The 72,089-nt window shown below is 48.1% G+C and overlaps 1 protein-coding gene and 1 long non-coding RNA gene across 2 annotated transcripts; one reads left to right on the forward strand and one right to left on the reverse strand.

Moving 5' to 3' along the window:
• Window positions 1–24,218: 24,218 nt before the first annotated feature.
• Window positions 24,219–59,923, reverse strand: NOP10 (NOP10 ribonucleoprotein). The gene is made up of 3 exons (XM_069760775.1): window positions 59,808–59,923; window positions 28,595–28,689; window positions 24,219–24,542 (listed from the first exon to the last, which is right to left on the reverse strand). Exons 2-3 carry the CDS (start codon window positions 28,646–28,648, stop codon window positions 24,402–24,404), a joined length of 195 nt encoding a protein of 64 aa, XP_069616876.1. The 5' UTR covers window positions 28,649–28,689; window positions 59,808–59,923; the 3' UTR covers window positions 24,219–24,401.
• LOC138672614 (uncharacterized) lies at window positions 45,103–48,409 on the forward strand. Its single transcript, XR_011319755.1, has 2 exons — window positions 45,103–45,371; window positions 47,242–48,409. It is a non-coding gene; the product is annotated as an uncharacterized lncRNA (long non-coding RNA).
• Window positions 59,924–72,089: the final 12,166 nt, after the last annotated feature.

A 72,089-nucleotide genomic window follows, 5' to 3' on the forward strand; every position in this document is an offset into this window, starting at 1 on the left:
CTCGATCTCCACTGAAAGATCTTACTCTGGGCATGCTCAGAACGAGAAAATCAGGACTTAGTCCTAGAAGCGTCTGCTCGCCGTTGCCCAGCACTGGCTTCAATGGCAGAAGCAGGAAAAGCAGCAGTAACTCTTTGTACAGAGTGCGACTGAGCAAGATGCTGGGAATGACGTCTCCGCTGAGCAGGCTCCTCTGCGGCAGGAGAAGAATGGGAGACCGCAGCGGAGATGGCCCGAGATTCCCCCTGTGCAGAGGCGGGAACTCAACCCCTAACATGGCCCCCCCCCCCCCTCCTTGGGCCTCGCTACGCTCGAAGGCGGCAATGAGCTGCGGAGCCCGAATATGCTCAACAGGCTCCCAGGACCATAACCCTTCCAGTCCACCAAATAAAATTTTTTTGCCACGTACCACCTTGCACCCCAAAATAGCGTTCACCTCAAAATCGTCCGTAGACGAACCCGATGTCCCGGCAGATGACTCAGAAAACCGGGACATGTATACAGGCTTAAGGAGGGACACATGAAAGGTCTCGGTGATACCAAGGCGTGGAGGAAGGGCTAGACGGTAGACCACAGGATTAACCTGTTCGAGGACCTAAAAGGGACCCAAGTAGCGAGGTGCAAACTTAGTGGACTCTACACGCAGCCTAATGTTACGGGTGGAGAGCCACACTAAATCGCCAGAAGCAAAGGTCGGGGCAGGGCGCTGATGTGCATCGGCAGAGGATCTCATCCTCTCCTTGGAGGCCCAGATGGCATCCTGAGTGCGGTCCCAAATGTCTCGTGCCTCCATTGCCCAGTCTGCCACCCTGGAGTCAGCAGAAGACACAGGAACGGCACAGGAACCCGCGGATGCTGGCCATAATTAAGGAGGAAAGGAGTCTGACCGGTGGAGTCCGCTACAGCGTTGTTAAGGGCAAACTCTGCCCACGGTAACAAGGATGCCCAGTCATCCTGCCTGGCAGAAACAAAATGTCGTAAATAAGTGACCAGAGTCTGATTGGCTCTCTCAATCAACCCATTCGTCTCGGGATGATAAGCCGAGGAGAGATTTAACTCAATACTGAGTAGACGACAAAGCTCCCTCCAGAATCGAGATGCAAACTGGGGACCCCGGTCACTGACAATCTTGTCCGGCATACCGTGTAAGCGAAAGATATGCTTGATGAACAAGGCTACCAGAGCCCGTGCAGAAGGTAGCCGTGGAAGAGGCACCAAATGAACCATTTTGGAAAAATGGTCGGTGATCACCCAGATAATGGTGCAGCTACGAGACTTGGGTAAGCCCACCACAAAGTCCATCCCGACCATCTCCCAGGGCCTGTCCGCCACCAGGTAAAGGAATTGTAGTACACATATTACACACATAGGTCACATACAAACAAAATAAATACCAGTAACTAATAATAACAACGAGGTGTGATGTGCTATGTGTGTATATAAGGACCAAATTAACAGGGACAACTGTATAACAGGAATCCTACAAGACCACAGAAAGAACACAGTCAATATGTCCCATAAGGTATAAAATGTAAATCTTTATTAAATATCTATACATAAAAAACTATACCAGAACAAGTACATGCAATACAAATGGGGCTAGTCAAAACCAACCAAAAGTAGCACCACAATACACAAAAAGGGCTACATGGTGCCCCCCTTAGACAAAGACACACCCAGGATATTGCTAGTAATAAAAAAGTTTAGTAATACCAGATATAAATGGGAACACAAGCCAAGTGTGAATATCTTATAACGAACAATAGCAAGGAACAACAATGGACATACAGGTCCTTCTAAAAAAATTAGCATATAGTGTTAAATTTCATTATTTACCATAATGTAATGATTACAATTAAACTTTCATATATTATAGATTCATTATCCACCAACTGAAATTTGTCAGGTCTTTTATTGTTTTAATACTGATGATTTTGGCATACAACTCCTGATAACCCAAAAAACCTGTCTCAATAAATTAGCATATTTCACCCATCCAATCAAATAAAAGTGTTTTTTAATAACAAACAAAAAAACCAACAAATAATAATGTTCAGTTATGCACTCAATACTTGGTCGGGAATCCTTTGGCAGAAATGACTGCTTCAATGCGGCGTGGCATGGAGGCAATCAGCCTGTGACACTGCTGAGATGTTATGGAGGCCCAGGATGCTTCAATAGCGGCCTTAAGCTCATCCAGAGTGTTGGGTTTTGCGTCTCTCAACTTTCTTTTCACAATATCCCACAGATTCTCTATGGGGTTCAGGTCAGGAGAGTTGGCAGGCCAATTGAGCACAGTAATACCATGGTCAGTAAACCATTTACCAGTGGTTTTGGCACTGTGAGCAGGTGCCAGGTCGTGCTGAAAAATGAAATCTTCATCTCCATAAAGCATTTCAGCCGATGGAAGCATGAAGTGCTCCAAAATCTCCTGATAGCTAGCTGCATTGACCCTGCCCTTGATGAAACACAGTGGACCAACACCAGCAGCTGACATGGCACCCCACACCATCACTGACTGTGGGTACTTGACACTGGACTTCAGGCATTTTGGCATTTCCTTCTCCCCAGTCTTCCTCCAGACTCTGGCACCTTGATTTCCGAATGACATGCAAAATTTGCTTTCATCAGAAAAAAGTACTTGGGACCACTTAGCAACAGTCCAGTGCTGCTTCTCTGTAGCTCAAAAGTGGCTTTACCTGGGGAATGCGGCACCTGTAGCCCATTTCCTGCACACGCCTGTGCACGGTGGCTCTGGATGTTTCCACACCAGACTCAGTCCACTGCTTCCTCAGGTTCCCCAAGGTCTGGAATCGGTCCTTCTCCACAATCTTCCTCAGGGTCCGGTCTCCTCTTCTCGTTGTACAGCGTTTTCTGCCACATTGTTTCCTTCCAACAGACTTACCATTGAGGTGCCTTGATACAGCACTCTGGGAACAGCCTATTTGTTGAGAAATTTCTTTCTGGGTCTTACCCTCTTGCTTGAGGGTGTCAATGATGGCCTTCTTGACATCTGTCAGGTCGCTAGTCTTACCCATGATGGGGGTTTTGAGTAATGAACCAGGCAGGGAGTTTATAAAAGCCTCAGGTATCTTTTGCATGTGTTTAGAGTTAATTAGTTGATTCAGAAGATTAGGGTAATAGGTCGTTTAGAGAACCTTTTCTTGATATGCTAATTTATTGAGACAGGTTTTTTGGGTTATCAGGAGTTGTATGCCAAAATCATCAGTATTAAAACAATAAAAGACCTGACAAATTTCAGTTGGTGGATAATGAATCTATAATATATGAAAGTTTAATTGTAATCATTACATTATGGTAAATAATGAAATTTAACACTATATGCTAATTTTTTGAGAAGGACCTGTATATGACAATGAACTGCTAATGCAGATGGGCACAAACGCCCCATATGTCCACAGCTGTCCCCATATAAATATCCATCTACAAAAAAGACATGGCCATGTGTACTCCCAAAGATTACCTGGTAGTGTGACAGCAAGGGGAAAATGAGAGCCCACCCCACCCCACCCTGTCCGCCACCAGCAGAGGGTAAAGGAACCCAGCTGGCCGTTGCCGAGGGGACTTGTTCTTGGCGCAAGAAACACACGCCCGAACATAGTCTGCGACATCACGAGCCATATGCGGCCACCAGTATGTCCTCGCCAGTAACTCAGATGTCCTTTTGGAACCAAAATATCCACCCACCCTGGACGAGTGTGCCCAAGAGAGAACCTCCGGTCGCAAACTGGATGGTACAAAAGTCTTGCCCGGAGGCACAGACTCTAGCGAAACCGGGGCCACAGTTCTCTGGCTCTCGGTGGGGACAATAAGCCGAGGCTCCTCTTCCTCCTCCACAGATGACACAACGGAGCGAGAGAGAGCGTCGGCATGAATGTTCTTCTCCCCAGAAAGAAAATGGAGGGTGAAATGAAACCGGGAGAAGAACAAAGACCATCTGGCCTGGCGAGAATTTAACCGCTGGGCTGTCTGCAGGTACACCAAATTTTTATGATCTGTGAAGACTTGGAAGGGAAAACGAGCTCCCTCGAAGAGATGTCTCCACTCCGAGAAAGCCAGCTTCATGGCTAGCAACTCCCTGTCCCCGATGGAATAATTCCTCTCTGCTGGTGAGAAGGTCTTAGAGAAGAAGAAGCAAGGATGCTTCCGACCTTGAGCATCCTTTTGGAAGAGGACTGCTCCAGCACCAACAGATGAGGCATCCACCTCCATGATAAATGGCTTATCTACATCGGGGCGATGTAGGATGGGAGCGCTAGCGAAGTGAGACTTTATGGAGTTAATGGCCTTGGAGACCTCCTCAGACCACAATTTGGGATTTGCCCCCTTCTTGGTGAGGGCAACCAAGGGAGCTACCAATGTTGAGAAGTGCAGAATGAACTGGCGATAATAATTAATGAACCCCATAAAGCGCTGCACTGCTTTTAGAGAATGGGGTTCCTGCCAGTCCATCACAGCCTGTCGTTTGGCAGGATCCATAGCCAATCCCTGGGCGGAGATGATATAGCCCAGGAAAGGTAAGGACTCCTGCTCGAACATGCACTTCTCCAACTTGGCATAGAGGGAGTTTGCCCGTAGGAGGTCGAAGACTTTGCAAACATCTCTCCGGTGGGAGTCAATATCTGGAGAGTAGATGAGAATATCATCCAGATAGACTACGACCGAGGTGGAGAGCATATCCCGGAAGATGTCGTTCACAAAGTCTTGGAAAACAGCTGGGGAATTACAGAGCCCAAAGGGCATCACCAGATATTCATAGTGCCCATCCCTGGTGTTAAAAGCTTTCTTCCATTCGTCCCGCTCATGGATGCGAATCAGGTTGTAAGCACCCCACAGATCTAATTTAGTAAATAGGCTTCGGGGAGGAAGGTTATCGAAGAGCTCAGATATCAAGGGCAAAGGATACTTATTCTTAACGGTGATGGTGTTAAGACCCCTGTAGTCTATGCATGGACGCAGTTCCCCATTCTTCTTCTGCACGAAGAACCCAGCCCCAGCAGGTGACACTGACTTCCTGATGAACCCTCTTGCCAGATTCTCTTGAATGTACTGAGACATTGCCTCCGTCTCCGGGAGAGATAACGGATAGACTCGACCCCGGGGAGGCTCAGCACCAGGCAAGAGATCAATAGGACAGTCATAGGGGCGATGGGGCGGAAGGGTCTCCGCCGCCTTTTTGGAGAACACGTCTGCATAAGACCAATATTACTTGGGGAGAGAGGATAGATCTGCGGGTACCTCTGTAGTAGCAACCTGAATGCACTCCCTCTGACACCTACCCCCACAAGATTCACCCCATCCCAAAAGTCTGCCTGAGGACCACTCGATATGAGGAGAGTGGTACCGTAGCCAAGGTATCCCCAACAGGACCTCATCAATTCCCTCAGGAATGACGAGCAGAGATATAATCTCCTGATGGGATGGCGACATGGACAGAATAAAAGGGATGGTCTGGTGTGTTATCTGTGAGGGCAGTGTCGACCCATTCACCACTCGTACCGTTACTGGTTGAGCTAGCATAACCAGGGGTATTGCGTGACGTTGGGCGAAGGCAGAAGAGATAAAATTGCCCTCCGACCCAGAATCCACGCAGAGCTCTACCGAGTGGGAGGATGAGCCTATAATAATTGTCCCCTTAAAGGACAATTTGGAGGCAAAAGTCGCCGTGTCTAGTGTACTTCCACCTACTACCACTAGATGCTGACGTTTCCTCGACCGCTGGGAACATCTGGTGGCAAGATGTCCTGACTGCTGGCAAACATGACAGACCTTGAGTGCACAAGCAGTCCGGGACTTAGATCCCGCTCGTGACACTTCCATGGCCTCATGTGACTCAGGAACAAGGACCGGAGATTGCAGAGGTTTGGCGAAGGTAGGAGCCAGCCGAAACCTCTGCCTACACTGGGCTCGCTCTAACCTCCGCTCGTTAAAACGCCCCCCGAGGAAGCCCAACGCGAAACGCGCGTCGGGGCTGCTGGCGACACCCACTGGCACATGTATACGGGTAAGACTAACGGCGCACATTCCATCTATGCTAGCATTTAACCCTATATGTGATAGGCAGCATGTGGAGATTGGTAATCAGAATGGGTAAAGGTTACTATATACCCTGATACCATGCATGACATGTAGCACCTTATTGATATATGCTAGAGTACTGTTTACTTTTGGATATCCGTTTAGTATACCCCCTGTGTTACTACAGTAGTTGTGTCATCTGTATATGCACCACTTTCTGGACCTTGTATTGTTAGTCTGTATGTATTATATCTGTTTAATAAAATTGCTATATATTTTTTTATATTTGTGTATGGGACTTGTTACTCCTCGTTCTCTGTAGGATTAGAGCCTTATATAGCTGCAGCAAGTACAAGACCTTCCTAGAAGGACCAATGAGAGGCTTCCACAAAGCCAGAGCACCTACAGGACCTTCCTGAAAGGACCAATGGACTTAGCTGCAGTATCTGACCATGTGACCCTCGATCTCCACTGAGAGATCTTACTCTGGGCATGCTCAGAATGAGAAAAGCAGGACTTAGTCCTAGAAGCGTCTGCTCGCCGCTGCCCAGCACTGGCTTCAATGACAGAAGCAGGAAAAGCAGCAGTAACTCTTTGTACAGCGTGGGACTAAGCAAGACGCTGGGAATGACTTCTCCGCTGAGCAGGCTCCACTGCGGCAGGAGAAGAATGGGAGACCGCAGCGGAGATGGCCCGAGATTCCCCCTGTGCAGGGGTGGGAACTCGACCCCTAACAGGCAGGGGTTCAGTACACAAAGCACACTGTTTATGTTTAGTCTTTCCAGTCTTTTTTACCTATGAAATAATAGACATAAACTAGGCTACCATGAGCTTCGGTGAAGCTTTTAAATGAGCTCACCCGGATATAAAACCATATAAATACCGGCTGTAGGGTTGTTTGATTAGCCTGAGGTGCAGACCGGATTGATTTTCTATCTTTTCCTGATTTCTCAGCGGAATCACTCACTTTAGAGTGTCCACTACCTTTCCTTCTAGTGTCACCAACTGGTAATATTAACTCCTCCAGTGGGCACTCAGTATTATCCTCTTGGAATTACATGTTTGCGCACACTCCACCATCTCCAAATGATTTATATAGTGGAAGAACTTCATTCACCCCGCACAAAACACACCCCTTTCCTTTTTTCTTTTTTTGAATTACTTGATTTCAGCCGCGGCTGACAGAGACGCTCTGGGTCCCGCCGATCACTACAATGGCATCCAAGGAAGGAACTCCATCCCCCAACACCGCGCTCCCGGAAGTATAACTATCTACTTCCAGGATGCTGCCTCTACCGCGCATGCTCTTGCCACCACGCTGCTTCCCGGCGCTATGCGGCAGCGACTCTTACCGGACCTTTCAGGAGGTAAGTGCTGCTCCACGCTGAAAACGCCACCACATTCACTGCAGTTCCTGCAGGGAATCTCGTGACCGCACAGCAGACCGTCCAAACAGTGTCCCAGCAGGGAGACTGTTGACAACGTATGGGGTATCCATCCTTATGCAACCAGAGGAGGGGGGAGCCAGCAGGAACATTCCCCCGACCCTCTCACCCATACTGGAGCCCCTGCTGCTCAGCAGAGCTGTACAGGCGGTAATCCAGGCGGGTATTCCTTCACAATATCTTCAGAGAATCTTCTCTCTAGGTTCCCAGCTAGGAACAGGAAACTAACTGAGGAGCGGAGGGGTGCCCACTCCTTTTATCTCTCTGTAGGTTTCCTGTTCCTAGGGGCGGATCCCCTCTCTCAAGTGGGTGGTGTCATGGCGAATAGAAAAAGTAGGAATTAGTCCTACCAGTAATAGTGTTTCCAGGAGTCCATCATGACAGCACCACCAGGAGGTTGTCCTTCTTATCCTTGATAGGGACAGGAACACAGAAGAGGTTCAATAGCCCCTACCCACCTCCAACCCTCAGTGATTTTTTCAAGTACCACACCAGGATGGATGCAACTCTATTTTATTGAAATTCCTCTCTACACATGTTTACATCACATATCAGACAGGAACTCAAGGGAGGGATTATAAGGGGTGCTGTGATGATGGACTCCTGGAAACACTATTACCGGTAGGACTAATTCCTACTTTCCAGGACGTCCCTCCTGACAGCAGGAGAAATACAAAATAACTCCTATTTTTTAGGGCGGGATTACAGCTTGGAGGACCTTCCTCCCAAATGTAGCTTGTTGGTTTACTGTTATATCTAATTTATAATGCCTACAGAAGGTATTTGATCTCGACCACGTTGCAGCTTTGCATATTTGGTCCATAGAAGCCCCAGCACTTTCTGCCCATGAGGCTGAGATTGCTCTCAGCGACTGTGCCTTAAGGCTTTCTGGAGGGGTTCTTCCTGCCGAGATGTAGGCTGCCGTGATGGTAGACTTAATCCATCTAGCTAGAGTAGCTTTGGATTCTTTCTTCCCTTTATTTCTTCCGGCCATCTGGAAGAAGAAGTTGGAGTCCATTCTCCAATCATTTGTGATCTCTAGGTAGTGTAGAATTGTCCTTTTGACATCTAAAGCGTGAAGAGAACGCTCTTTGTCATTACTGTAGTTTTGGCAAAATGTGGGCAGAATAATTTCTTGACTTCTATGGAAGTCAGAGACTACTTTAGGGAGAAACCCGGGGCCTAATTTAAGGATGATACAATCATTCTGGACCTTTATGTATGGATCTTTAATGGATAAAGATTGGATCTCACCGATACGTCTCGCTGAAGTTATTGCCAACAGGAAGAGAGCTTTAAGGGTATGTGCACACGATGCAGATTTAGTGCAGTTCTGCAGCGTTTTTTTCTGCAGCAGAAACGCTGCAGAACTGCACTGTGAGTTACAATTCAATGAAAATCAATAGGAAAAAAAAAAGCTGTGCACATGGTGCAGAAAAATCCGTGCAGAAACGCTGCAGATTTCAAAGAAGTGCATGTCACTTCTTTTGTGCAGTTCTGCAGCGTTTCTGCACCCATAGGCTCCCATTTTGTGGGTCAAATCCGCATAAAAACTGCAGATGTAAAAACCATCTGCAGATTTTATGCGGATTTGGGTGTCAAAACCGCAGCAGACGGAAGTGACGTCAGTGATGTGGAGGAAGTGTGTGGGCGGAGTGTAGTGAAAATGGATGGGGATCGATGTGAAGCGCATGGTGGAAATGGTATGTAGTGTCTGTGTGTGTGTGTCGGTCTGTGTGTGTGTGTCGGTCTGTGTGTCTGTCTCTCTCTCTGTCAGTAGTGACTCATTGTCATTCGTCGGGTGGGACTACTTCTCCCATCGAAATGTGACGATGGGAGAGTTGTCCCATCGTCAGGCGACTGACTACAATGGGTTAAAAACACAAACACACATAAAACATACATTACATACAACATATAACATGTGCCCCCACCCCACCGATCCCCCCCAAGCCACCGATCTGTCCGGTACACTGCTCCGGCTCCCCTCCGTCCTGTGCTCCGCTCCCCCCGTGCTCTTGTCCGCTCACCCCCGTGCTCCAATCACCCCCCCGTGCTCTGATCCAACCCCCCTGCACTCCGATCCACCCCCCCGTGCCCGATCCACCCCCCCGCGCTCCGATCCACCCCCTCATGCTCCGATCCCCCCCGTGCTCCCCCCCCCACCCCATCATACTTATCGTTCCTCCCGGGGTCCGTCCGTCTTCTCCCTGGGCGCCGCCATCTTCCAAAATGGCGGGCGCATGCGCAGTGCGCCCGTCGAATCTGCCGGCCGGCAGATTCGTTCCAAAGTGCATTTTGATCACTGAGATAGGTTATATCTCAGTGATCAAAATAAAAAAAATAGTAAATGACCCCCCCCCCCCTTTGTCACCCCCATAGGTAGGGACAATAAAAAAATAAAGAATTTTTTTTTCCACTAAGGTTAGAATAGGGTTAGGGTTAGGGCTAGGGTTAGGGCTAGGGTTAGGGCTAGGGTTAGGGCTAGGGTTAGGGTTAAGGTTAGGGCTAGGGTTAGGGCTAGGGTTAGGGTTAGGGCTAGGGTTAGGGTTGGGAAATGACATCATGACATGGACAAAAAATTTTTTTTAACTTTATTAATTTAGCTTTAAAAAACGCTTACAAAACTGCATGAAAAAAACGCATAAAAAACGCACAAAAAACTGCACCAAAACTGCACTGAAAAAAACGCATAAAAAAAAGCATAAAAAACGCACAAAAAACGCACCTGCGGATTCTGCCAGGAGATGCAGATTTAGTGCAGATTTGGTGCAGAATTTTTCTTGGGGACAGGGATCTTTATTTTAAACACGAAAAAAAAAAAAAGGATTTTTCATATCTTCTCTGCAGCGAACGCTGCTGGAGAGAAGATATGAATGGCGGCTTCAGCACCAGATGCAGGGGACAGCGCTTATCTCTAGCGCTGTCTCCTGCACGCTCCGTGTGGTACCCAGTCGGCACACGGGTGGCACACGTGTGCCGCACGGATGGCCTACGTGAGCTCACGGACACACGGACATGGATAACTCCAGTACCGATTTTTCCGGTACCGGAATTATCTGGACGTGTGGGACAGGCCGTAGTCACCGGGAATGGTTTTCAATTCACAGGTGTGCCCTGTCAGGTTTAATAAGTGGGATTTCTTGCCTTATAAATGGGGTTGGGAGCATCAGTTGTGTTGTGCAGAAGTCAGGTGGATACACAGCTGATATTCTAACAGTCTATTCAGTAGGACTTTGTATTATGGTAAGAAAATACTCAAGCTACTTACCAGGTAGCGGTGTTTTTCAGGAGCCCATGACAGCACTAACGAGAGAGTGGATCTGCCCTTCAGGGACATTAAACCTACAGAGATAAAAGGGTGGCACCTCTCTCCCGCATCAGTTAGATTACAGAGCATGAGAGGACCTCCTTGGTTAGTAGCACATAAATAATTTACACATTTCACCCTGTGACTAAACTTTAGAAAATTTATATACATAAGTGGTGATAAGCCATATCAGTAGAAGGGGAGGGAATATAGGAGTGCTGTCATGGGCTCCTGAAAAAGACCGCTACCTGGTAAGTAGCTTGAGTATTTATTCAGTCGCCATGACAGCACTAACGAGAGAATTACAGGGAAAAGAGTATTAGGGAAGGACTACTGCTTCGAGCACCCTTTTACCAAACGTGAGATCGTTGGAGCCACCCAGATCTAATCTATAATTTTTAAAGAAAGTAGATGGAGATGACCATGTGGCCGCCTTACATATATCCTCAATCGACACCTCCGATCTCTCTGCCCAGGAAGTCGCCATGGCTCGAGTGGAATGAGCTCTTATGCCTTCCGGGATTTCTAGGCACCTGCTGAATAAGCCAAAGAAATCGCATCCCTAATCCATCTACCTAAGGTGTTTTTGGACACTCTAAACCCTTTCCTGACTCCGTGAAAGGATATGAATAAAGAACTATCTTTTTTCCAGGGTTCTGTTAGAGTTATATATCTAAGCAGACATCTTTTGACATCTAATGAATGGAGTTTGAGTTCTTTTTGATTTTTAGGATTAGGACAAAAAGTGGGGAGATTTATGTCCTGAAGTCTGTGGAACTTTGATGCTACCTTCGGAAGATAAAGGGGATCAGTTCTTAATACTACCCTATCTTCTCTAAACTGAATGTATGGAGGCTGTCTAGAGAGAGCCTGTAAGTCACTAACTCTCCTTGCAGATGTGAGAGTGACCAAAAGAGCTGTTTTTAAGGACAGGACTTTTATAGAAGCAGATTCTATAGGCTCAAAGGGGGCTTCAGTCAAAGCTGTAAGTACCAGGTTCAAGTCCTACGGGGCTAGTCTTTTCTTAACAGTGGGTCTTGATCTAGCCGCTGCTTTGATAAATCTAGCAATCCAATAATTGTTAGCTAAATTACAATTGTACAAAGCCCCCAAAGCTGACACATGAACTCTAAGGGTGCTTGTAGCTAGACCCATCTCTAGACCTCTCTGCAGGAACTCCAGAATCTTAGTAATACTGATTTTTTGACCCATGTCTGATCCTGAAACAGCCATGAATTTTTTCCAGACTCTAACATAAATATTTGTCGTGGAAACCTTCCTGCTTTTTACTAAAGTATTAATAAGACCTTGTGATAAACCCCTTTCCTTTAGTAATGATCCTTCAAATCCCACGCCATCAGATGTAAATTGGATACTCGTGGATGGAGAAGTGGACCCTGTGAGAGGAGGTCTGGTAGTTCTGGGAGAATCCAAGGCTGAGAAATGGACATTTTCCTCAGCCATGGAAACCACGGCCTTCTGGGCCAGAACGGCACTATCAGGATTACTCGAGCTCTGTCCTCCTGAAACTTCCTCAGAACAATCGGGATCAAGTTCAACGGGGGAAAGGCATAGGCCATATTGAAGTGCCATGGAATCAGGAGGGCATCCACCACGTACAGACTGTCTCTGGGGTTTAGGGAGCAAAACCGGTGACACTTTTTGTTCTCTCTGCTGACGAAGAGGTCTATATCTGGGCACCCCCAGAGAAGTATGATCTGGTCGAAGATGGTCTGATTGAGAACCCAATCTCCTTGTCCGAGTTTTCTGCACTTAGGTAATCGGCCATGATTTTGTGTTTTCCCTTTATATGAAGCGATGTGAGTGACAATAGATGAGTTTCGGCTATCTGTAAGATATGACCCGCCACTTCCATTAAAGATCTGGATCGGGTTCCCCCCTGATGGTTAATGTAAGCTACAGTTACCTGATTGTCTGAGAATAGCCTGACATGATGGCCCTGTAAGGACATAAGGAAATGACTCAGAGCTCGTTCTACTGCCAATAACTCTCTAAGGTTAGAGGACAAGCTTTGTACAGAATGTGACCAAACTCCCTGGACCCACATATCCCCCATATGTGCTCCCCATCCTCTGGGGCTAGCATCTGTGGTCACCACTCGAGATATATGGTTTATCCAGGGAACACCTGTACGCAGGTTTGGTGTGTGTAACCACCAACGTAAGGACTGAATAGAGACATCTGACAAGGAAAAGGTACTGTCCAGGTGGCCTTCTAACAGACGAGTATTGCACAATACATCGCACTGTAGGACTCTGGTGTGGTACTGGGCCCAAAGAACCGCAGGAATACACGACGTGAGTGAGCCTAACAGTGACATCGCTCCTCTTAATGTTACCGATGGATTATTAACAACCTTGAGTATTTGCCGCTGAATTTTTTCTACCTTTGTATCTGGTAGACAGCATTCCTGCAACCTTGAGTCCAATATGAGATCCAGGAATTCTTGAACCTCTAGAGGTTGTACCTGAGATCATCCAACCCAGCCTTTGTAAGGCTGCAATTACTTTATCTAGTTGGGCCAAGCAGTGTGATTTTGAGTTCCCAATTATCAATAGGTCATCCAGATAAGGAACTACTAGAATATCCTGTTCATGAAGATGTGTCATGACCTCCACCATTATCTTTGTGAACACACGAGGAGCAACTGCAACACCAAAGGGGAGTGCCCTGTATTGGAAGTGTTTAACCGTCCCACCTAGTAAGGCTACGTTCACATTAGCGTTCTGCTAATGTGCATCGCTGTTGCGTCGGCGACGCAGCGGCGACAAAGCGGCGACGCGCCCCTATGTTTAACATAGGGGACGCGTGCGTTTTTTTGGTTGCGTTTTTCGACACGTGCGTCGTTTCCGACGCTAGCGTCGGACGCAAGAAAATGCAACAAGTTGCATTTTTCGTGCGTCCGATTTTCGTCAAAACGACGCACGCGTCGCAAAACGCAGCGTTTTTGCGCGCGTTTTGCGCGCGTTTTTTGTGCGTCGTGCGTTGCGTCGCCGACGCACCGGCGCGCAACGCTAATGTGAACGTAGCCTAAGATTGCTACCCTTAAATATCGCTGGTGGTCTGCGTGTATAGGGACATGATAATAGGTGTCTTTAAGATCTAAGACGACCATAAAACACTTGCCAAACAGTAACTTTATTGCTGTTTTGACAGACTCCATTTTAAATGATTGGACCCATAAGAATTTATTCAGGCCCTTAAGGTTGATGATGGTGCGAAACGAATTGTCTGGCTTTTTAATCAAGAAGAGGGGGGAATAAAGCCCCTTACCCCTTTGTGCTTCAGGAACTTCTACCAATACGCCCTTTTGCTGGAGTTCCTGGACCTCAGACTCTAATGCCAGTTGTTCTGCAGGTGAAGAACGAACAGGTGTTACCAGAAATTTGTCATTAGGAATGTTCTGAAAATCAAACTTCAGTCCAGATTTAATAATCTTCAGGACCCATGGGCTATTGGAAATATTAAGCCAAGCCGGATAGAAGGCCAAAAGCCTGCCTCCCACCCGGTCTGGCAGTCATTGTGGCTTTCTGTTGTCCCGAAAGGAGTTAAACATGTAGCCTCTACCTTTCTTCCTATTTGCGTCATATCTGGGCTTCTCTCTATTCGACCTTGTGTGGTCAAACCACCTTCTGTTAGTGCCCCGTCTGTAGGTGGGTCTTCCTAGGTAGGGGAATCGTTTTTTACTGTCCCCTGCTTTTTCTAATAACTCATCCAAAACTGGACCGAATAGGTGCGCCCCTTCACATGGAATGCTGCACAACTTTGATCAGGCCTGCATGTCCCCCTGCCAACATTTCAGCCAGATGGCTCTACGGGCTGAATTAGAAAGTGCCGTCGATCTGGCTGCCAACTTCACCAAATCTGCCGATGCATCAGCCAGATAAGCTGCAGCCCCCTGAATCATAGGAAGGGAGGATAATAACTAATTTCTCGGGGTCTTATTTTTAATCTGATCCTCCAGGCTGTCCAGCCACACCATCATAGAGCGTGTTGTACAGGTGGCTGCAATTGATGGTCTGAGAGCCCCTGCTGATGTTTCCCAGGCTCCGTTAAGAAACACATCGGCTTTCCTGTCTAGCGGGTCCTTTAAAGTTCCCAAATCCTCAAACGGTAGTGAGGATTTCTTGGAAGCCTTAGCCACGGCTGCATCCAGTTTTGGGGCTTTATCCCATGTCGCAGATGCTGTCTCCTCAAACGGATACTTCCTCTTAAATGATGGAGGTAGAGAACCTTTCCTTTCAGGCTTTCTCCACTCTCGTGTAATGAGGGAACTTACTTTGTCTACTACAGGAAAGCATCTGCGGGATTTACGGTCTAGACCTTTAAACATGACCTCCTGCATAGATTTTTCTGACGGGGTTTCCTCAATTCCTATAGTGTTATTCACTGCTTTGACGAGGCGGTCTATCCGGTCAAAGGAAAAACATGAATGACCGTTCTCAGTCTCTGAGGAAGATGATGATGTATGAGAAACCTCCGACTTCAGCTCCCCTGAATCACTGTCCTCAGATGAATTTGGGGATCTAGGTTCTATTTCTCTAGACCCTCTAATTCGAGATAGGGATTTTTCTGAACCCCTGATCTCTTGCCTGACGATCTGCCTTAGGCTGGTAGCGAAATCTGGCGTCTCCTCTGCTATTAACCGCTGAATAATTTCTTTATGTAGTCATCTGGAAGAGGAATTCCACATTCCGCACATTCTTTGTGTTTAGATTTAGAGGACCGCTTTTTTCCCTGATGAATATGGAGAGAGGGAATATAAGGGGAGACACCCATCACTAAGTGAACTTTCTCGACGATCACTTACCCCTATAGTAACCGAGTGGTACCGTAGATTGCGAGGGGACCCTCTCAGCCGTTGTAACGACCTTACGGCTTGAGGATTTTCCGGCTTTAGAACTTTGATTAGTTCTATCACCTCCAGGACGACTACTGCCACTAGATCGCCGCTGGGTGCTCACTGTTTGGGGCTTCTCCAAGGATTGACATTGCTGCTCTGACTGCAACGGTTCCTGCTCCTGAGAGTCCATTATAACATGGATAGGAAGCCTGTGGTAGCTCAAACCGAATCTTTAAGTAGCTGGTCCCTTTAGGTACCTCCCCCGGATGGGGGTCAGCAGGCCAATCCTGGTGATTTGCCTAGTACGCAGTACATGGGAGGCCCCTCCCCCACAAGACCCCACCGCCGTCGGCACCAACTCCGCCCACCGAACCAAGCGCCGCTCCCTTATCCCAACTATCCGGCCCCCTGCGATAGAAACCGCTCATTGCCTGGTTTCCGGCGTTATTCTAAAGGGCGCCGCCATATTTTCCGGCGCGACTTCACTGCGCACGCGCTGCGCGTCATCCGGCATCGCCTGCTGACGCTCCAGGCCCCGCCCCTTCTCACGTGTCACTTCCGATGCGCCCCGCTGCTCCCTGAACGCCGAACACGCCGCTTGCCACAGATATTCAGCCCCCGGCCAGAGGGAAACGCCAACGCGTAGTCCCGGAAGATAGGGCCTCCCATATAGTACTCACCCGTACCTGCGGCGATAGGACACCGAGAAAACAGCGCTCCCCCTGAAGACTGCTTCTGCTCTGCTGCTGCCTACACCCACAGCCCTCTTTGGTGCGGCACCTCCAGAACTTCAACCAGCACCGAGGAAGGGGAACTCCCACCTCCTGGTTCGGTGTGTCGGATCTGGGTCCAAATCTTCTTTCTTCACTTTCTTCCAAAGGTATGTCTGCAGGGTCCCCTGTCAGGGACAGGAAACCAACTGATGCGGGAGAGAGGTGCCGCCTTTTTATCTCTGTAGGTTTCCTGTCCCTAAAGGGCGGATCCCCTCTCTCGTTAGTGCTGTCATGGCGACTGAATAAAAGGCAGCTAAATAAAGAAAAAACGAGTGGCCATCATTACTTTAAGAAATGAAGGTCAGTCAGTCCGAAAAATTGGGCAAACTTTGAAAGTGTTCCCAAGTGCAGTGGCAAAAACCATCAAGCGCTACAAAGAAACTGGCTCACATTGAGGACCGCCCCAGGAAAGGAAGACCAAGAGTCACCTCTGCTTCGGAGGATAAGTTTATCCGAGTCACCAGCCTCAGAAATCGCAGGTTAACAGCAGCTCAGATTAGAGACCAGGTCAATGTCACACAGAGTTCTAGCAGCAGACACATCTCTACAACAACTGTTAGGCCGGCGTCACACTTGCGAGTTTTACGGATGTAAGAGCGCAGAAACTACGTCCGTAAAACTCGCAAAAAATACGGCACAATTATTCTCTATGCCCCTGCTCCTATCTGCCGTATTAAACTGATCCGTATTATATGGCTTTCTACGGCCGTAGAAAATCGCAGCATGCTGCGTTTGTCACCGTATTGCGCAAATAAAACGTCAATGAAAGTCTATAGAAGCCCCAAAAATACGGATTACACACGGACCAGCAGTGTGACTTGCGAGGAATACGCAGCGCTGTTAGAGAGAAAAGCCGGTAATTCAATTACCGGCTTTTGCTTTCTCCTTCCTAAACCCGACATGATATGAGACCTGGTTTACATACAGTAAACCATCTCATATCACCATTTTTTTTGCATATTCCACACTACTAATGTTAGTAGTGTGTATATGCAAAATTTGGCCGTTCTAGCTAGTAAAATAAGGGGTTAAATGGCGGAAAAAATTGGCGTGGGCTCCCGCACAATTTTCTCCGCCAGAGTGGTAAAGCCAGTGACTGAGGGCAGATATTAATAGCCTGGAGAGGGTCCATGGTTATTGCCCCCCCCCCCCCCCCCCCCCCGGCTAAAAACACCTGCCCCCAGCCACCCCAGAAAAGGCACATCTGGAAGATGCGCCTATTCTGGCACTTGGCCACTCTCTTCCCATTCCCGTGTAGCGGTGGGATATGGGGTAATGAAGGGTTAATGCCACCTTGCTATTGTAAGGTGACATTAAGCCGAATTAATAATGGAGAGGCGTCAATTATGACACCTATCCATTATTAATCCAATACTAGTAAAGGGTTAAAAAAAACACACACACACATTATTAAAAATTAATTTATTGAAAAAAATCACAAAGGCTGTTGTATTAATTTATTCTACTCTCAATCCACTCACTGAAGACCCTCGATCTGTAAATTAAAAAAAATAAATAAACCAACAATATTATTATTATTATTTATTGTTATAGCGCCATTTATTCCATGGCGCTTTACATGTGAGGAGGGGTATACATAATGAAAACAAGTACAATAATCTTAAACAATACAAGTCATAACTGGTACAGGAGGAATGAGGACCCTGCCCGCGAGGGCTCACAATCTATACATACCTTCCGAGGATCTGGCACGTCCAACGATGTAGATCCATCTGAAGGGGTTAAAATATTTTGCAGACACGAGCTCCGCTAATGCAGGCTGCTCATTTCTGCAAAACCCCGGAGAATGAAGCTAAATATAGGTCAATGATCTATATTTAGCATCATTTGCGGTGAGGCGCCCTCTGGTGGCTGTTCCTAGATCGTGGGAACTTTCCTAGAAAGCTCCCTTGCTCGAGATCATAAGAGGGCGCCCTCTGCTGGTTGTCCTCATATGAACTCGAGCAAGGGAGCTTCCTAGGAAAGTTCCCACGATCTAGGAACAGCCAGCAGAGAGCGCCTCACCGCAAATGAAGCTAAATATAGATCATTGACCTATATTTAGCTTCATTCTCCGGGGTTTTGCAGAAATGAGCAGCCTGCATTAGCGGAGCTCGTGTCTGCAAAATATTTTAACCCCTTCAGATGGATCTACATCGTTGGACGTGCCAGATCCTCGGAAGGTATGTATATTGTTGGTTTATTTATTTTTTTTAATTTACAGATCGAGGGTCTTCAGTGAGTGGATTGAGAGTAGAATAAATTAATACAACAGCCTTTGTGATTTTTTCAATAAATACATTTTTAATAATGTGTGTGTGTTTTTTTTTAACCCTTTACTAGTATTGGATTAATAATGGATAGGTGTCATAATTGACGCCTCTCCATTATTAATCTGGCTTAATGTCACCTTACAATAGCAAGGTGGCATTAACCCTTCATTACCCCATATCCCACCGCTACACGGGAATGGGAAGAGAGTGGCCAAGTGCCAGAATAGGCGCATCTTCCAGATGTGCCTTTTCTGGGGTGGCTGGGGGCAGGTGTTTTTAGCTAGGGGGGGGCCAATAACCATGGACCCTCTCCAGGCTATTAATATCTGCCCTCAGTCACTGGCTTTACTACTCTGGCTGAGAAAATTGTGCGGGAGCCCACGCCAATTTTTTTCCGCCATTTAACCCTTTAATTTAATAGCTAGAACAGCCAAATTTTGCATAGACAAACTACTGACATTAGTAGTGTGGAATATGCAAAAAAAAGGGGGATATGAGATGGTTTACTGTATGTAAACCAGGTCTCATATGTCGGGTTTAGGAATGAGAAAGCAAAAGCCGGCAATTGAATTACCGGCTTTCTGCTATCTCGCGCTGTATGAAGTAATAATATATATACATATATGTGTCTCCCTGACTAATATATATATATATATATATATATATATATATACATACATACATACACACACACACTAGATTGTGGCCCGATTCTAACGCATCGGGTATTCTAGAATATGCATGTCCCCGTAGTATATGGACAATAATGATTCCAGAATTCGCGGCAGACTGTGCCCGTTGCTGATTGGTCGAGGCAACCTTTATGACATCATCCTCGCCATGGCAACCATTATGACATCTACGTCGATACTGTGCCCGTCGCTGAATCAGAAATGTGAGATGTCTACGTCCTTTATGACATCATCGTCACTGTGCCCGTTGCTGATTGGTCGAGGCCTGGCGGCCTCGACCAATCAGAGACGCGGGATTTCCAGGACAGACAGAAAGACAGACAGACAGACGGAAAAACCCTTAGACAATTATATATATATATATAGACTAGACTGTGGCCCGATTCTAACGCATCGGGTATTCTAGAATATGCATGTCCCTGTAATATATGGACAATGATGATTCCAGAATTCGCGGCAGACTGTGTCCGTCGCTGATTGATCGAGGCAACCTTTATGACATCATCGTCGCCATGGCAACCATTATGACATCATCGTCGCTGTGCCCGTTGCTGATTGGTCGAGGCCTGGCGGCCTCGACCAATCAGAGACGCGGGATTTCCAGGACAGACAGACAGAAAGACAGACGGAAAAACCCTTAGACAATTTATATATATATATATATATATATATATATATATATATATATATATATATATATATAAATAAAAGAGAGAGAGAGAAACAGTATATATGTTTTTTTTTTTAACACATGGATCCCTTGTATAGCCGTATGTCGGTTTTGCAAGCCTGCGATAAAAACACGCATTACGGCTGCCATACGGATTACATACGGAGGATGCCATGCGCAAAAAACGGTGACACACCCTGCCTATGGAGGAGCTACGGACCACTATTTTCGGGACTTTTCAGCGTATTACGGCCGTAATATACGGACCGTATTTTCATACGCTGTGTGTGACGCCGGCCTTAAGAGGAGACTTTGTGCAACAGGCCTTCATGGTAACATAGCTGCTAGGAAACCACTGCTAAGGACAGGCAACAAGCAGAAGAGACTTGTTTGGGCTAAAGAACACAAGGAATGGACATTAGACCAGTGGAAATCTGTGCTTTGGTCTGAGGAGTCCAAATTTGAGATCTTTGGTTCCAACCACCGTGCCTTTGTGCGATGCAGAAAAGGTGAACGGATGGACTCTACATGCCTGGTTCCAACCGTGAAGCATGGAGGAGGAGGTGTGATGGTGTGGGGGTGCTTTGCTGGAGACACTGTTGGGGATGCTTTGCTGGAGACACTGTTGGGGATTTATTCAAAATTGAAGAAAATAAGTAAACCAAGCGCACTACCATAATATGAATATTAGAGTACGGGGTGCAAGCGAGTGGTAAAACTAAACGACAAACAAGAGATCAGCACCACTCCAATTATGCACACCACATACATGAATATAAGTAACAATAAAACATATACAGAAAAAAAGAGGTCTTTATTGGCACACCACACAATTTAAAACATACTTAAACAGCAAAGAACATCTTGTCCATATCCAGTGTTTGTACATATTAACACCTATACATATGAAGTATCTACTATATCATTGTCTAAGGGTCACTTCAGTCTGTCACGGATATTCATTGGTCGCGGCCTCTGTCTGTCATGGAAATCGAAGTCGCAAAACAGCCACAACCAATCAGCGACGGGCACAGACTGGAAGAAAATGGCCACTCCTTACTCCCCGCAGTCAGCTCCCACATACTCCCCTCCAGTCACCGCTCACACAGGGTTAATGCCAGCGGTAACGGACCGCGTTATGCTGCGGGTAACGCACTCCGTAACCGCTGCTATTAACCTTGCGTGTCCCCAACTTTTTACTATTGATGCTGCCTATGCGGCATCAATAGTAAAAAAAATGTAATGTTAAAAATAATTAAAAAAACAAAAAAAAAAAACCCTGCTACTCTCATCCTCCGTAGTCCGCCGCGCCAACCGCCATCTTCTGTTCCCGGCGATGCATTGCGAAATTACCCAGAAGACTTAGCGGTCTCTCGAGACCGCTAGGTCATCTTGGTAATTTCGCAATGCATCCTGGGAACAGAAGATGGCGGCAGCCACGCGCGTATCGCTGGAGCTTCGGTGGATCCCAGGGGGTGAGTATATAACTATTTTTAATTTTTTTAACAGGGATATGGTGCACACACTGCTGTATACTACATGGGCTGTGTTAGATACCGCGTGGCTGCTATATACTACATAGGCAGTATTATATACTGCGCGGGCTGTGCTATATATTACGTGGCCACTTATATACTGCGTGGGCAGTGTTATATACTACGTGGCTGCTATATACTGCGTAGGCAGTGCTATATATTATGTGGCCAGTGTTATATACTGCGTGGGCTGTGTTAACGCATCGGGTATTCTACAATATGTATGTATATAGCAGCCACATAGTATATAGCACAGGCCACGTAGTATTTGTCTGCTATATAGTACATGGCTCCTATATACTACGTGGCCTGTGCTATATACTATGTGGCTGCTATATACATAAATACATATTCTAGAATACCCGATGCGTTAGAATCGAGCCACCATCTAGTAATATATAATGCCTCAAAACCCACCTCTATACCTACTGGCTCATGAGGCTAGCAACAGCATGCTCAATAGCCTACCTAAATGGCAACATAACTCTTATATAGATCCCCAAAAAACAAAAAATGGCAAGAGGTGAATCATATAGCAAATAAGAGCATTAAGAGTCCCAGGAGACCATAAGGCTGAATTACCTAAAGTGCAAAATGCACAAACCAGGAGGACCCCAGGCAAAGAAGCGAAATGGACCAGGGCTAATGCAGCCCTGGTCCAATTCGCTTCTTTGCCTGGGGTCCTCCTGGTTTGTGCATTTTGCACTTTAGGTAATTCAGCCTTTACCCCTTGCCATTTTTATGCTTTTTTGGGATCTATATAAGAGTTATGTTGCCATTAAGGTAGACTGAGCATGCTGTTGCTAGCCCCATGAGCCAGTAGGTATAGAGGTGGGTTTTCAGGCATTATATACTGTATTATACTTCATATGTATAGGTGTTAAAATGTACAAACACTGGATATGGACAAGGTGTTCTTTGCCGTTTTTAAATATGTTTTAAATTGTGTGGTGTGCCAATAAAGACCTCTTTTTTCTATATATGGTTTATTGTTACTTATATATTCATGTATGTGGTGTGCATAATTGGAGTGGTGCTGTTCTCTTGTTTGTTTGTCTAAATTGAAGGCATACTGAACCAGCATGGTTACCACAGCATCTTGCAGCGGCATGCTATTCCATCCGGTTTGCGTTTAGTTGGACCATCATTTATTTTTCAAACAGGACAATGACCCCAAATACACCTCCAGGCTGTGTAAGGGCTATTTGACCAAGAAGGAGAGTGATGGGGTGCTACGCCAGATGACCTGGCCTCCACAATCACCAGACCTGAACCCAATCGAGATGGTTTGGGGTGAGCTGGACCGCAAAGTGAAGGCAAAAAGGCCAACAAGTGCTAAGCATCTCTGGGAACTCCTTCATGGATTTATGTATTTTTACAGCAATTAAGGAATTTGCTCTTCAGACCTTCTGGGGTCATCACAACACAGAACCAGACCCATTCAGAGGACCATAAAACATTAAGACTTACTTATCTATGAACTGTTCCAATATCTATGTTTATCCCTCGCACATGATAATTCTGCTTCAAGTCACTTGTCTTATCTATTGCCTTCTTTCTCTGTGCTGTGTTGTGTATAAATATGTGATTCTTCAGATTTTGCATTAGTCTTTGCCTGATGAAGAGACCTGAGTAGTCTCGAAAGCTTGCAATTTGTTACCTTTTAATGGCTAACTGAAAAAAATGGTATCAACCACTGAGGACACTCACATTTAAATATTTTTATATTTCTTGGGTGTGTCACATTCTTCGGTTTTGTTGTATATTGGACTCCCATAATATATATTGCTCTTCTGTTGGGTTATAAAAACTTGCAATACATCATAGGTGGCTGGTTTCCTATGAAAGGAGGGCAGTGCTTGAAAGATCTGCGCAGGTAGCTGAATTTAGACAGTTTCAGTGCTCAACCAAATGTTACTAAGGCAAAGATGCTTCTGCTTGCACCAGAGTGCGCTGTTCAGGAAGTGGTGCAACCATGATGCTGGTTGGACTGTCAATCATCAGGTGGCTAGAGAGAAGAGTGCTACGGACACACTGTTAAGGAATCCCATTTAAAGAGAAACTGTCACTAGGACCATCAATATTTAAGGAGTTCTCAGAGAATGAGAAAATGATGTCCCTGACATTATACATACTGCAGTCCTTCCTACTGAAGTCAGCACAGGCTGGAAACTGAAAACAGCTCCCAAGACCTGCATCTCAAACAGTCTTTGACTGGCCCACAGAGGAATCCTCCGGTGGGCCCCATGTAAGAGAGGGCCACCACTCTTATATGAGCAGTTCTTGGCAGAATATACTTGAATCACTATGTACAGAGTATAGGAGACATCTTATTCATTTAACAATCTACCAGCCCATTGTTATATAAATTTGTGATAGAGGATAGTTTCACATTTGCATGTAACTGAATTGGTCCTGTTGATAATGGTTGGGTTTGGCCAACATAAGTCTAATATATGTGGGAGGGGGCTTAAGAGTTCGGGTCTTGGCAAGTGACTAGCGTGAACGTGCAATTGTACCCACAACACAGGCCATGAAAGGCCAAAAGAGGTCCTAAAATTTAAAAAATCATGGTAATTTCTGACCGCACAGAACTAAAGCACAAAGACGCACAAGCTAATATCTGAAAACCTATATCTTTATTTTATACAAAACTCACAATCCCAGGATGAAAGTCAATGTCCTAAAGAACTGAACGCGATGAATAAACAAAGCTTCTGCATGCCGATTTCCAGCAGCCATTCCTCTAGAGTCTAGATGGTCTGTATGCCACAAAAACATGCATCCATTCCCAATGGTCTCACAAAACAGGTCTTGGCTGCTGAGTTAGCAATAGGCCAAATCGCTTCTTAATGGAGACGCGGTGCCGGGAGTACTTGTCATCTGGAGAGAAGCGAGCAGGATGAGCCGAAGAGGTCGGCTGTCCACTAGGAGATACATTCTGCAACACAAAGGAAAAATATACATTAAATTTAGTTAAACTGTACAGTAGTGCAACCATAAAGGTCTCTATGAGGTGGAGAATTGCGAAAAGTAATGTTACTTCCTATTTAGATAGTAGACTAGAATTCAGAATAGTATGTGCACTGCATATAATGTTGTAAAACGTTGATGCTTTAACCCCTTAATGACCACCAATACGTCTTTTTACTGACCTGAGAAATAAGGGATATAAGGGAACAGCATCCCCACACAGGTGACAATCCAGCAGCTGTCTGCTGTACACTACAGCTGACAACTTGCTGCATTAGCCACGATCAGTGTTGGCACCGTCCATATCTGTTTCAACCCTTAGAGGTTGCTGTCAATAGTGACTACATCATAAATGGTTAAAGTGTGGGGCTTCCTCTTTAACCCCATCAGTACCCAGAGATCATGGCCAAACAACCGCCTTAAGTTAGCGACATTTAGGTGGTAAAAATACACTTTTTCATTCCCATCATGTCACTTTGTATTAATTCCTGAAGGGTAAATATAAACTACCTGACAGCAGTTTTCAATATGTCAGGGGGTGCAGTTTTTAAAATCATATCACTTTTGGAGGTTTTCCAATATATAGGACCCCTAAAGTCAGTTCAAACATGGATAGGTCCCTAAAAAGATACATTTCGTAAGTTTCCATGAAAAAAAATGAAAGATTGCTGCTACATTTTTAACCCTTTAGTAACAGAGCCAATTTGGTACTTAATGACCAAGCCAATTTTTACAATTCTGAACACTATCAAATTATGAGGTTTTAACTCTGGAACGCTTGAACGGATCCCGGTGATTGAGTGTTTTTTCGTGACATATTGTACTTCATGTTAGTGGTAAAATTTCTTCAATATAACTTGCGTTTATTCATGACAAAAATTTTGCAATTTTCAAACTCAATTTTTGTGCCCTTAAATCAGAGTCATGTCACACAAGATAGTTAATAAATAACATTTCCCACATGTCTACTTTACATCAGCACAATTTTGGAAACATTTTTTGTTAGGGCGTTATAAGAGATCAAATTTGACCAGCGATTTCTCATTTTTTCAACAAAATTTACAACATTTTTTTTTTTTTTTTTAGGGACCACATCACATTTGAAGTGAGTTTGGGGGTCAATATAACAGAAAATACCCAAAAGTGACACCATTCTAAAAACTGCAAGGTGCACAAAACCACATTCAAGAAGTTTATTAACCCTTCAGGTGCTTCACGACAATTAAAGCAACATGGAAGGAAAAAATGAACTTTTTACTTTTTCCACAAAAAAATTACTTTGGAACCAATTTTTTTCACAAGGTTATCAGGAGAAAATGGACCACAAAATTTGTTGTGCAATTTCTCCTGAGTTTGCCTGAGACCCCCTGATGTACCTAAACAGTGGAACCTCCCAATTCTAACTCCAACCCCATACCCTAACCATAAAGCTAAGCCACTAACCCCAGCCCCATCCTTAATGGAATTTTTTTTTTTTATTTCCATTTTTACTTAACTAAGGGGGTTATAAAGGGGGGTTTGACTTACTATTTTTTTTTTTTTTTTTTGATCACTGTGATAGACCCCTATCACAGTGTTCAAAATGAGCTAATAGGAAAAACTTCCTATTGTTGCTGGGTGCCAGTTGGCAGATCTCGGCGGGTGCACTGAGCATGCGCCCGCAATTTTTTCCCGGAAGAAGACACCAGAGGTATCAAGGAGGGGATCGAGGGACCCCATTTCTCTCTCCTCTGATATGCGATCACATCAGAGGAGAAATTAAATGGGAAATCAAACTTTTTTTTGTGGTCGCCGTTATAACAGTAATAACGGCGATTGCAACACTGACCCGAATAATTTTTCTGGGGTCTCTGCTACCCCCAGTAGCGAAGACCCCGGAGAAATTCCGACGCTGGGGGGCGCTATCCACTTATTTCTCAGTGCCGTTAAAAAGAGGCGCTGAGGCATAAGATCCCTTAACTGCCACCGTTAAAAGGCGTATCGGCAGTCGCTGAGGGGTTAAACCTCCTAAAATGCTAACAAAATAAAACATGTTACAAATGGTGCTGATGTAAAGCAGACATGAGGGAAATGTTATTTATTAATGTTTTGGTATGACTATCTGGATTGAAGGGAAAATCAAAGTTTGAAAATTTCTCATTTCTTTACATTTGTCAAATTTCCGATTTTTTTTTTTCAACAAACAAAAAGCATATCAAACTAAATTTACCATTATCATAAAGCATAATGTGCCACGAAAAAAAAAACCAAATCTCAAAGTCACTGGGATTTGAAGAAGCGTTCCCGAGATATTACCACATAAAGTGACACTGGTCAGATTTTAAAAATGTGGCCCGGTCACTAAAGGTTACGGGGAAAAAGAAACTATCTGTAGACCAACCATTAGCACGTGTGTTCTGAAGATGAATGTGCTGTAGTGCGCCTACCAGTTTGCGGCATAATTAATTTTAACTACTCCTCAATTAGGCGAGAGAATAGCAGATAATGTGCCACATTGTGTCCTGCAATTCTTACTGCGCATGCGCGGCCGGAACTCCGCCCCCTCCTCCCTGGGACTTTACAATGGGCAGAGTACACGTTGAGACACGTACCGACGGAAATGTTAAAGAAGCCTCACTGCAGTGCACACACCAAGGTGCTGTACACAGCATTACACTATACTGCACGAGTTAAAGGGGTGTCCGATCTAAATATACAAGTCTGCAGTCACTAACTGCTGACTTCTGAACCCCTCAGCGCAGGCACTGTGGGGAGTCACTGGTTTCTGAGTCAGGATGGGCGAGTGACTGCAGACTTATCTTAGTCTAGACAACGCTTTGCAAAAAAGAAAAAAAAAAAAAAAGAGCATGAACCGCACATTCCAAAATCATATGTTGATCTAAAGCCGCTAGGCAAAAATTTATATAACTGAATATGAGGTTTTCAGTTTAACATTCTGATCAGACGGTATGAAGCCCACTGCCAGATACGGCAAACCTCGTAGTGGGTCCTACCGCCCGAGCGGAGCCGTACGGTGCCCACCGCCACAGCGGCAATGCACCAGCAGGGCAGACGGCCTGTTGCCCCACAGCACCATGCTGCAAGACTAAGTCCCCATGACTCCAGACCACGCCGCCCCACCAGCACAAAGCCACAGCAACAATGGCCGCCACACAGCACGTTGTTGTTGTTGGTGCTGTGTGGCGGCCATTGTTGCTGTGACTTTGTGCTGGTGGGGCAGCGCGCTCTGGAGTCATGGAGACTCAGTCTTGCAGCATGGGTGGTGTGGGGCAACAAGCCGTCTGCCCTGCTGGTGCATTGCCGCTGTGGCGGTGGGCACCGTACGGCTACGCTCGGGCGGTAGGACCCACTATGAGGTTTGGCGTATCTGGCAGTGGGCTTCATACCGTCAGATCAGAATGTTAAACTGAAAACCTCATATTCAGTTATATAAATTTTTGCCTAGCGGCTTTAGATCAACGTATGATTTTGGGATGTGCAGTTCATGCTCTTTGTTTTTTCTTTTTTGCAAAACTTAGTCTAGACAACCCTTTTATAAAGATATATTCACACCTAGCACCACAATGCAGCATCACTATAGGTTTACTGATGAAGCAATACAGGACCTGTTTGCCATGGACAACACCATCTCTATGCGGCAGGATCCATGGCAACCATGCCAGTCTGCTATTACCAGGGATGGCAGCTGCTGACTGGCCACATTATAACATGCACATGGAAAGCAGGTGTGATTTCTCCTAAAAACAGCACAACAACCTGACTACAGCACGTGTGTGATATTACAGCTCCACAACATCCCGGCCACACGGGCAACCAATCAGGTGACAGGTTACAAATTAGAAAAGGCATCTGAAAATGAAACGCTAGATTGTGATTGGCTGTCATGGACAGGCACTATTGCCTCACTTCACAAGCTTTCTATTTCTCCCCGCCACAAGTGTGCTCATACACAGGGCGTGCTGGCCTTCCCCTGCTGCAGAACGAAGGCCTCTATGCAGTGTGATAATGGTCCCTCCTCACCTTCATGGTGTACACCCGCTCTCCCTGCTCGTTCAGGTAATACTGCAGGAACATGTCTGCACGTACAGTCCAGCGTCCACACACCACGCTCCTCGCGCTCTTGTGGGTAAATGCTAGAGTGTATGGGCTCCTTCCAGGTGTGACGTCATTTCCGGGGGCGTGTCCTATCGGGAGGGGCGTGTTTTCAGTCACATCATGAAGGCGGCAAAGCAAAGCAGCATGATTCTAGGGTTGTGGCTAAATCCAAGTCGGCTAAAGGACCCGGTCCCTCTGCCGACTTGGATTTAGCCGGCTCAGTATAGAGAAAGCTAAATCCCAGTCGGCTATAGGCCCAGGTCCTTCTGTGCACTGGGATTTAGCTTTCTCACACTGAGTCGGCTATTTCCAAGTCGGCAGAGGGACCGGGTCCTTTAGTGACTTGGTTTTATCCTGCTCTATATAAGAATGCTAAATCCTAGTGCACAGAAGGCCCCTTATTGTATATAGATATAGATGAATCCTGTCATGTGATTTTTTTGAGCCGCAGACTAAATATGACATCTGATCACACATTTATTTATATGTGACAATTACACGCAAGAATTTTCCCCTTAATCCCAGTGTGTACAATATTCTGCGCCAATCTCATCTGCGTCCCGTTTTATTTTCTGGTGATCATTTTTGTAGATCACACGACCACATATTTTTTTCCATGCATGCACCTAGGAGTGTTTTAACCTTCGGGCGATTTTCTGTTTTTTAACGTTTTTTTTCCTTCCCATAACTTATTTTTCCATCCACATCGCCGTTGAGATCTTTTTTATTTTGGCGGGACGTTATTATTGATACCATTTTGGCGCGGATACCATGTTTTGATCACCTCTTATTTCATTTTATTGCAATGTTGCAGCGACAAAAAAAACGTAATTATGGCGCTTCGAGTTTACTTCTCGTTATGCCGTTTACCAATCAGATTATTTTATATTTTCATTGGTCAGACCTTTCTGAACACATCAATTCCCAATTTATTTATTTTTTTTTAATGGAGCAAAAGCGATATTTTTTTTTCCTTATATTTTTATGATATATGACGTAACTTGTAGATCACACAACCACAGATTTTTTTCCATGCATGCACCTAGGAGTGATTTAACTCTCCGGCGATTTTCATTTTTTTAATATTTTTTTTCCTGCCCATAACTTATTTTTCCATCCACATCGCCTTTGGGATTTTTTTTTATTTTGGCGGGACGTTCTTATTGATACCATTTTGGCACGAATACCATGTTTTGATCACCTCTTATTTTATTGCAATGTTGCGGCAACCAAAAAAAAGTCATTATGGCGTTTCGAGTTTTTTTCTCTTTGTGCCGTTTACTGATCAGATTATTTTACATTTTGATTGGTCAGACCTTTCTGAACACATCAATTCCAAATTTCCAATTTTTTTTTTTTTTTTTAAATGAAGCAAAAGTGATATTTTTAAAAAAAATATTTTTATTATATATGATGCAACTACATCATGCGTTGTGAAGGGGTCAATTCTATAACTATTGGCCAAATGGACCAGGTCCTTCTGCCGACTTGGATTTAGCCTGCTCTCTGTGAGAAAGCTAAATCCCGGTCGGCTAAAGGACCAGGTCCCTGTGAGTGTTTTAATACTAGATCTAGCAGACTGAAGGACCAGGTCCCTGTGAGTGTTTTAACACTAGATCTAGCAGGCTAAGGGACCAGGTCCTTCTGCCAACTTGGATTTAGCCTGCTCTCTGTGAGAAAGCTAAATCCCAGTTGGCTAAAGGACCAGGTCCCTGTGAGTGTTTTAATACTAGATCTAGTAGGTTAAAGGACCAGGTCCTTCTGCCAACTTGAATTTAGCCTGCTCTCTGTGAGAAAGCTAAATCCCGGTCGGCTAAAGGACCAGGTCCCTGTGAGTGTTTTAATACTAGATCTAGTAGGTTAAAGGACCAGGTCCTTCTGCCAACTTGAATTTAGCCTGCTCTCTGTGAGAAAGCTAAATCCCGGTCGGCTAAAGGACCAGGTCCCTGTGAGTGTGTGAGTGTTTTAATACTAGACCTAGCAGGCTAAAGGACCAGGTCCTTCTTTCAACTTGGATTTATCCTGGTCTCTGTGAGAAAACTAAATCCCAGTTGGCTAAAGGACCAGGTGCCTGTGAGTGTTTTAATATTATAGGAGGCTAAAGGACCAGGTCCTTCTGCCAGCTTGAATTTAGCCTGCTCTCTGTGAGAAAGCTAAATCCCATTCGGCTAAGGCCTCTTTTTCACTTCCTTTTCTTGCAATCCGTCGCAATCCGTCATTTTGGGCAAAAACGGATCCTGCAAATGTTCTCGCAGGATGCGTTTTTTTTACCATAAACTTGTATTAGCGACGGATCGCCACACGTCGCGTCCATCGTGCTACGGATCCGTCGTGTTTTGGCGGACCGTCGTCACAAAAAAATGTTCAACGTAACGTGTTTTTGTACATCGCGTCCGCCATTTTCGACCGCGCATGCGCGGCCGAAACTCCGCCCCCTCCTCCCCAGACTGCAGAATGGGCAGCGGATGCGTCGAAAAACTGCATCTGCTGCCCACGTCGTGCAAAACTTTCACAACGTCTGTCGGTACGTCGGCGCGACGCATTGCGATGAAAGATGATCTACTAGATCTAGCAGGCTAAAGGACCAGGTCCTTCTGCCAACTTGAATTTAGCCTGCTCACTGTGAGAAAGCTAAATCCAAGTGGGATAAAGGACCAGGTCCCTTGAAGTGGTTTAATACCAGACTTAGGCTAGGGTCACATTGCGTTATGTGACCGCGATTAACGGACTATGTTACACCGCGGCATAACGCGGTGTAACGTAGTCCGTTAACGCCACCATAGCCTGTAATGGCGAACGCATCGCTAGCGCACGCCCACATTGGGCGTGCGCTAGCGATGTGCCGTCATTTGAGTGATGGACCGCGAACACTGCTTGCAGCGTTCGCGGTCCGTTCCTCGCTAGCGCAGATCGGGGATCTGCGCTAGCGGGATCGGCTAATGCGATCCCTTTTGGGACATTGTGTTAGCGCAGTCCATAGCGCTATGCGCTAAACGGACTGCCCTAACGCAATGTGACCCTAGCCTTAGTAAGCTAAAACACCAGGTCCTTCTGCCCACTTAGATTTAGCTTGCTGTGTGTAACAAATTCTAGTGGGCAACGCAGTCCAACAGTGATTCACCATCTGATGCACTGTAATGATTCCACTGGTTCACTGTCGGACTTCCGTACTGTAGTGCTCCTGTGTCACGCAGGGGCCAGTCTGGCAATCCAACCTACTACAATGTTTCCGCCTGGTTATGCATATTGCCGGTCACTGTGCTCCTTGAGTTCACCTCAAGTGACAGTTGACAGCTCAGAGGGTTCTGTGATAACCGCAAACTGTAATCTCCAGTGACCTCACAGGTGGTGGCTTCCATGCCACCCTTAGGCCGGGGTCACACTCGGCGTAAGACAATACGGTCCGTAATTTACGGCCGTAATACGCAGAAAAGTCCCCAAAATAGTGGTCCGTATCTCCTCCGTAGGTAGGGTGTGTCAGCGTATTTTGCGCATGGCATCCTCCGTATGTAATCCGTATGGCATCCGTACTGCGAGATTTTCTCGCAGGCTTGCAAAACCGACCTACGGACATACAATGGATCCATGTGCTCAAAAAATCGTAACAACATATATACTGTCTATCTATCTATCTATCTATCTATATATATATATATGTCAGTAGACACATATATGTATATATATTAATATTTCATCCAGCGCGAGATAGCAAAAGCCGGCAATTGAATTATCGGCTTTAAAGCTATCTCCTTCCTAAGCCCGACATGATATGAGACATGGTTTACATACAATGAATGAACAAAACGCACCAACCCATTTCCTCAGGTTACCAATGGGCCACATTCCAAGCTCAATATAAACATATTGACCATAAGGTAATAAACCCTAGTCACGAAGTGTATACTTTAAGACAAAATCTTTATTTAACATACATAAAACAACATATAAATATTAAAACAGTGCCTCACAATCAGATGAAATACTACACCAAGGTGAACAGCGAACATCACAGGTATATAATCTTAAGTGTATTTTATAGTTACCTAGAAATCATCGGATAGATATTTCCTATTTCATATCTCCGCCAGAGTAGTAAAGCCAGTGACTGAGGGCAGATAGTCCATGGTTATTGGCCCCCTCCCTGGCTAAAAACATCTGCCCCCAGAAAAGGCACATCTGGAAGATGCGCCTATTCTGGCACTTGGCAACTCTCTTCCCATTCCCGTGTAGCAGTGGGATATGGGGTAATGAAGGGTTAATGTCACCTTGCTATTGTAAGGTGACATTAAGCCAGATTAATAATGGAGAGGCGTCAATTATGACACCTATCCATTATTAATCCAATTGTATGAAATGGTTAAAAACACACACACACATTATTACAAAGTCTTTTAATGAAATACAAACATAGGTTGTTGGAATATTTTATTATCCTGGTAATCCACCTGAAGACCCTCGCTCTGTAACAAAGGAAAAATAAAAAAACAACAATATCTCATACCTTCCGATGATCTGTCACGTCCCACGATGTAAATCCATCTGAAGGGGTTAAAATATTTTACAGGCAGGAGCTCTGCTATAATGCAGCTGTGCTCCTGCCTGTAAAACCCCAGCGAATGAATGGAAAGTAGGTCAATGACCTGTAGTTACCTTCATTCGCGGTGATGCGCCCTCTGCTGGTTGTCCTCATATGACCTCGAGGCTGGGAGAATATTCTGAAAAGTTCCCACGCTCGAGGTCATATGAGGACAACCAGCAGAAGTGTCTATCAGCCATAAGCCGGCGTCACACTCAGCGTAAGACAATACGGTCCGTATATTATGGCCGTAATACGCTGAAAAGTCCACAAAATAGTGGTCCATAGCTCCTCCGTAGGCAGGGTGTTTCAGCGTTTTTTGCGCATGCATCCTCCGTATGTAATCCGTATGGCATCTGTACTGCGTGTTTTCCTCGCAGGCTTGCAAAACCGACATACGGCTATACAAGGGATCCATGTTTAAAAAAAAACAAAAAACATATATACTGTCTATATATGTCTATATATATATATATATATATATATATATATATGTCAGTAGACACATACAGTATATGTATATATATTAATATTTCATACAGCGCGAGATAGCTTTAAAGCCGGTAATTCAATTACCGGCTTTTGCGATCTCCTTCCTAAACCCGACATGATATGAGACATGGTTTACATACAGTAAACCATCTCATATCCCAATTTTTTTGCATATTCCACACTACTGTTAGTAGTGTGTATATGCAAAATTTGGCCGTTCTAGCTATTAAATTAAAGGGTTAAATGGCGGAAAAAATTGGCGTGGGCTCCCGCGCAATTTTCTCCGCCAGAGTAGTAAAGCCAGTGACTGAGGGCAGACATTAATAGCCTGGAGAGGGTCCATGGTTATTGGCCCCCCCTGGCTAAAAACATCTGCCCCCAGCCACCCCAGAAAAGGCACATCTGGAAGATGTGCCTATTCTGGCACTTGGCCACTTTCTTCCCATTCCCGTGTAGTGGTGGGATATGGGGTAATGAAGGGTTAATGCCACCTTGCTATTGAAAGGTGACATTAAGCCAAATTAATAATGGAGAGGCATCAATTATGACACCTATCCATTATTAATCCAATACTAGTAAAGGGTTAAAAAAAACACACACATTATTAAAAATTATTTTATTGAAATAAAAACAAAGGTTGTTGTAATAATTTATTCTACGCTCAATCCTTCTGAAGACCCTCGCTCTGTAACAAAGTAAAAATAATAAACCAACAATATACATACCTTCCGAAGATCTGTAAGGTCCCACGATGTAAATCCATCTGAAAGCTCCCTGGCTCGAGTTCATATGAGGGCGCCCTCTGCTGGTTGTCCTCATATGAACTTGAGCCTGGGAGCTTTCTAGGAAAGTTCCCACGCTCCAGGAACAGCCAGCAGAGGGCGCCTCACCGCGAATGAAGGTAAATATAGGTCATTGACCTACTTTACCTTCATTCCCCGGGGTTTTGCAGGCAGGAGCAGCACTGCATTAGCAGAGCTCCTGACTGAAAAATGTTTTAACCCCTTCAGATGGATTTACATTGTGGGATGTTACAGATCTTCGGAAGGTATGTATATTGTTGGTTTATTATTTTTACTTTGTTACAGAGCGAGGGTCTTCAGATGGATTGAGCGTAGAATAAATTATTACAACAACCTTTGTTTTTATTTCAATAAAATAATTTTTAATAATGTGTTTTTTTTAACCCTTTACTAGTATTGGATTAATAATGGATAGGTGTCATAATTGACGCCTCTCCATTATTAATTTGGCTTAATGTCACCTTACAATAGCAAGGTGACATTAACCTTTCATTACCCCATATCCCACCGCTACACGGGAATGGGAAGAGAGTGGCCAAGTGCCAGAATAGGCGCATCTTCCAGATGTGCCTTTTCTGGGGTGGCTGGGGGCAGATGTTTTTAGCTGGGGGGGGGGCAATAACCATGGTCCCTCTCCAGGCTATTAATATCTGCCCTCAGTCACTGGCTTTCCCACTCTGGCGGAGAAAATTGCGTGGGGGCCCACGACAATTTTTTCCGCGATTTTACCCTTTAATTTAATAGATAGAGCCCCCAAATTTTACACCAATTTTACACTTCTTACATTACTAAAGAGGAATATGTAATAAAAGAAGAGATATGAGATGGTTTACTGTATGTAACCATGTCTCATATCATGTCGGGTTGGGGAAGGAGATAGGAAAAGCCGGCAATTGAATTACCGGCTTTTCTGCTATCTAGCGCTGCATGAAATATATATATATATTAATATATGTGTCTCACTGACATATATATATATATCCCTATACTATGTATAGACATTTATTTTAGCTATTCTATTCTAACCTGTCAGTGTGATTTAACTGTACACCGCACTGAATTGCCGGCTTTTCTATAGAACACCGCTGCGTCTTTCTCGCAAGACACACTGTTGGTCCGTGTGTAATCCGTATTTTTCTCGCCCCCATAGACTTTCATTGGCGATTTTTTTTTTTTTGCGCAATACGCTGACAAACACAGCATGCTGCGATTTTCTACGGCCGTAAAAGACCGTATAATACGGATCTATAAAATACAGCAGATAGGAGCTGGGCCATAGAGAATCATTGTACCGTGTGCAATCCGTATTTTCTACACCTCTCATACATCCGTAAAACTCGCTAGTGTGACGCCGGCCTAACTCTCGACTCTGCCCTGTCCATCAAACCGCACGTCCAAACTCTTGCCACCTCCAACTCAAACATATTGCCAGAATCCGTCCCTTCCTCTGCCCTCAATCTACTAAAACGCTTGCGCACGCCCTCATCATCTCTCGCCTCGACTACTGCAACACCCTCATCTGTGGCCTCCCTGCTAACTCTCTTGCACCACTCCAGTCTGTCCTCAACGCTGCTGCCCGGCTAATCCACCTCTCTCCTCCCCTCTGCAAATCCCTCCACTGGCTCCCAATTCCCCAACGAATCCAGTTCAAACTACTAACACTGACCTACAAAGCCATCCACAACCTGTCCCCTCCCTATATCTCTGCACTATTCTCCCAATATCTTCCCTCACGTAATCTTCGATCCTCCCAAGACCTCCTACTCTCCTCCACACTTATTCATTCCTCACACAACCGCCTCCAAGATTTCTCCCCAATATCCCCCATCCTCTGGAATTCAACACCTCAACACGTCTGATTAGCCACTAGTGCCACCACCCTCGGATCCTTCAGACAGAACCTGAAAACCCATCTCTTCAGGAAAGCCTACAGCCTGCAATAACCATTCTGCCGCCTCCCCACCACCAGAGCTGCTGCACCCCCGACCTTCTGTCTCTTACCCATTATCCCATAGAACATAAATCCACAAGGACAGGGTCCTCTCCCCTCTGTACCCGTCTGTCATTGTAAATTTGTTCACTGTAAATGATATCTATAACCCTGTATGTAATCCCTTTCTCATGTACAGCACCATGGAATTAATGATGCTATATAAATAATAATTAATTCCAGGCGGCCCAGAGGCAAAGACAAACTGTCCTCTGTGGGAGGTGTATGGTCTATGTCCTCCCTGCTATGCTCCAGTGATGCCCGTGAGCTACTTTGAGTGCCACCCTGTTGTGTTCACGACATGGTGAAGTGTTGTTTCACAGAACTACTCACCCGTGCGTGCTGCAGCTGAAACTCCAGTATTGCTTCTGCTCGCACAGCCTCTACAGCGTATGCAACTTTTGAGTTCCACCTTGTTGATATGTCGCATATGAGGCGCTGATCGAGAAGGTAGAAGTGAAGCTACAGCGCAGACCGTCGAGCAGCTGCAGGGTGTGAACGCCATAATCGTGCACAGACGACCTCTCACATATGGGTAATTTTTAAGAAAGATTTGCACCACTAAACTTGACACATGTGCCAGGCAAGGGATGTGGTCAAACCAGCTAGGCCTAGGAGGTGCTACCAGATTTCGCCCGTTATTGCACACCACCAGGCCTGGATTTAGGTCCAGCAGCACCAACCACTCATCAGTCTCGTTTATTCCTTGTCCACAGCTCTTGAGAAGTATGGAACTTGTCCCCCAAAATGATGAGTTTGAGAACAGCCTACTGTCTTTTCCCCCTGGCTGTGTTGAAGTTGCAGGTGCTAGTCTTACTGCTAGGTGATGGAGTAAGCGGAGTAGGCCACATGGGCAGAGCAATGTCCAACAATAGATGTAGGACATGCGCTAGAACGCCTTCCTCCTCTGTCCCAGCTGCCACATTTACCCAGTGTGCAGATAGGGAGATGTAACGTCCCTGCCCATACTTACTGGTCCACGTATCGGTAGTTATCTGGACCTTGCCACTGATGGCGTTGCACAGTGCACACCTGATTTTGGTTGCAACATGTGTGTGCTGGGCAGGGATGGCCAACTTGAAACATTAGTGGTGGATGGGAACCACGTACTTAGCAACAGCCACCACCATCATTTATTTAAAATGTTTTTTCTCTATCAGCTGGAATGGCAGTGTTTCAAAGGCCAGGAATTGGTAAACGCTGTTATTCAGGACCAGGGCCTGTGGGCGGGTAGAGGGGTATTTCCTCTTTCTCTATGGGGTTTGGGTGATGGAGAGATGAACACTTCAATGGGACAGGGTGGAGATGCTTGGTGACACTGCTGGTGGTGCTGTCACATCCTGTCTTTGCGGGTAGGCTGTTGTTCGTGAGCTGGATGAAGAGGTCAAGACCGCAGCAGAAGAGGGAGCAGGAGGAAAGCTCACATCTGTCATGTTAATTTTTAAGGTGTCTACTCTACTGCTGCTCGTACTTAGAACTCAGATGCAGGTGGTGCTCAGGTTAAGAAAATGTTAAAAAAAAAAAAAAAAAAAAAAAAAAAATCAGAAGAGACTGCTTCATGACTTTGGGCTGATACTGCTTGGCCGATTTGCAAAGGGGTGAGGACGGTGGTAGAAAGATGCCCACGGTCCTCAGGTGAAAACTGCGCTTTCAGCAGTGGACCCAGTGGAAGGAACTAGAGGCGCTCTCAGCCATCATAGATGAGGAGGGTGAGGTTTTATTGTCCTGTGATTTAGGTCTGATCCAGGGTTGTGAAGTCTCCAGGAGGTCTGAGGGAAACATTCCTTAATTGATGGAGCAAGACAAATACATGCGACACATTCATTCCAGCTGTGTCACAGGTCATCAGAATTTTGTAAACCATTAGTACAAAAAAATAAAAAAGTATGTAACTATTGCCTAACATTCCAGAGATACATTATTCCTCTGGAAAATATGTCACAGCCTGTCCCATCAGTGGTGGCAGCAGCACCCTCAGAGGAAGCCAGCTTATGTCTTTTACAGAATAAACAATTATGGATTTTAAAAAAACACCCAAGTGCGGGTCCGGTCAACTGGTGAGGACATCCCTACAGATAGTTTCCCCAATAACCTGCAATGTGTAAACTCAGCCTGATACAGATCCAACTCCTTACTCTCCACTAATGTCACCCCGCGCTTAAGAATTATAGAAATGAAAATTCAACTCATAGCTGTCAAACAATTTTATTACAAGTCAAATAGTTAGAAATAAAAGATATATAAATATATGCATAAATACAAATGAATAAGTTGTGTTTTAGAAATCAAAACAATAAATTAAACATTAAAAGACAGATTAATGATAAAAAAGCAAAACACATTTTGTACCAAAGTCCCCTGTGCTTTAGCTGCAAAAATGGTATTGTGGTGCTTAAAGGGAACCTGTCACCCCCAAAATCAAGCGTGAGCTAAGCCCACCAGCATCAGGGGCTTATCTACAGCATTCTGTAATGCATTCTGTAATGCTGTAGATAAGCCCCCGATGTATCCTGAACAAATGAGAAAAAGAGGTTATATCATACTCACCCAGGGACAGCACGGTCCTGTCCAATGGGCATCGCAGTCCGGTCCAGCACCTCCTATCTTCATCAAATGACGTCCTCTTCTTGTCTTCTCACTGCGGCTCCAGCACAAAGTACTGCAGTGCGCAGGCCTCTGACATTTCCCGGCGCCTGCGCACTGCAGCGTGAAGACAAGAAGAGAACGTCATCCTAACAAGATGTGAGGCCCCGGACCGCGACGCCCATCAGATCGGACTGCCTGCGTGAGTATATTATAACCTCTTTTTCTCATCTTTTAGGATACATCGGGGGCTTATCTACAGCAACAGGATTACAGAATGCTGTAGATAAGCCCCTGATGCTGGTTGGCTTAGCTCAACTTGAATTTTGGGGGGGGGCGGAGGGGAGGCGGAGCGACCCGACCGGGGGGGGGGGGGGGGGGGCGGAGGGGAGGCGGAGCGACCCGACCCGGGGGGCGGAGGGGAGGCGGAGCGACCCGACCCGGGGGTCGGGGAGGCGGGGGGCGGAGGGGAGGCGGAGCGACCCGACCCGGGGGGCGGAGGGGAGGCGGAGCGACCCGACCCGGGGGTCGGGGAGGCGGGGGGCGGAGGGGAGGCGGAGCGACCCGACCCGGGGGTCGGGGAGGCGGGGGGCGGAGGGGAGGCGGAGCGACCCGACCCGGGGGTCGGGGAGGCGGGGGGCGGAGGGGAGGCGGAGCGACCCGACCCGGGGGGCGGAGGGGAGGCGGAGCGACCCGACCCGGGGGTCGGGGAGGCGGGGGGCGGAGGGGAGGCGGAGCGACCCGACCCGGGGGTCGGGGAGGCGGGGGGCGGAGGGGAGGCGGAGCGACCCGACCCGGGGGTCGGGGAGGCGGGGGGCGGAGGGGAGGCGGAGCGACCCGACCCGGGGGTCGGGGAGGCGGGGGGCGGAGGGGAGGCGGAGCGACCCGACCCGGGGGTCGGGGAGGCGGGGGGCGGAGGGGAGGCGGAGCGACCCGACCCGGGGGTCGGGGAGGCGGGGGGCGGAGGGGAGGCGGAGCGACCCGACCCGGGGGTCGGGGAGGCGGGGGGCGGAGGGGAGGCGGAGCGACCCGACCCGGGGGTCGGGGAGGCGGGGGGCGGAGGGGAGGCGGAGCGACCCGACCCGGGGGTCGGGGAGGCGGGGGGCGGAGGGGAGGCGGAGCGACCCGACCCGGGGGTCGGGGAGGCGGGGGGCGGAGGGGAGGCGGAGCGACCCGACCCGGGGGTCGGGGAGGCGGGGGGCGGAGGGGAGGCGGAGCGACCCGACCCGGGGGTCGGGGAGGCGGGGGGCGGAGGGGAGGCGGAGCGACCCGACCCGGGGGTCGGGGAGGCGGGGGGCGGAGGGGAGGCGGAGCGACCCGACCCGGGGGTCGGGGAGGCGGGGGGCGGAGGGGAGGCGGAGCGACCCGACCCGGGGGTCGGGGAGGCGGGGGGCGGAGGGGAGGCGGAGCGACCCGACCCGGGGGTCGGGGAGGCGGGGGGCGGAGGGGAGGCGGAGCGACCCGGGGGCCGGGGAGGCGGAGCGACCCGGGGGCCGGGGAGGCGGAGCGACCCGGGGGCCGGGGAGGCGGAGCGACCCGGGGGCCGGGGAGGCGGAGCGACCCGGGGGCCGGGGAGGCGGGGGGCGGAGGGGAGGCGGAGCGACCCGACCCGGGGGTCGGGGAGGCGGGGGGCGGAGGGGAGGCGGAGCGACCCGACCCGGGGGTCGGGGAGGCGGGGGGCGGAGGGGAGGCGGAGCGACCCGGGGGCCGGGGAGGCGGAGCGACCCGGGGGCCGGGGAGGCGGAGCGACCCGGGGGCCGGGGAGGCGGAGCGACCCGGGGGCCGGGGAGGCGGAGCGACCCGGGGGCCGGGGAGGCGGAGCGACCCGGGGGCCGGGGAGGCGGAGCGACCCGGGGGCCGGGGAGGCGGAGCGACCCGGGGGCCGGGGAGGCGGAGCGACCCGGGGGCCGGGGAGGCGGAGCGACCCGGGGGCCGGGGAGGCGGAGCGACCCGGGGGCCGGGGAGGCGGAGCGACCCGGGGGCCGGGGAGGCGGAGCGACCCGGGGGCCGGGGAGGCGGAGCGACCCGGGGGCCGGGGAGGCGGAGCGACCCGGGGGCCGGGGAGGCGGAGCGACCCGGGGGCCGGGGAGGCGGAGCGACCCGGGGGCCGGGGAGGCGGAGCGACCCGGGGGCCGGGGAGGCGGAGCGACCCGGGGGCCGGGGAGGCGGAGCGACCCGGGGGCCGGGGAGGCGGAGCGACCCGGGGGCCGGGGAGGCGGAGCGACCCGGGGGCCGGGGAGGCGGAGCGACCCGGGGGCCGGGGAGGCGGAGCGACCCGGGGGCCGGGGAGGCGGAGCGACCCGGGGGCCGGGGAGGCGGAGCGACCCGGGGGCCGGGGAGGCGGAGCGACCCGGGGGCCGGGGAGGCGGAGCGACCCGGGGGCCGGGGAGGCGGAGCGACCCGGGGGCCGGGGAGGCGGAGCGACCCGGGGGCCGGGGAGGCGGAGCGACCCGGGGGCCGGGGAGGCGGAGCGACCCGGGGGCCGGGGAGGCGGAGCGACCCGGGGGCCGGGGAGGCGGAGCGACCCGACCCGGGGGCCGGGGAGGCGGAGCGACCCGACCCGGGGGCCGGGGAGGCGGAGCGACCCGACCCGGGGGCCGGGGAGGCGGAGCGACCCGACCCGGGGGCCGGGGAGGCGGAGCGACCCGACCCGGGGAGGCGGAGCGACCCGACCCGGGGAGGCGGAGCGACCCGACCCGGGGAGGCGGAGCGACCCGACCCGGGGAGGCGGAGCGACCCGACCCGGGGAGGCGGAGCGACCCGACCCGGGGAGGCGGAGCGACCCGACCCGGGGAGGCGGAGCGACCCGACCCGGGGAGGCGGAGCGACCCGACCCGGGGAGGCGGAGCGACCCGACCCGGGGAGGCGGAGCGACCCGACCCGGGGAGGCGGAGCGACCCGACCCGGGGAGGCGGAGCGACCCGACCCGGGGAGGCGGAGCGACCCGACCCGGGGAGGCGGAGCGACCCGACCCGGGGAGGCGGAGCGACCCGACCCGGGGAGGCGGAGCGACCCGACCCGGGGAGGCGGAGCGACCCGACCCGGGGAGGCGGAGCGACCCGACCCGGGGAGGCGGAGCGACCCGACCCGGGGAGGCGGAGCGACCCGACCCGGGGAGGCGGAGCGACCCGACCCGGGGAGGCGGAGCGACCCGACCCGGGGAGGCGGAGCGACCCGACCCGGGGAGGCGGAGCGACCCGACCCGGGGAGGCGGAGCGACCCGACCCGGGGAGGCGGAGCGACCCGACCCGGGGAGGCGGAGCGACCCGACCCGGGGAGGCGGAGCGACCCGACCCGGGGAGGCGGAGCGACCCGACCCGGGGAGGCGGAGCGACCCGACCCGGGGAGGCGGAGCGACCCGACCCGGGGAGGCGGAGCGACCCGACCCGGGGAGGCGGAGCGACCCGACCCGGGGAGGCGGAGCGACCCGACCCGGGGAGGCGGAGCGACCCGACCCGGGGAGGCGGAGCGACCCGACCCGGGGAGGCGGAGCGACCCGACCCGGGGAGGCGGAGCGACCCGACCCGGGGAGGCGGAGCGACCCGACCCGGGGAGGCGGAGCGACCCGACCCGGGGAGGCGGAGCGACCCGACCCGGGGAGGCGGAGCGACCCGACCCGGGGAGGCGGAGCGACCCGACCCGGGGAGGCGGAGCGACCCGACCCGGGGAGGCGGAGCGACCCGACCCGGGGGCCGGGGAGGCGGAGGGACATTTTGCTTTCTTGGGGGTTTTTTGTAGGAAATATACTCATCTATCTGACATTATCAGACACCCACAGTGCCATCACTTTGGGTCCTCGCATGGATTGTGGGGGCAGAAGCATTCCACTTGGTGAAGAGAAGTCCAGTGATGAAATGACATCTGCAGGGAGGTCACTGCTCTGGAGGACACAGGATGGGGAAAAGCCACAATACCTAGAATAAAACAGAAAAAATCATGCAGAAAACTCAAGTAGTGGCTGACACCAGTGGCCACCAGGCTAATACTGAACAGAATAGTGTGCGAGGAGAGAATAAAGCCCGGGATCTGGAGACATTATCACGCAGTTTTGCTCCCAGAGGTCATAGGTCAGTCATCATCCTGACGTCATGTGCTCCCAATAATATTAATGAGAAAGTTTTATGTTAAAAAAAAAAAAAAAAAAAAAACACACTACAGGACCGACTCACCATCAGGCAGAGATTCTCATGTTAAGTAATATCAATCCCTCAGATCTCCATCATCATTCATCCCGTCCCCTGTTCCCCCCTCACAGGTAGCACTATACTTCCCTACACACCCCCCACCGCAAGTGACATCACACACTGACCTGCACAGTATGTGACAACAGCCCCCCACACCATGCAGACCCATGCAAATAACATCAGCCCCAGTCAGCAGGTAGACCCCCCTGCACACAGATCCCCCACGCATGCAACATGACCCCCTTCCCAACAGAGACTCCAGCACACAGCCTCTCTTTCCCAGAGACCCCCAGCACGCTGCCCCCCTTCCCAACAGACACCCAGCCCCGCTCGCAAGGAACATGACCCCCTTCCAACAGAGACCCCCAGCATGCAGTCTCCCTTCCCCAGGCAGGCCCCTCCAGCACGCAGTCCCAGGCAAGCAACGTCACCCCCTTCCCCAGGCAGGCCCCTCCAGCACGCAGTCCCAGGCAAGCAATGTCACCCCCTTCCCCAGGCAGGCCCCTCCAGCGTGCAGTCCCATGCAAGCATCACCCCTGTCCCCAGGCAGGCCCCTCCAGCGTGCAGTCCTATGCAAGCATCACCCCTGTCCCCAGGCAGGCCCCTCCAGCGTGCAGTCCTATGCAAACATCACCCCCTTCTCCCCAGGCAGACCCCCTCCAGCATGCACATGCAGCCCCATGCAAGCAACATCACTCACTTCCCCCAAGGCAGACCCCCTCCAGTATGCACATGCAGCCCCATGCAAACATCACCACCCCTTCTCCCCAGGCAGACCCCCCTCCAGCATGCACATGCAGCCCCATGAAAGCATCACCCCCTTCTCTCCAGGCAGACCCCCCTCCACTATACACATGCAGCCCCATTCAAGCAACATTACCCCCTTCTCCCCAGGCAGACCCCCGTCCAGCATGCACATGCAGTCCCATGCACATGCAGCCCCACGCAAGCATCACCCCCTTTCTCCCCAGGCAGACCCCCCGTCCTGCATTCACATGCAGCCCCATGCAAACATCACCCCCTTCTCCCCAGGCAGACCCCCTCCAGCATGCACATGCAGCCCCATGCAAGCCCCCTCAAGCATGCACATGCAGCCCCACGCAAGCATCACCCCTTTCTCCCCAGGCAGACCCCCCCGTCCTGCATTCACATGCAGCCCCATGCAAACATCACCCCCTTCTCCCCAGGCAGACCCCCTCCAGCATGCACATGCAGCCCCATGCAAGCCCCCTCAAGCATGCACATGCAGCCCCACGCAAGCATCACCCCTTTCTCCCCAGGCAGACCCCCCGTTCTGCATTCACATGCAGCCCCATGCAAACATCACCCCCTTCTCCCCAGGCAGACCCCCTCCAGCATGCACATGCAGCCCCATGCAAGCCCCCTCAAGCATGCACATGCAGCCCCATGCAAGCAGCAACCCCTTCTCTCCAAGCAGACCCCCGCCCAGCATGCACATGCAGCCCCATGCACATGCAGCCCCATGCAAGCATCACTCCTTTCTCCCCAGGCAGACCCCCGTCCAGCATGCACATGCAGCCCCATGAAACATCACTCCTTTCTCCCCAGGCACTTACCTGATCTGTGACTATGGAGAACGACCCAAAACACTCCAAATCTTGCACAAAATCCTCGAAATCCCGCCATGACATCCACAGCTCCCTCCTGTCTGCTTTGCTCTATGGAGGAAGAGGCAAATCCTGCACAAAACACTCAAAATCCAAATCCTGCACGAAATCCCGCCATGACATCCACAGCTTCCTCATGTCTGCTCTGTCTGCTCTATGGAGGAAGAAGCTCCGCCCCTTCCGGTCACATGGGCACGACGTCAGCAGAGGTCCCTTAGCCCAGGGGTCCCCAACTCCAGTCCTCAAGGCCCACCAACATGTCATGTTTTCAGGATTTCCTTAGTCTTGCCCAGGTAATAATTGCATCACCTGTGCAATGCAAAGGAAATCCTGAAAACATGACCTGTTGGTGGGCCTTGAGGACTGGAGTTGGGGACCCCTGCCTTAGCCGACTTGGATTTAGCCTCTACCATGATTTTAGCTTGTGGACGCCATGCCACATGGAGGTTAGTGGTGTCAGGGTGAAAAAATGCTACTTGCGCTCTGGGGGGAGGCTCTGTGGTGGGCGACCTGCTTGTCTGTGTGGGGGGCACCGCTGCTGCTGTGGGGGACCCCCGTGGTGGGCTTTGTGGGGGGGGGGGCACCGCTGCTGCCGGCCGGCTATTGTGGGGGGGGGCCACCTCTGCTGCTGTGGGGGACACCTGTGGTGGGCTTTGTGGGGGGGCACCGCTGCTGCTGTGGGGGACCCCCGTGGTGGGCTTTGTGGGGGGGGGGGGGCACCGCTGCTGCCGGCCGGCTATTGTGGGGGGGGGCCACCTCTGCTGCTGTGGGGGACACCTGTGGTGGGCTTTGTGGGGGGGCACCGCTGCTGCTGTGGGGGACCCCCGTGGTGGGCTTTGTGGGGGGGCACCGCTGCTTCTGTGGGGGACCCCTGTGGTGGGCTCTGTGGCGGGGGACACCGCTGCTGCCGGCTGTTGTGGGGGACCCCCGTGGTGGGCTTTGGGGGGGCACCGCTGCTGCTGTGGGGGACCCCTGTGGTGGGCTTTGTGGGGGGGTCACCGCTCTTGTTGTGGGGGATCCCTGTGGTGGGCTTTTTGGGGGGGGCACCGCTGCTGCTGGCTGTTGTGGGGGACCCCCGTGGTGGGCTTTTTGAGGGGGCACCGCTGCTGCTGGCTGTTGTGGGGGACCCCCGTGGTGGGCTTTTTGAGGGGGCACCGCTGCTGCTGGCTGTTGTGGGGGACCCCCGTGGTGGGTTTTTTGGGGGGCACCGCTGCTGCTGGCTGTTGTGGGAGACCCCCATGGTGAGCTTTTTTGGGGGGGCACCGCTGCTGCTGGCTGTTGTGGGGAACCCCCGTGGTGGGCTTTTGGGGGGGCGCTGCTGCTGGATGTTGTGGGGGACCCCTGTGGTGGGCTTTTTGGGGGAGACCGCTGCTGCTGGCTGTTGTGGGGGACCCCTGTGGTGGGCTTTTGGGGGGACACCGCTGCTGCTGGCTGTTGTGGGGGACCGCTGTGGTGGGCTTTTTGGGTGGGCACCGCTGCTGCTGGCTGTTGTGGGGGACCCCCGTGGTGGGCTGTGGGGGACCCCCATGGTGGGCTTTCTGGGGGGGCACCGTTGCTGCTGTGGGGGACCCCTGTGATGGGCTTTTGGGGGGCACCGCTGCTGCTGTAAGGAACCCCTGTGGTGGGCTTTTTGGGGGGTGGCACCGCTGCTGTTGTGGGGGACCCCCGTGGTGGGCTTTTTGGGGGGGACCTGCTGCTGGCTATTGTGGGGAGACCCCTGTGGTGGGATGTTGTGGGGGGACCCCTGTGGTGAGATTTGGGGGGGGGCACCTACTGCTGCTGGCTGTTGTGGGGGGCACCTGCTGCTGCTGGCTATTGTGGTGGGACCCCTGTGGTGGGATTTTGGGGGGCACCTGCTGCTGCTGACTATTGTGGGGGACCCCTGTGGTTGGATTTTGGGGGGCACCTGCTGGCTGTTGTGGGGCGTCATATGGGGATTTACGCTTGTGGGAGGGAATGTCTGGTGGGCTGTGGGTTTATCCTGTGGGGTACGCTGGTTAATGTGAGGTGGAGGTTTCTGACTGGGGGAGCGAGGTTATACTGTGTGGCCTTCTGGTTGATGTGGGGAAGCTAATGCTTCATTGGGGTACACAAAAAAAAAATGGGTGTATGCTGCTTATGCTATGCAAACATTTTTTTAAGGTATTTCCTGTAGAGGAGGGTACACCACCAACTAGCACGAAGCTAATCCGTTTTAACTTAATGTCAGTAGGAGGAAGACCTGGGTCTGGACCGCCCAGCCCAGTTTAGGCCTTAGGTTTTGGGAGGTTTTTTTTATTAACGATTTTTCTTTTTCATTTTTTTTTTTCTTCCCAGATATGGCTTTTGAGGGCGACAGTGGAATTGTCACTCTAATCTCCCACCTAGAATTGTCACTACCATATCATCTGTGCTCTACGAGGCAAGGCCCTAACACATCAAGAGTGTTTGGGGTTCCCCGGAGGACCGTTCATGCCACGAATCGCCCTACCCTCTCGCCTCTCTGCGTCCAGGTTATTCCATGCCCATCTTCATCATCGCTCTGCGAAAAAGGATTTGTGATCTTAAGGACTGGTATATCCTATGAGGCAGTAAGGGGGCTACTTTAAAAAAAAAAAAAAAAAAAAAAAAAAAAACACAGAACAAATATGTCCTAGTTTTCCCCTGAGCAATGTGGACGTCTCCTGAGGAAACCTTCCTATTCATGCAGCCTCCACGTTTCCAGAGGCTCCTGTGACCTTGCTCTTAAAATATCCAGGCTTTGGTCTAGGCCTTCTCTGGTGGCCGGTCCACACCGCCAGCGCCCTGAACAATCATGCACGCCAACTTTCTAGTGCGTCCTACTCTGCGCCTATCAGTTTAAGAGTACTTCGCTTCTGCAACAGAGGACTAAAGTCTGCCTCCCAAGAGATCTGTTCAAATTTGGTTGTTTTGGAAATGTTCTGTCCAAAAAAAAAGACGGGACAACTCTCTGACCCACCAGGAAAAGACGAGACCTTCCTTTAGGCCAGCTCCCTCCTGGCATCCATGAACCCACTAGCACTGGTCTGCTAGGCCTGGATCTAGCAGACTCTCTTCGACATGATGGGGCATTCCCACCTTGGATGTTTCTCAGGATCGGCTGCCGTGTCCTTCACAATTCAAGGCCGGTATTATGATCTCTGGTCCGGGACACCGAAACCTCAGACACCGGAGGCAGGCCTGGGGGGGGGGGGGCTTCAGAGCCGCATACCCTACCGACAGTCCTGCCCGCATGCACCAACAGCATATTACATTTTTACAATACTTTAGAAATGCATAAAATGAAACAAGCAAAGGCATAAAGTTTTTCTATGCAAAAAAGGCAGTTTTATAAAATTTAAAATATTTCTATATCTAATGTTAAAATGATATTTATCCAGTATTTCTATAAGTAAAAGTCTGAGATTTCTGTGAGAAATGGTAATTGTTTACCTCTTAAACCAGTTCTGAATGTAAATAAAACATTGTTCTGATTATTTCTCCACATTGTATTTGTCTTTCATTTCATGCGTAGGGCAGGACAAGCCCATGTTGTATCTGTGTAAAGCTAGGTTCACATTGCGTTAATGGGTTAACGCTAACGGACTGCGTTGCACGGCAAAAATGTCGAAATTAACGCCGTGCAACGGGTCCGTTAGCGCACCCATTGACAGCAATTTTACTTTTAGCTGAAGCGCATCACTAGCGCATGCCATTTTCGGCACGCGCTAGCGATGTGCCGTTCTTTTGTGACGGACCTCGGACGCTGCTTGCAGCGTCCGAGGTGTGTCCGAGGCCCGTTCCTTGCTACCGCAGATCGGGGATCTGCACTAGCGGGGAGGGTGAACGCCGACCCTCTGGAAACATTCCGTTAGCGCAATCCGCTAGCGCTATGCGCTTAACGGATTGCACTAACGCAATGTGAACCTAGCGTAAGACATAAGGTGCTATAATAACAGCCTTGGGCTGGTTTCACACCAGCATTCGGCAGGGCTGCGGATGGCAGCCTTCTTCCTCCGTTAAGCCCCGCCCAATGCCGCACCTCTTCCTTCAGTTCCGCCTACGTCTGCATGCGTCCTGCATACCCTATCTTTAACATTGGGTACGCAGGCCAAGCGGATGCCGCTTCTTGCGTTGTTTTAACGCTGCGCCGACCGCAACAAAATGCAACATGTTGCGTTCGACGCAGTTCAGCGCATCGTCAAAACGACACGTGCCTGTGTACCCAATGTTAAAGATAGGGGATGCATGTAGGCGGAGCTGAAAGAGGTGTAGCAGTGGGTGGGGCTTAACGGAGGAAGAAGGCTGCCGAACGCTGGTGTGAAACAAGTCTTAGGTAAACCACTTTTGAAACAATGTTCACTTGTACAAGCATTTAACCCCTCAGTGACGGGGCCAATTTTTTTAAAATCTGACCAGTGTAACTTTATGTAGTAACTAGATGGCAGCCCGATTCTAAAGAATCGGGAGTCTAGAATCCATATATACTTTATTTATTCAAATGTAAGAATAATACAATTAATAAATAATAGTAAGAAAGAACAAAAAATGGCTGCACTTACCAGCTCTTGACAATTCTTGTAATTTAAGAAATTGCTGGGCAATAATGGACAATGTCCTTATGTGGCAAATAATAGAGCAATATACCCAATGTGGCAAAGAAGAGGTTAATAAACGGCAGTCTCTCAGTATAACAGTCAGTGAATAATAGGCAGTATATGGAGAAAACACCAAACAAAAGTTCAAAATTGGTGTGAAAATGTCACTGAACCACTTCACAACTAAATATATATAGTTTTGGTAAATGGTATTATCATTTTTTTGACGAAATTCGGCAGGAGCTTGAAGAGCAACGTCACTGGGCCCGCCTCCACGCAGTAGAAACTTGCTGTGAGGTAAAAATTCAAAAATCACACCTAAATGGTGGGCGGAGTGTGTCACAGTACGGCACGTTTCTGATTGGTCGCTCGCAGCAGGCGGCAACCAATCAGACACTGGACACTGTTGACGTCACTTAGCTCCGGACAGGAAGTTGGCACAAATTGCAGGAAGTAGTATTCTAGGCAATTATATATTAGATAACTCTGGAATGCTTCAACATATTCCATTGATTTTGAGGTTGTTTTTTTTCCTGACATATTAGACTTTGATAATGGTAAACTTGGGCTAATGATAAACGTGGGTTAATATGTTTTGCTTTATTTTGTAAAAATATCAAATTTTAAAAAATAGAAATTTTCAAATTTTGAATGATTTTCCCTTTAAGGCCGGAGTCACACTAGAGAGGAATACGGACGAGTGCTATGCGAGAAAAAAAAAATTGCATACCACTCGGACCAATGTTAATCTGTTGGGCAGCTCCCATCACTTTTTTTTTTTTTCACGGCCGTATTATATGTGCAAGTGAAATTGCACTATGCTGCGATTTGCACCGTATATCAGCCGAGAATCCCCAATGAAAGTCTGTTTATGCAAGAAAAACTCACACCACACGGACCATCAGTGTGACTTGCAAGAAATACGCAATGGTGTCCTTTTAAAGGCTTGCAATTCAGGTGCAGTGTACAGTAAAATCACACTGACAGCTTACAATATTTACAAATAGTTAATTTGTCGGCTTCTGTCAAATCATTGCAGGATAGGAGACATGGTTTACATACAGTAAACCATTGCAGAACTGTTAGATTTATATAGGTCAGTGACTAATACGGTTAGTAGTATGTGTGTGTAAAATTTGGGACCTGTATGTATTTAATAAAAATGTTTTCACTGAAAAAACTGGCGTGGGCTCCCACACAATTTTCTGTGCCACAGAGGGAAAGTCAGTGACTGAGGACATATTATAGCCTAGAGAGGGACCATGGTTATTGCCACCCCAGAAAAGGTGCATCTGTAAGATGCGCCAATTCTGGCACTCAGCCTCTGTTCTCACTGCCCTGTAGCGGTGGCATATGGGGTAATAAGGGGTTAATGTCACCTTTGTATTGTAAGGTGACAGTAGGCCAGCTTACTAATGGAGAGGTGCCTGATAGATGCCTCTCCATTACTAACCTGTGGGCTTGATGTTACTTGACAATAAAATGGTGACATCAACCCCACAAATCTGAGCCCCTCTGCTACAGGGCAAGTGGGAAGAGCGAGGCTAAGTACCAGAATTGGCAGATCTACAGGTCCTTCTCAAAAAATTAGCATATAGTGTTAAATTTCATTATTTACCATAATGTAATGATTACAATTAAACTTTCATATATTATAGATTCATTATCCACCAACTGAAATTTGTCACGTCTTTTATTGTTTTAATACTGATGATTTTGGCATACAACTCCTGATAACCCAAAAAACCTGTCTCAATAAATTAGCATATCAAGAAAAGGTTCTCTAAACGACCTAGTACCCTAATCTTCTGAATCAACTAATTAACTCTAAACACATGCAAAAGATACCTGAGGCTTTTATAAACTCCCTGCCTGGTTCATTACTCAAAACCCCCATCATGGGTAAGACTAGCGACCTGACAGATGTCAAGAAGGCCATCATTGACACCCTCAAGCAAGAGGGTAAGACCCAGAAAGAAATTTCTCAACAAATAGGCTGTTCCCAGAGTGCTGTATCAAGGCACCTCAATGGTAAGTCTGTTGGAAGGAAACAATGTGGCAGAAAACGCTGTACAACGAGAAGAGGAGACCGGACCCTGAGGAAGATTGTGGAGAAGGACCGATTCCAGACCTTGGGGAACCTGAGGAAGCAGTGGACTGAGTCTGGTGTGGAAACATCCAGAGCCACCGTGCACAGGCGTGTGCAGGAAATGGGCTACAGGTGCCGCATTCCCCAGGTAAAGCCACTTTTGAACCATAAACAGCGGCAGAGGCGCCTGACCTGGGCTACAGAGAAGCAGCACTGGACTGTTGCTAAGTGGTCCCAAGTACTTTTTTCTGATGAAAGCAAATTTTGCATGTCATGCGGAAATCAAGGTGCCAGAGTCTGGAGGAAGACTGGGGAGAAGGAAATGCCAAAATGCCTGAAGTCCAGTGTCAAGTACCCACAGTCAGTGATGGTGTGGGGTGCCATGTCAGCTGCTGGTGTTGGTCCACTGTGTTTCATCAAGGGCAGGGTCAATGCAGCTAGCTATCAGGAGATTTTGGAGCACTTCATGCTTCCATCGGCTGAAATGCTTTATGGAGATGAAGATTTCATTTTTCAGCACGACCTGGCACCTGCTCACAGTGCCAAAACCACTGGTAAATGGTTTACTGACCATGGTATTACTGTGCTCAATTGGCCTGCCAACTCTCCTGACCTGAACCCCATAGAGAATCTGTGGGATATTGTGAAGAGAAAGTTGAGAGACGCAAGACCCAACACTCTGGATGAGCTTAAGGCCGCTATTGAAGCATCCTGGGCCTCCATAACATCTCAGCAGTGTCACAGGCTGATTGCCTCCATGCCACGCCGCATTGAAGCAGTCATTTCTGCCAAAGGATTCCCGACCAAGTATTGAGTGCATAACTGAAAATTATTATTTGATGTTTTTTTTGTTTGTTATTAAAAAACACTTTTATTTGATTGGATGGGTGAAATATGCTAATTTATTGAGACAGGTTTTTTGGGTTATCAGGAGTTGTATGCCAAAATCATCAGTATTAAAACAATAAAAGACCTGACAAATTTCAGTTGGTGGATAATGAATCTATAATATATGAAAGTTTAATTGTAATCATTACATTATGGTAAATAATGAAATTTAACACTATATGCTAATTTTTTGAGAAGGACCTGTATAAGATGCGCCATTTCTGGGATGGCTGAGAGCTGATGGTTTTTAGCCTCTGGGGCTGCCAATATCCATGGCCTCTTCACAGACTATTAATATCAGCCTACAGCTTTTATAGGGGGACCCCATGTCAATATTTTGTGTCCCACTGTAAAATAGCCAGTAAAGGCTAAGCAAACAGCTGTGAGCTGATATTAATAGCCTGGGAACCTTTATGGTTATTGGCTCCTTTCCAGAATATTAACATCAGCTGTCAGCTTTCCCTCTGCTGGTTATGAAAATTATGCCGTGCTAGATATAGACACTGACATTCACAGCAGCGCGTCCGCCCCGATGCTCTTTTCTGACTCCTTTCTCAGGCCCCCAAAAAAGTGTTAACTAAGTACCCTTTATTTTCTTGCACTGTAGCCGTTCACTTACTACAGGGTATTCAATCATTGTTTCTGTCCCCCCCCCCCCCACATAAAGTACGACCACTATCTATATGCCTTTATATACAGCATTCTAGAATGCTGTGTATATATAGTAGGCCCACTGCCTGTATACCCTTATATACAGCATTTTATAAAGCACAACCACTATCTGTATGCCCTTAAGACTTGCCTAGCCCCATACAATGGGCTTTGCTAGTCTTAATCCGGGGCCTTCTCCTCTTCTATCACCGTCCTTCTTTCTTTGAGTCGATGACGCGTCCTATGTCATCCACACGGTGTCTTCCATCGTGCTCCTGTGCATCGCACTTCCTTCTGCCCGTTGCAGTACTTTGCTTTGTGCTCGGCAGAGAAGTGTTCCTGCACAGAAGCGTGATGAGGGAGGTTGTGTGGATGATGTAGAACACATCATCCACGGGAAGGACTGTGCCGGATGAAGACCAGCGCCAAACATAACACCGGACCGCCCCGTAGGTGAGTATAAGAAGTTATTTACATTATGCACATTGGCTTAGGGACATACCGTATATACTCGAGTAGAAGCCGACCACCCCCCCTAATTTTGCCACAAAAAACTGGGAAAACTTAATGACTCGAGTATAAGCCTTAGGGTGGAAAATGCAGCAGCTACTGGTAAATGTCAAAAATAAAAATAGATACCAATAAAAGTAAAATTAATTGAGACATCAGTAGGTTAAGTGTTTTTGAATATCCATATTGAATGAGGAGCCCCATATAATGCTCCATAAAGTTTATGATGGCCCCATAAGATGCTCCATATTAAAATATGCCCCATATAATGCTGCACAAATGTTAATAATGGCCCCATAAGATGCTTCATAGAAACTTTTGCCCCATACAATGCTGCATAAAGGTTGATGGCCCCATAAGATGCTCCATAGATTTTACTCCATAGATTATGCCCCATGAGATGCTCCACACATTATGCCCCATGAGATGCTCCACACATTATGCCCCATTTGCTGTTGCTGCGAATAAAATAAAATAAAAACACATACTCGCCTCTCTTCGCTCAGGCCCCCGGCACTTTCCACTGCTGCGCGCTGCTCTGTCTTCCATCCTCTGCACTGACTGTTCAGGCAGAGGGCGGCGCGCACACTAATTACGTCATCGTGCCCTCTGACCTAAACAGTCACAGCCAGAGGACAGAGCGGCCCGCAGCTGTGGAAAGGGGAGAGGTGAATATCGCGCAATGCTCACCTTCCCCGTCATACTCACCTGCTCCCGACGCGGTCCCTGGCAGCTTCTCACTGTCAGATGGTCTCCGGGAGTCGGCAGCGTCTTCCTATGTTCAGCTGTCACGAACAGCTCATTAAAGTAATGAATATGCATCCATATTCATTAATGAGCGGTTCCACGTGACCGTTGAACAAAGGAAGAGCTGCCCGGAGACCATCGGACATGCAGGGACCGCGCCGGGAGCAGGTGAGTATGTGACAGCCGCCGCTCCCCCTCCCCCGCCGACAATGACTTGAGTATAAGCCGAGAGGGTCACTTTCAGCCCAAAAAAGTGGGCTGAAAATCTCGGCTTATACTCGAGTATATACGGTATGTACGGTACAGCACTGTAGAAGGGTGTGTATAAGGGCATATAGATTCTGGTGGTACTATATATGGGGAAAACCTGGTGACAGGTTCCCTTTAAGAAACCTAAGGGAACTAGGTAAAAAATAGCATTTTTTGGATGGTGAAAAACTTGTAATTTAAATATTGATGAAGGCTGAGCTGCAGGTGGTCTGTGTCTCTTCATAAGTTTAAGGCCGGGGTCACACTAGCGTAGAATACGGACGAGCGCTATGTGAGAAAACATCGCATGGCACTCGGACCAGTGTTAATCTATGGGGCAGATCACATCTGTGATTATTTTTTCATGCCGAATCGGCATACGAGAACAATCGCAGTATATATACCTGACAGGGGCCCATACATTCTGATATCACTAATATATACCTGACCGGAGCCCATACATTCTGATACCATCAATAATATATATATATATATATATATATATATATATATATATATATATATATATATTTCTGACAGGAGCCCATACCTTCTTATATCATCACTAATATATACCTGACAGGAGCCCATACATTCTGATATCATCAGTAATATATACCTGACAGGGGCCCATACATTCTGATATCATCAATAATATATACCTGACAGGGGCCCATACATTCTGATATCATCAGTAATATATACCTGACAGGGGCCCATACATTCTGATATCATCACTAATATATACCTGACAGGGGCCCATACATTCTGATACCATCATTAATATATACCTGACAGGAGCCCGTACAGTCTATATCTACAGTAATATATACCTGACAGGAGCCCGTACAGTCTGTATCTACAATAATATACACCTGACAGGAGCCCGTACAGTCTGTATCTACAATAATATATACCTGACAGGAGCCCGTACAGTCTGTATCTACAATAATATATACGTGACAGGAGCCCGTATAGTCTATACCATACTATATACCTGACAGGAGCCCGTACAGTCTGTATCTACAATAATATATAACTGACAGGAGCCCGTACAGTCTGTATCTACCATACTATATACCTGACAGGAGCCCGTACAGTCTGTATCTACAATAATATATACCTGACAGGAGCCCATACAGTCTGTATCTACAATAATATATACCTGACAGGAGCCTGTACAGTCTGTATCTACAATAATATATACCTGACAGGAGCCCGTACAGTCTGTATCTACAATAATATATACCTGACAGGAGCCCGTACAGTCTGTATCTACAATAATATACACCTGACAGGAGCCCATACAGTCTGTATCTACCATACTATATACCTGACAGGAGCCCATACAGTCTATATCTACAATAATATACACCTGACAGGAGCCCGTACAGTCTATATCTACAATACTATATACCTGACAGGAGCCCGTACAGTCTATATCTACAATAATATATACCTGACAGGAGCCCGTACAGTCTGTATCTACAATAATATATACCTGACAGGAGCCCGTACAGTCTATATCTACAATAATATATACCTGACAGGAGCCCGTACAGTCTGTATCTACAATAATATATACCTGACAGGGGCCCGTACAGTCTGTATCTACAATACTATATACCTGACAGGAGCCCGTACAGTCTATATCTACAATACTATATACCTGACAGGAGCCCGTACAGTCTATATCTACAATACTATATACCTGACAGGAGCCCGTACAGTCTATATCTACAATACTATATACCTGACAGGAGCCCGTACAGTCTATATCTACAATACTATATACCTGACAGGCGCCCGTACAGTCTGTATCTACAATAATATATACCTGACAGGAGCCCATACAGTCTATATCTACAATAATATATACCTGACAGGAGCCCGTACAGTCTATATCTACAATAATATATACCTGACAGGAGCCCGTACAGTCTGTATCTACAATAATATACACCTGACAGGAGCCCGTACAGTCTATATCTACAATACTATATACCTGACAGGAGCCCGTACAGTCTATATCTACAATACTATATACCTGACAGGAGCCCGTACAGTCTATATCTACAATAATATATACCTGACAGGAGCCCGTACAGTCTGTATCTACAATACTATATACCTGACAGGAGCCCATACAGTCTAGTGTCTTCACCAGTGAGCTGACTAGACTGTATGGGCTGCAGTCAGGACCTGGCAGGAGCCCATATATTCTGCTGGCTTTAATAATTTACACCTTGAAGGAGCACATACAGTCTAGTGTCATGTATGGGCTGCAGTCAGGGCCAGGCAGCAGTCCATAAAGTCTGCTATCTTCAAGAATATATACCTGACTGCAGCCCATACACTCTAGCATCTTCAGTAGTGAGCCTGCTACACTGTATGGGCTGCAGTCAGGACCTGGAAGGAGCCCATACACTCTAGCATCTTCACAGTGAGCCGGCTACAATGTATGGGCTGAAGTCAGGTGACCTGGAAGGAGCCCATACACTCTAGCGCAGGGGTCGGGAACCTATGGCTCGCGAGCCAGATATGGCTCTTTTGATGGCCGTATCTGGCTCGCAGACAGGGGGCCCGGGGCCGGCAAGTCAGACGCCCCTGGTCACCGCACTATGTCCGCCTCCTGCTCCCGCACACTTCCGTCACTTACTTCCAGGGACGGATTATCAGAGGGTCAATATGGGCGGTAGCCCAGGGCCCAGTGGTCTGGGGGGGCCCTGGGCTACCGCAGATTAACCCTCTGATAATCATTTGTGAATGCCGGCCCGTGCCGGCCGCCGCCGCCGGCGTTTATGTGCCCCCCGGACCCGGTGGGCGGAGAGAGGGGGCCGCATCGGGCCCCTTCTCATCTGCTCACCGGGCCCCTTGCAGCGCTGCGGCGGTTTCCTATTGATGTGCGGGCGCGCGCCCGCACATCAATAGTTAACAACAACAGCCGCCAGCCAATTGGAGGCTGGCGGCTGATGTCGGCCGCAGCGCACACGTCGCCGGCGTCTGACGTCATTGTCAGTCGCCGGCGAGTGTGCGCTGCTGCAGGGAGCTCGCCGCCTGGAGCGCGGACAGGTGAGGAGACTGCTTGTTTTTTTTTTGTTTTTTTTGGATCAGTTATCGGTGGACACACTGGGGGAGTGGGGGGCAATGCTGGAGGACACACTGGGGGGCAATGCTGGAGACACTGGGGCAGATTGGAGGACACACTGGGGGCAATGATGGAGACAGTGAGGCAGATTGGAGGACACACTGGGGGGGCAATGCTGGAGGACACAGTGGGGCAGATTGCTGGAGACAGTGGGGCAGATTGCTGGAGACAGTGGGGCAGATTGCTGGAGACAGTGAGGCAGATTGGAGGACACACTGGGGGGGGGCAATGCTGGAGACACTGGGGCAGATTGGAGGACACACTGGGGGCAGTGCTGGAGACAGTGGGGCAGACTGGAGGACACACTGGGGGGCAAAGCTGGAAACACTGGGGCAGATTGGAGGACACACTGGGGGCAATGATGGAGACAGTGAGGCAGATTGGAGGACACACTGGGGGGGCAATGCTGGAGGACACAGTGGGGCAGATTGCTGGAGACAGTGGGGCAGATTGCTGGAGACAGTGGGGCAGATTGCTGGAGACAGTGAGGCAGATTGGAGGACACACTGGGGGGGGCAATGCTGGAGACACTGGGGCAGATTGTAGGACACACTGGGGGCAGTGCTGGAGACAGTGGGGCAGACTGGAGGACACACTGGGGGGCAAAGCTGGAAACACTGGGGCAGATTGGAGGACACACTGGGGGCAATGCTGGAGACAGTGGGGCAGATTGCTGGAGGACACACTGGGGGGCAATGCTGGGGGACACACTGGGGGCAATGCTGGAGACAGTGGGGCAGATTGCTGGAGACAGTGGGGCAGATTGCTGGAGACAGTGGGGCAGATTGCTGGAGACAGTGGGGCAGATTGCTGGAGACAGTGGGGCAGAATGCTGGAGACAGTGAGGCAGATTGGAGGACACACTGGGGGGGCAATGCTGGAGACACTGGGGCAGATTGGAGGACACACTGGGGGCAATGCTGGAGACAGTGAGGCAGATTGGAGGACACACTGGGGGCAATGCTGGAGACAGTGGGGCAGATTGGAGGACACACTGGGGGCAGATTGCTGGAGACACTGGGGGCAGATTGCTGGAGACACTGGGGGCAGAATGCTGGAGACACTGGGGCAGATTGCTGGAGACACTGGGGCAGATTGCTGGAGACACTGGGGCAGATTGCTGGAGACACTGGGGCAGATTGCTGGAGACACTGGGGCAGATGATTGCTGGACACACTGGGGCAATGCTGGACACACTGGGGCAATGCTGGAGACACTGGGCCAGATTGCTGGACACACTGGTGGTAATATGCTGGACACACTGGGGCAGATTGCTGGACACACTGTCTGGGGGCAATATGCTGGACATACTGGGGCAGATTGCTGGACACACTGGGGGTAATATGCTGGACACACTGGGGGTAATATGCTGGACACACTGGGGGCAGGACTGGAGGCATGGGCAGAATGTAGACACGGGGCATGATTGGAGACATGGGGCAGGATGGATACAATAATAAAATAGACAATTGACATAACTGACAATGCGTTGTGTGACATGTCCAACATTCCAGCTTCTTTCTTCTGCGAATGCCTCAAAGCTGGCATTCTCTCAACATCAGGTGGGAAGAATGCCAGCTTCCAGTCATGCGCAGGAAAAAGAAGAAGCCAGACTGCTGGACTGATGTCATGCATCGCAAGCTCACAATGTAAGTTATTTATTTAATTTTTTACTGCTAATTACCATTGTTTCAGTCCAGTTGTGGCTTTATACAGCAGGGAGGAGCATTCCTTGCTGTACTAAGTGAACATTGGAGCGATTGATCTGTCAATGGCCCTTTAAACATATTGTACGGCTCTCGCGGAATTATATTTCAAAATATGTGGCGTTTACGGCTCTCTTAGCCAAAAAGGTTCCTGACCCCTGCTCTAGCGTCTTCACAGTGAGCCGGCTAGAGTGTATGGGCTGCAGTCAGGAAACCAGGAAGGAGCCCATACACTCTAGCGTCTTCACCAGTGAGCCGGCTAGAGTGTATGGGCTGCAGTCAGGACCTGGAAGGAGCCCATACACTCTAGGCTCAACCGCTCTTGTGCAGCTCCACACGATACTGCAGCAGGACTTCCGTTTCCGCGGCAGGTCACTTCCGGCACACGGGTTTCTGGGAAGTTTTAGCTTTCTTTCCCACACCGTGCGCCCTCTACAGGCGGAAGTCATACGTGCAATGACTTGGCTCTTCTCCCAGCAGCCCATGCGTTCAGTACCAGTGTGTGTGGCGGAGGCTTCCTGCTGCTCGCACATTACAGTCCGCTCATGTGAACGCTGTATTATAGAAATCCTATGGCAGGTCGGGCATGATGGAGTGCGAGGCTGCTAGCCTCCATTTTATAAACTGCACGACCTCTGAGTAGAACAGCACCTGCGTTACAGACCGAACTTTACAGCATTTCACGTAAGGAAATCTGCGGCGTAAGGCTGTGTGTACACGTAGCAGATTTTTCGCGTTTTTTCGCTATAAAAATGCTATAAAACCGTGAAAAAAACGCTCACATTAAGCATCCTATTTAAGGCTATGTGCACACGTTCAGATTTTTTCGCGCTAAACGCGCTATAAAAACTCATTAAAAACGCATACATTATGCATTCTATCATTTAGAATGCATTCTGCATGTTTTGTGCACATGGATGCGTTTTTTCCCGCAAAAAAACGCATCGCGGTAAAAAATGAGCATCTTCATTATTTTTGCGGATTTTCTGCGTTTTTCCCGCAATTCTATGCATTTGGGAAAAAGCGCACCAAAAACACGGTAAAATCGCGGTAAAAACGCATGCGGATTTCTGGCAGAAATGTCCAGTTTTTGTCATGAAAATTTCTGCAAGAAATCCTGACATGTGCCCATACAGTTATATGAAAAAGTTTGGGCATCCCTATTAATCTTAAGCTTCATGTTTTATAAAAATAGTTTTTTTTGCAACAGCTATTTCAGTTTCATATATCTAGTAACTGTTGGACACAGTAATGTTTCTGCCTTGAAATGAGGTTTATTGTACTAACAGAAAATGTGCAATCTGCATTTAAACAAAATTTGACAGGTGCATAAGTATGGGCACCCTTATCATTTTCTTGTTTTCAATACTCCTACCTACTTTTTACTGACTTACTAAAGCACTTTTTTTGGTTTTCTAACCTCATTGAGCTTTGAACTTCATAGCCAGGTGTATGCAATCATGAGAAAAGCTACTTAAAGTGGCCACTTGCAAGTTGTTCTCCTGTTTGAATCTCCTCTGAAGAGTGGCATCATGGGCTCCTCAAAACAACTGTCTAATGATCTGAAAACAAAGATTATTCAACATAGTTATTCAGGGGAAGGATACAAAAAGCTGTCTCAGAGATTTAACCTATCAATTTCCACTGTGAGGAACATAGTAAGGAAATGGAAGAACACAGGTACAGTTCTTGTTAAGGCCAGAAGTGGCAGGCCAAGAAAAACATCAGAAAGGCAGAGAAGAAGAATGGTGAGATCAGTCAAGGACAATCCTCAGACCACCTCCAGAGAGCTGCAGCATCAACTTGCTGCAGATGGTGTCACTGTGCATCGGTCAACTATACAACGCACTTTGTACAAGGAGAAGCTGTATGGGAGAGTGATGCGAAAGAAGCCGTTTCTGCAAGCACGCCACAAACCGAGTCGGCTGAGGTATGCAAAAGCACATTTGGAGAAGCCAATTTCTTTTTGGAAGAAGGTCCTGTGGACTGATGAAACCAAGATTGAGTTGTTTGGTCATACAAAAAGGCGTTATGCATGGCGGCCAAAAAACACAGCATTCCAAGAAAAACACTTGCTACCCACAGTAAAATTTGGTGGAGGTTCCATCATGCTTTGTGGCTGTGTGGCCAATGCCGGCACCGGGAATCTTGTTAAAGTTGAGGGACGCGTGGATTCCTCTCAGTATCAGCAGATTCTTGACAATAATGTTCATGAATCAGTGACAAAGTTGGAGTTACACAGGGGATGGATCTTTCAGCAAGACAATGATCCAAAACACCGCTCCAAATCTACTCAGGCATTCATGCAGATGAACAATTACACTGTTCTGGAATGGCCATCCCAGTCCCCAGACCTGAATATCATTGAACATCTGTGGGATCATTTGAAGAGGGCTGTCCATGCTCGGCGACCATCAAACTTAACTGAACTGGAATTGTTTTGTAAAGAGGAATGGTCAAAAATACCTTCATCCAGGATCCAGGAACTCATTAAAAGCTACAGGAAGCGACTAGAGGCTGTTATTTTTGCAAAAGGAGGATCTACTAAATATTAATGTCACTTTTCTGGTGAGGTGCCCATACTTATGCACCTGTCAAATTTTGTTTGAATGCAGATTGCACTTTTTCTGTTAGTACAATAAACCTCATTTCAAGGCAGAAACATTACTGTGTCCAACAGTTATTAGATATATGAAACTGAAATAGCTGTTGTAAAAAAAAAACAATTTTTATAAAACATTAAGCTTAAGAGGGGTGCCCAAACTTTTTCATATAACTGTACCCCAATAGAATGCAATCCGCATTTTTTGTGCACATGCTGCATTTTTTTCCTGAACAGATTCGCATTCCAGAAAAAAAAACTCAGCATGTTCATTAAATTTGCGGAATCGCAGGGATTCCGCACACATAGGAATGCATTGATCTGCTTACTTCCCGCATGGGGCTATGACCACCATGCGGGAAGTAAGCAGATCATGTGCGGTTGGTACCCAGGGTGGAGGAGAGGAGACTTTCCTCCACGGACTTGCCACCATATAATTGTTAAAAAAAAGAATTAAAATAAAAAAAAATGTGATATACTCACCATCGATGGCCCCCGGAGTCTTCCTGCCCCTCAGCGCTGCGCGTGGCTGCTTCCGTTCCTGTAGATGGTGTGTGAAGGACCTGCGTGACCGCGACGTCATCGAAGGTCCTGCACACACACCATCTATAGGAACGGAAGCCGCTGAGGTGATCGGCTGTTTGTGGTAGGTGAGTATAACCATTTTTTTATTTTTTTCTATTATTTTTAACATTCTATCTTTTACTATAGATGCGGCATAGGCTGCATCAATAGTAAAAAGTTGGTCACACTTGTCAAACACTGACAAGTGTTACCAACCTGTCAATCAGTTTTCCAAGCGATGCTACAGATCGCTTGCAAAACGCTAGTTTTCTGCGGGAATATGCATGCCAATTCCGCATGTGATATACCCGCGGCAGGAGGCGCAGAATTGCCGCGGAAATTTCCGCGGCAATTCTGCAACGTGTGCACTTAGCCTAAATTTGACATCTAAGAGTATATTTCTGCTAGAGATTTTCACAGCAGGTTTCATCCTTTATCATGGAAAAGGCAAAATTTGTGGTAAATCTGCATTTCTGAAGTAAAATCCATGCGAATAGGCCGTGTTCACACAAACTAGTGATGAGTGAATGTGCTGGGATAAGGTGTTATCTGAGCATGCTCCTGTGCTAATAGTGTCTTCGGCGTACTCGAATACTATGTCCGAGCCCCGCGCTGCATGTCTCATGGCTGTGCAACAGCCGCAACACAAGGGGATTTCCTGTTTCTTAGGCAATCCCTGCATGTGTTGCGGCTGTCATTGACCTCCTTTACCTTCATTTTCCGGGGTTTTTGCAGCCATGAGCATCATTGCATTAGCAAAGCTCGTGGTTGCAAATTATTTTAACCCCTTCAGATGGATTTACATCGTTGGACGATACAGATCTGCGGAGGGTAAGGATATTGTTGGTTTATTATGTTTTTTTGTTACAGATCGAGGGTCTTCAGTGACTGGATTGGGCGTAGAATAAAATACTCCAACAACCATTGTTTTTATTTCATTAAAATAATTTTAAATAATGTGTTTGTGTTTTATTTAACCCTTTACTACAATTGGATTAATAATGGATAGGTGTCATAATTGACGCCTCTCCATTATTAATTTGGCTTAATGTCACCTTACAATAGCAAGGTGGCATTAACCCTTCATTACCCCATATCCCACCGCTACACGGGAATGGGAAGAGAGTGGCCAAGTGCCAGAATAGGCACATCTTCCAGATGTGCCTTTTCTGGGGTGGCTGGGGGCAGGTGTTTTTAGCCAGGGGGTGCCAATAACCGTGGACCCTCTCCAGGCTATTAATATCTGCCCTCAGTCACTGGCTTTACTACTCTGGCGGAGAAAATTGTGCGGGAGCCCACGCCAATTTTTTCCGCCATTTAACCCTTTAATTTAGTAGATAGAACGGCCAAATTTTGCAGATACACACTACTGACATTAGTAGTGTGGAATATGCAAAAAAAATGGAGAGAAGACATGGTTTACTGTGTGTAAACCATGTCTCAAATCATGTCGGCTTTCAAGCTGTATAGCGCTGGAAAAAATATTAATATATATACATATATGTGTCTCACTGACATATATATATATATACACATATATATATATATATACCTATTCTATGTGTCCACATTTATTCTACCTATTCTATTGTAAGCTGTCAGTGTGATTTTACTGTACACCGCACTGAATTACCGGCTTTTCTCTCTAACAGCGCTGCGTATTTCTCGCAAGTCACACTGCTTAGAAACAATATCTCAAATACAGATATCATATTATGATACCCCACTGTAGGTCCAGAAAAAGTACCCGGAACCAAAATGAACAGTATCGTATGGAGCTCCTAAACTATCAAAACAAAAAGAAGATTGGAGCAAACAACCAAAGTATATAAAAATATATTAAACTTTATTAAATTCCATTACTAAAAATACATATTCGAATAATATAACACACAGAGCAAAAAATAAAGGGTTAATGGTGCACCTAGAGTGATAGCACCCCCAGGACAGGAACACAAAGCCACTATTCCATGTATGAGTAACACATTGAAACAAAAGCCATAAAACGCCCAGTGCATCCAGTAACAAAGGCTGGCTAATACAATCTCCTAAGTCACGGGTACATAGGTCCCTCCATATTGAACAGCACAGTGGCTATAAAGTAGAATATACCCAAGACCATACGTGGACCTTACCCATGCTCCCGTCCATAGGGATACCCACGCGCCCCTACGCGCGTTTCACAACAGCTTCCTCAGGGGGCGAAGTCACACTGCTTGTCTGTGTGTAATCCGTATTTTTCACGCTTCCATAGACTTTCATTGGCGTATTTCTTGCGCAGTACGGTGACAAACGCAGCATGCTGCGATTTTCTACGGCTGTAGAAAACCATATAATACGGATCAGTTTAATACGGCAGATAGGAGCAGGGGCATAGAGAATAATTGTGCCGTATTTTTTGCGAGTTTTACGGACGTAGTTTCTGCGCTCTTACGTCCGTAAAACTCGCAAGTGTGACGGCGGCCTAATTGAGAATGACATAACGAAGGGATTGCCCTCACCTGTCCATGAAATAGCCTTGGAGTCAATTGTCCAATTACTTTTGGTCCCTTTCAAAACAGGGTGGCACATGTTAAGGAGCTGAAACTCCTAAACCCTTCATCCAATTTTAATGTGTATACACTCAAATGAAAGCTGAAAGTCTGAACTTCAACTGCATTTGAATTGTTTTGTTTAAAATTCATTGTGGTAATGTCTATAACCAAAACTAGAAAAATGTTGTCTCTGTCCAAATATATATGGACCTAACTGTATGTGGTCTGGTTACTGTGTGGCAGAATTTGTCCCTAGTACAGCTCTACCAAAAATTAAGAGACCACTGAAAAATGTTCAGTTTGTCTGATTTTTCTCTTTATAGGTATATTTTTGAGTAAAATGTAAATTGTTCTTGTAGTCTATAAACTTCTGACAACATGTCTCCGAATTTCCAAGCAATAATTTTTTTATTTTTTTCTGAAAAGGAAAAATGGTCAAAATTGAAAAAAAAACCCAGTGCTTGCAGACCTCAAATAATGCAAAGAAAACAAGTTCATAATCATTTAGAAACAACAATACTAATGTTTAAACTCAGGAAGAGTTCAGAAATCAATATTTTGTGGAATAACCATGATTTTTAATCACACTTTTCATGCGTCTCGGCATGCTTTCTACCAGTCTTTCACACTGCTTGTGGCACAAAAATTTAAGCAGTTCTTTATCCGTCATCATATTGATTTCATTCCAGAGGTTTTAAATGGGGTTCAGGTATGGAGATTGGGCTGTCCATGACTGGGTTTTGATGTGGTGGTCTCTTAATTTTTGCCAAAGCTGTATGTGGTATTATTTAGTCACTATGTGGGGTGGGGGTAATATGTAGTTTGGTCATGGTGTGGCGGTATTTATCCCCTGTATGTAGTATTATTTGGTCACTATGTGGAGTCATTATGTAGTTTGGTCATTGTAGGATGTTATTTTTCACATATTTGCTGCAGAAGCCAGAGATAAGTTGCAGCAGACAGATGAGGTAACAGATGGACAGGAGGTCGTACTTTCGAATTTGAGCAGGGTTTCTTTAATGCAAATTTTCAAAACCTGTAGAAAACCCTTTAAAAATATTCACAATACTAAGAAGTGACTGCCAGTGACTGGGGCAATGTGTGCTGGACAGGAGGCAATGAGGTGGGGTAAGAAGGGTAAAGCGCCTTTACTTTTAGTTACCATTACTTGTATTTTGTGATTGAGGAAAATGTGAGCGAAAACGGGTGTGGATTTATATAGGCGTAGTTTTCTAAAACAGGGAACCTGTAGTTGAAAAATTCAATCCCTCCCCCGCATTGCTGTGCATATACCCTGGCTTATGTCGCTTCTTTCTATCGCTTCAGGGTCCAGTAACCTTGAAGCAGTTAAAAGAAGTGATATATTCATTCTTCCTGTGGCTTTGTTTGGACTCCTCTTGGTCTCTACTACAGAAGATGTAGAAAAAGATGGTGTGGAGCAAACTGCTGCTTTGTGAAAACTATGGGGGGTCCGCCGTCTGATTGAAAACGTGTGCACATAGCCAAAAGGTGTTTTTACACATTACATATCCAATGCGTATTAACAAGAGGATCTACTACAAAAAAAATGAGACATCTGCCACAGATGTGTCACAAATCTGAACAAGGATGCATTCCCTTAGCCGTTATTCACATGTGCCAATAAGTGACATTGCTGAGCAAATCTGCGAACAAAATGAAAATTTTCATTTTTCTCTAAAATCTTTATTTTTAACCACTGTATGGACAGAAACCTCTCAGATTTTTTTCTGGAGCATGTCATTTGGGCTATTCAAGTGAAATATTAGCAGATTTATAAGTGTGTCAACAATGAATCCACACACAAATCTTCATTAATTCCTTAAAGGGGTTTTCCGGGATTATTTTATTTCTATGGGCCTTAAAACTAAGAGGCAGATAGTTGCGTTTTTGTTCTAGAAGTATAGGAGTATATTGAGCGGACTAATCGCTCATGTACAGCAGCAATATCAAGGAGATCCCAGCGTTCTAAGGTTTGCAGAAATAGAGCGTGTGCCCCTGCTACCACATGGGGGTGCTAGGCACAACATATTGTTACAAAAGGGACTAAATGGATTATTCACACAGAGGCAGAGGGTGAGGGTCCATTTGGTTTAATGATAAAAACAACGTCAGTGTGTTTCTATAATGTTTTTATAGGGTTGTTTTTATTACCTTGTACATTAATCATTGATGTAACATTTTGCCTGTATCACTTTCAGTGACTTTGTTTAATGCCATTACCATGGCATCGTCCTCAAGCCCCGGTCATATGAACACCATGACGCAACAGGACCAGCGTCACCTAATGCGAAACGGCTGTCGCCTGTGAATGCCCCAGCTCTCCGTGCCTGATGTTGCAATGCTGTTTCACACTGGATTTGAATAAAGCAATGATGATGGTGGGTGCCACGGAGATCATGTCTTCCCCTAGTTGAGTTGATTTCTGCCATTGAATCGCAGAGCATCACTGTTACCTACACCATGTTCCAAATTATTATGCACAAAGAGTTTAGGAGTGATAAGGTTAGAATTTTTTTGTTTGTCATTTAAACTCATTGATGGTGATGTGTGTCAGGGCTCTTTATATCACTGAAAGCAATTGGAGATACCTGTGCAAATTAGTTTGGCAGGTGTGTCCAAATAAAGGCAAGACTACTTAAGAAGGCTGTTCCACATTATTAAGCAGCCTACATTTTTTGGCCAAAATGGGAAAGAAAAAGGATGTGTTGGCTGCTGAGAAGCAACAAATTGTAGAGTATCAAGTAGGTCAAGGCATGACTAGAATCAACATTGCCAAGACACTTCATCGTGATCATCGCACAATCAAGAAGTATGTAGCTGATTCCCAGCACACACGTGTGCGTGCTGATAAGGAAAAATTGAGGACTCTTTCCAACAGGCAATTGTGTAAGGTTAAAAGAGCAGCTGCAAAAATGCCTTGTCATAGCAGCAGACAAGTTTTTGAAGCTGCTGGTGCCTCCAACGTCCCCAGAACAACAAGATGCAGGGTCCTTCAGAGGTTTGTAGCTGTGCGTAAGCCATCCTGTCGACCACCTCTATCCACTGCACACAAGCAGAAACGGCTCCAGTGGGCCAAGCGATACATGAAGACTGACTTCCAAACTGTTTTGTTCACCGATGAGTGCCGTGCAACGCTCGATGGTCCAGATGGATGGAGTGGAGGATGGCTGGTTGATGGACACCCCATGAAAACACGGCTAAGGCGCCAACAAGGAGGAGGTGGAGTAATGTTTTGGGCTGGAATCATGGGGAGAGAGATTGCCGGCCCCTTTATGATCCCTGAAGGGGTAAAAATGAACTCCATAATCTATGTGGAGTTTCTAAAACAACACTTCCTGCCATGGTTCAAGAGGAAGAACCGTGCTTTCCGCAGCAAGATCATTTTCATGCATGATAATGCACCGTCTCATGCTGCAAAAAACACATCTGCATCTCTGGCTGCTATGGGCATAAAAGAGGACAAACTTATGGTGTGGCCACCATCTTCCCCTGACCTCAACCTCATTGAGAACCTCTGGAGCATCATCAAAAGGAGTGTCTATGATGGCGGGAGGCAGTTCACATCTAAGCAACAGCTCTGGGAGGGTATTCTGTCCACATGCAAAACAATTGAAGCAGAAACCATCCAAAAATTGACAAATTCAACGGACGAGAGAGTTCAGAAGCTTCTTTCGAACAAGGGGTCCTATGTTCAAATGTAACATCACCTAGAATAAAGTTTTCACTTGAAAACAGTTTGATTTCATTTTGTAATAAGCTGATAATGCTTATAACTTCACAATTGACCATTTTTTTTGTTCAAAATTAAATAAAAAAGGTTGAAAACTCTGCTGTGCATAATAATTTGGAACATGCATTTTAAAGGGACACTGTCACCTGAATTTGGAGGGAACAATCTTCAGCCACGGAGGCGGGGTTTTTGGGTGTTTGATTCACCCTTTCCTTACCCGCTGGCTGCATGCTGGCTGCAATATTGGATTGAAGTTCATTCTCTGTCCTCCGTAGTACATGCTTGCACAAGGCAATCTTGCCTTGCGCAGGCGTGTACTATGGAGGACAGAGAATGAACTTCAATCCAATATTGCAGCCAGCATGCAGCCAGCGGGTAAGGAAAGGGTGAATCAAACACCCAAAAACCCCGCCTCCATGGCTAAAGATTGTTCCCTCCAAATTCAGGTGACAGTAGCCTTTTAAGTGTTTATTATTTTTTTTTAAAGATACTGTTTTCATAGGCAGTTTGTTCCAAAACATTGCAATTATACTAGAATAGTAGATGACTGGAAAATAACAATGACTGCAATTCAGATAGGTAATTTAGAGAAAATATGAGGAAATATTATTTGCATAATAATTTGGAACACTGTGTATAGCAATGAGTGGAGTCATGCTTTATAGTCCTGTAAGTTTTCAAGACATTGCTGTGGGACTAAGGGTATTTTTCCACGGTCCGAATTGGCAGCGCTTTGGACGCAGCTCCGTCCAAAGGGCTGCCGGCTTTTGTACGCACGTTGATTCCGCATGTGTTCATTGAACCATGTGGAATCACCGCACCCTATACATAGGACGGTGATATTTATCTTGCAGAGACTGTGCGTCTCCTCAAAATAAATTGACATGCTGCGGTCTAGAAAGATGAGTCACATGTCCGGTTACGCAGGGTAGCCGGAGGCGTCACTGCACACATAGTGGAGATAGGATTTCATAAAATCCCCCCCACTATGCTGTAACATCTGGACGCTGCGGATTGGACGCAGCGAATACGCCACATGGAAACATACCCTTATAGTGCCATACTTTGCTTTTCTAAAGCTGCTGGATATAGAAATACTCCTACAATATACTGTACATGAGGAGCCAAAGAGACCTTGGGAAAAATGACAATGATCAATCAACATAGAAAATATAAGAAAAATATTTAAATAGTCTATTTGCAGAATTACACTTTTGCTATCTGCAAAAGCTACTAAGTAATTTGGGAATGATTGGATTTTTTTGAGTTTCAAAAAAACAAAATCACAACTTCTTCAGGAGAGTCTGGTTTTCCATGTGATATGTATGTTACCAACCCTTATAAAGATGCAACAGTGCAGACACCCCTGTAATTTTCACAGCATCATACTACATGCACATAGAAAGTAGCTTGCAAAATGCTTTTCTTCATGAATTCTCTTACAGACTGCTCCATATGGCCCCCTCTCTAAAACAGCCATCCTCTTTTACAGATGGCTCCCCCTGGTCTCTGACTCCCCCCCCCCCCCCTTCTCACACAGATGGCTCCCCCTGGTCTCTGACCCCCCCCCCTCCCTCTCACACAGATGACTCCCCCTGGTCTCTGACCCCCCTCCCTCTCACACAGATGACTCCCCCTGGTCTCTGACCCCCCCCCCCCTCCCTCTCACAAAGATGACTCCTCCTGGTCTCTGACCCCCTTCCTCTCACACAGATGACTCCCCCTGGTATCTGACCCCCCTCGCTCTCACACAGCTGACTCCCCCTGGTCTCTGACCCCCCTCCCTCTCACACAGATGACTCCCCCTGGTCTCTGACCCACCTCCCTCTCACACAGATGACTCCCCCTGGTCTCTGACCCACCTCCCTCTCACACAGATGACTCCCCCCGGTCTCTGACCCCCCTCCCTCTCACACAGATGGCTCCCCCTGGTCTCTGAACCCCTTCCCTCTCACACAGACGACTCCCCCTGGTCTCTGACCCCCCCTCCCTCTCACATAGATGACTCCCCCTGGTATCTGACCCCCCTCCCTCTCACACAGATGACTCCCCCCTGGTATCTGACCCCCTTCCCTCTCACACAGATTGCTCCCCCTGGTCTCTGACCCCCTCCCTCTCACACAGATGACTCCCCTGGTATCTGACCCCCCTCCCTCTCACACAGATGACTCCCCCTGGTCTCTGACCCCCCCTCCCTCTCACACAGATGACTCCCCCTGGTCTCTGACCCCCCCCTCCTTCTCACACGGATTACTCCCCCTGATCTCTGACCCCACATCTCTCAGAGATGCCCCCCCCCGGTCTCTGATCCCCCTCTCACAGATGGCTCCTCCTGGTCTCTAGTCTGACCCACCCTCTCACACAGATGGCTCCCATTGCTCTCTGACCCCCCCTCCCTCTCACACAGATGGCTTCCCCTGGTCTCTTACCCCTCCAACTCTCTCACACAGATGGCTCCCCCTGGTCTCTGACCCCCACCTCTCACAGATGCCCCCCCTGGTCTCTGACCCCCTACCTCCCTATCTCTGAGATGGCTCCCGCAGGCACCAGGTCTCTGACCCCTCCTCTCACAGATGGCTCCTCCTAGTCTCTGAACCCCCTGTCTCACAGATGGCTACCATGGTCTCTGACCCCTTCCTCCCTCTCACACAGATAGCTCCCCCTGGTCTTTGCCCTCTCTCACAGATAACTCCTCTTGATCTCTGACCCCCTCCTCACAAAAGGCTCCCACTAGTCTCTGACCCCCCTCACAGATGTCTCCCCCTGGTCTCTGCCCCCTTACACAAATGGCTACCCCTGGTCTCTGACCCCCCTCTCACAGATGGCTCCCCCTGCTCTGTCTTCCATCCTCTGCACTGACTGTTCAGGCAGAGGGCGGCGCGCACACTAATTACGTCATCGTGCCCTCTGACCTAAACAGTCACAGCCAGAGGACAGAGCGGCCCGCAGCTGTGGAAAGGGGAGAGGTGAATATCGCGCAATGCTCACCTTCCCCGTCATACTCACCTGTTCCCGACGCGGTCCCTGGCAGCTTCTCACTGTCAGATGGTCTCCGGGAGTCGGCAGCGTCTTCCTATGTTCAGCTGTCACGAACAGCTCATTAAAGTAATGAATATGCATCCATATTCATTAATGAGCGGTTCCACGT

Source organism: Ranitomeya imitator, chromosome 1 (genome assembly GCF_032444005.1).
Source record: "Ranitomeya imitator isolate aRanImi1 chromosome 1, aRanImi1.pri, whole genome shotgun sequence".
Taxonomy (NCBI): domain Eukaryota; kingdom Metazoa; phylum Chordata; class Amphibia; order Anura; family Dendrobatidae; genus Ranitomeya; species Ranitomeya imitator.

Bases quoted from the DNA above. Each gene is read 5' to 3' on its own strand.
- NOP10 (XM_069760775.1), bottom strand. From the start codon at position 28,648: ATGTTCCTGCAGTATTACCTGAACGAGCAGGGAGAGCGGGTGTACACC. The intron at 24,543-28,594 runs GTGAGGAGGGAC...TTTGTGTTGCAG, and splicing joins AGCGGGTGTACACCATGAAG to AATGTATCTCCTAGTGGACA.